Source organism: Centroberyx gerrardi, chromosome 20, assembly GCF_048128805.1.
Source record: "Centroberyx gerrardi isolate f3 chromosome 20, fCenGer3.hap1.cur.20231027, whole genome shotgun sequence".
Classification (NCBI taxonomy): Eukaryota; Metazoa; Chordata; class Actinopteri; order Beryciformes; family Berycidae; genus Centroberyx; species Centroberyx gerrardi.
Window position 1 is genome coordinate 6,180,651 of NC_136016.1, and position 69,350 is coordinate 6,250,000.

A 69,350-nucleotide genomic window follows, 5' to 3' on the forward strand; every position below is an offset into this window, starting at 1 on the left:
CAAGTCGGGCCGTAATCTTCACTAACCTTCTCCAGATGTCGCAGCCTCACGCTCAAAGTCTATTGGAGCAAAATGTTCTGCTGGCAGTAGCCTCCGTTTCTCCATGTCTGCAATAAATCCACATCCTCTCCTTTGTGTCTGACACTGGTAAATTATATTGCGGTACTACAAAAGCTGATATATATGTTTTCTTTGTTTATTTGGGTTTATCAGGCGGTGTAAAAACAGCCCTCGCTTTTTCCTTCAGAGGGACACGGTCACATTCCCAGGCCCTTGAGTTCAGAGTGCAGACGCACCAAATACAAGAAACAGGCAAAATGAAGAGAATCTGTATTCAGCAGTGGCTGTAGCTCAACATATACACCAAATCCCTATCCATGAATGAATAAATGACTGAATATTATAAAACTATATCCTTTGGAATACTCTGACCTGAGCAAAGCCATCGCCTGTGAGTGCAGCTCTACAGTTGAACCATACAAGTCTGTTTTAAATATTCATATACACTCTTTAGATTCATATGCTCTTTAGATATAAAGAACATAAGTTTGAGTGCTATTTGCGTTCATAGTAAAAATCCATTCACACCACAAAATGATGCGACCTGACTGTGCAACTGCAAGTGTTTGGGTTGCTCCAATTCAAAAATGGGATTAAATGCTTTTCTTTTGCTTGTTTTTTTTTCATTTGAAGGATCCAATTAATCATGATGGCACGCAGATGTCCTTCTAGAGCTCGGCGGAGGCCAGACTCTCCCCTGGCTCCCCCCCTGCTGTGACGGATGGAGGAATCCTCCAGGACATGTGAATAGTTCCAGAAACACCGCTGTAAGTGAATGCGTTCCTCACCTGCGTCTGCCAGACGCTCACAGATGCGGACTTGTGCGCGCGTCTGCATGTGTTCGACTCGAGGCAGACAGCCTGAAGTCTGTCAGTCACCTCATTCGTTTACTTGTGGTCACTCCTGTCAGCCTAAATCACTCCTTGAAACGTGCTCTGCCTTGGGACAGCACGGCTTGTAAATGGGAACATTCGCGACCGTCTCCCGTTGCTGGAAATGAGACAGAATATGTCAGAGTGAAATGCAGCTCCATAGGGAATACATTGGAAAAGATGATAAAAGTGACTGTGAATGCGTCCCAAGTGATTTTTCTGAAGATAAGTACATTTTCTACTTCAGAGATGATAGCACTACTGTATTATGACGCTCTTTGGATGTAAAAATTCAGTCACATGTCCCTCAGTGGGTGAACAGAGGAACTAACGCTGCTAGAGTTAGGGAGTTTGATTCTCTTTGGGGAAGCCAATACTCAAAGTCTTTGTACTCAGGTGCTTTGGAGGTAAGAATCTACCAAATGGAATGAATCACTAAGTTTTAGTGTATTTTGTATGAGACCATAAACTCCCATTCATTGCTTATAGAGCGGGTTGTATCACATTATGATTCTGGTTTGTTCTAGGCCATAAGAAAAAGCATATGAATTGTTAAATTGAGTGGAATCTCCCTTTAAGGGCTGCTGGTGGCTCATTTGACATTCCATTCACCCCGTGCCTGATGACTCATACAGACACAGGAGGATCAGCAACTGCTTTCAAAACTTGACTTCCCTGGTAATATTGTTCAGCTGGTGTCATACGTATTCTATTTACATGCTACTTCAAAATCAATCTGTAAATGTAACAAGGAATAACACTTTTAATACATTTGAAGCATTTAGCTGATGCTCGGATCCAAGACAGCTCACAATAAGTAAGCTGGGGTTCAGTGTTTTGCTCAAGGACACTTTGACAGGATTCATAGCTGTTGATGACACACATGGGCTGTTGCAGGGACCAAACCTGTGACCACGCAGTCACAGGATGCTCTCTTTTAAATGATTTCCCTGGCTTATACAGTGTCCTCTCTTCATCCCATAACCAAGTCTCAGCCATACGGCCCTAAGCCAGATGCTGTTTTCTGAAAAACATGTGGTGACGCTGGCTGGAGAAGCCCATTAAGATAATTAGTGCTGGAACAGATACAGGATTACAGACACAGTGACACGCTTCGCAAGGACATTAATTAAATAATGACACTTCTACTGAAGTGGTGGGAAGAGAAAACAGTAAAATATAGACAGAAGGTAATGTAAGATAAATTCAGGAATAAGTGGAAAGATAAACTTTAATTGCAAGTTGTTGTGAATAATGAGTGTCATTAAAGGTCAAGTGTATTGTGTCTACCTAGTAGTTTTCAATATCTGCGCTAACACCTCCTGACACTCAGTACACTACAAATGATGGGTCAAGTATTGTTTGAGGGTAAAATGGTGGAGCCACCACTTTTTTGGAGAACCACTTGAACTCCTAAATGGTCGTTGCTATTTGAAGAGACATTAGTCAGAGGTTAGGAGGGACCTTGTGGTTCGACAGACTTGGTTCTTTGTGGTGCAGTAATGGTTTCATATTTAAGTATTAATGGTTCACCTTGGCCCTGTAATGATTCCATTTAGCGTCACGGCTGCTTTGGTTCTCCAGTAGTTCTTGAATTGAGCTTTACTCCAACGGACCTTTAGAAGTTATACTGTATAGCCTTTGGATCCTAAGCCTAAGAGGAACTAAGCTACGTTAGCTATGTCTACTTTAGCCACTGTATCGGTGTTAACTTGGCAAGTTAACATGAAATAAAGCAGACATAGCTAGCGTAGCTAATTTCCTCTTTCCAATAATGGCTTAGCTAGCTATGTCTGCTTTATTTCATGTTAACTTGCCAAGTTAACACCGATACAGTGGCTAAAGTAGACATAGCTAGTGTAGCTAATTTCCTCTTAACTACAATCTGTGAGAAAAAATAGTAAATTGTCTACTCACTTGTGACAAAATGTCTTCCGCAAACACAGTGATGATTTGATAGCTGCCAGTCATTTCGAATTCCAACATGAACCGGCCTCTTCTGCAACATATCAGGCCAGCAGCAGTACTTGCTCTGGGTCCTCTTCTCACTTTAAACTTTTCAATTCAGTCCTCCCTTTTTTTGTGGCTGCTCCGACTTTCCTAATATGAAGTGAAAGAATTCCCCTTGAAAACCTATCTTTGCAACCCCAAACACAACATTTTTTAGTAATTTTGCTGCAGTGTAGACTTGCGCCGGTTTCACGTTAGCGGTCAAAAAGAATCCGCAATGCATAGTTGTTTATATGATGTGAATATCATGTATAGTTCAATGTTTTTCAAATAACTGGAAGAATAAACCACTTAGTTCCAAGAGTGCTCTGTAAAACATGAAGGTGGTTTTATAACACCTTGAAATTAGGTTCTATATAGGCCTAATAGTGGTCCCCCTGTGGTTTAAAGCCAACAGTTGGTAGAATAGTGTATACAAAATGAACCAATTATCACTCATTGGTCAATTGGGCATGTTGGCCCCAGACAATGGCAGTCTTCCACTAAAAGGAACAAAGTGACCATGTGTGGGGGTCAAGGGTAGGCAGTTGAGGTGTTTCTCCAACCATAATCATGGTCATTAGTTTAACCATAATTAATGTCACTGAGTCATTCCTCCAAATGGGAACCTTTTGGACAAAGTGTTCCAAGTATCCATTTTCCATCAGTTTAACGTTCTATCAGAAAAATAATACATTTGACTTGCAGGAATGTCATCTTTTTTTATAATTAAAAATGCATTAATTATGATAAATTATATTATGAGAGAAAGGAGACAACTAAGGCAATACAATATTTATTCAAGTGTTATATTATTTGTAGATTTTACCCGTTTCATTTCTATTAGAAGTTGAAGGAACATACTTGGGGATATTGCGAAATGGCTTAGTTTCAATCAAAAAAGTGGTTATAATAAACAAAATACACTCTCAGGTAATACATATAGTTCTTTATTAAAGGAAACATGTACTAATTTAGAACAAGCATTTTGAATGTAGTGTTGGTAAACATTTTACACAGAATATATTGAAATATGTCAGAGGGACTTAAAAAGCACCGATTTGGAGGAATGACTCCACTATGGACATGGAAACTTTAATGCAGGGGGCGTCGCAGCACCCGTCAATCTGAGACTGTTAATCCTGATGAATCATAAAAGAAACACTTCTATGGATGGAAAGTTTTACTGCCATGGGACTTTTAACAGGCATTAGCACAATAGAACCCAGACAGAACATACACAATAAAGGCCAATACATCACTAAAAGTTAATGGAGTGAAAGCTAGCAGAATTAAACAATAGTGTATTTTAACACTTCCACACCATTGTTCATTTACTACTCAGCAAATAGGCGAGAAATTCAGTATTAAGTCATTTCTCAGAAATGTGCTGCCCTCATTTATCAAAATGAACACTCTACATAAAGTTTCACCAAACAATACAGTTATTATTCTGAGGAATAATAATGAAGTGACAACCAAGGTTCTCCCTTGAGTGATCCATATGGTAGAAACAGAGTTAAAGATGAGAAAATGTGTACTGCAAAAAATACCACATTAGCTATAACAATTCGTTTGAAATGTCAAGTTAGTTATTTGAAAATACCAAGTGGGAAGGGTGGAACCATACATTAGGGAGATGAATCATTCACTGATAGCTGACAGGTGAAGTGGGGGGTTGTCGTGAAAAGGGCAGAGAGCAATATCGCTGTTTGGGCAGTGTTTCAGCAAACTGACTTTCAATCAGTAATTACAGCTATGCTTCCACACCTGCAGCCTGCAAGAGAGAGAGAAAATGACAAATAGACCAGAGAGGCAGAGGGTTCCCATACTATGCATCACTAAAGATTTGCATTTTCAAAAAACAAAAAAACAAAAAATCCATTCCCTTCAAAATGAAATTTGTGATGAAAAGTCAGAGAAAATCAGAGAAATGCGACAAAATCTTTCCAGTGTTCAAGAAATCTTCAAGGGTCAAAGGGTCTAATGCTCAAAGAGAGCATTAGCTCAGTTGAGTCCAAGATAAACCAAGTCTGGGACTAGTCAGGTTCAAGTCAAGGCCAAGACCAACACCAAAACTGACCCAATTGCAATTGCAGCATGTTGCCTCCTATTCAAACACTGCCATTCCAATTCTGCCTTTGTAATTGATTGAAGCTAAGCGTGCGTGCTATAAAAAGTGTATTTACGTTTGTGTTATTTGAAATAAAGCCAATAATTGAGGTAAAACAGACTTTTGAGTTACTAGGAATTATTAAAGTTGCCAACAGCTTATTTTCCATCTACAATTCAAACTCTTAAAGAATTAATGTGAGTATAGCTCATGTGTAAACAGCCCAAGTACTTTTGAGAGCAACACCAAGGACAGATAAATCTTTCAACATTGTTATAAATTCAAATTCTAAACTACTATTTTGGTTTTGCAGATTATAGTATTCTTTTGTCAAGTTTGATTCTATTTTTTTTTCATAAATAACTGGAGGCAGTCTCTGTCACATGCATTTTGGCTCTGACAAAGTACATACAGTATGCTCCTACAGACATGTCTGTACATCTATATGCAACAGCTCCTAATGAGGAAGCAGAGGAGTTTAGCATACCACTTACTGCCTACATAATGAGTTTATGTAGATGGAGATCAAATAGTAAAAGTCTGCACCAGCTAGATGGTATAAACATTTTTCTTCATCTACACTCTTGCTATGGGCTTTCTTCCTCTCTTGCTGGGTGGATTTGGTTCACTGGGGAAATGTTGAAAGAAAATCTAAACACATTGTAGCTGAAGTAAAACACAACTCTCCTCCCCATCCTGCAGAGGCTTTTCATTTCACATTTACATTTTAGGCGTTCAGTTGACACTCCTATTCAGAGTGATTTATAATGAGGGCAACAGTAGAATCAGCCTAAATCCCTAGATCACCAGCATTATAAGCAACTGATATTAAGGAGTGTCAGAACCATTTGCCTTACAACAAATTAAGCCAAATATTCCTTTGACCCTGCAATGATCATGTAGAAAAAAGAAGCCCAGAGGTTAAGAAAGCAGGCTTGAAGCTTGAAGGTAAGGTTCCTGGTTCAAATCACAGGACCGGCTGGGAAAATGTGGAAAGTGAATGAGTGACACTCTCTCCTCCTTCAACATCGTCTGTCATGGTGCTCCTGAGCAAGAGTCCTAAAACCCATCTGCTCCAGTGAAGCTGTTCAATGGCGAGCATTAGAAGACTGTGGTTGTACTGTGCAGTTCCCAGGTGTGAATGTGTGCAACTGGCATGAGTCACACTAGTTCTGACCAGAACTCCAGTTACTCTGTATTAGAGTTCGGGACCGCTACTGTAGCCAGCGTGGCTTTTAGTTATAAAACGATTCAGCAGTGGTTTTGGTTGCAGCCGTACACACTGCTGCCAAAAGGTCGACGCCCAGAAACATCCCGAACAGTCAGAAATAAGAACAGGAAGAAGGCAGGCTCTCTGCAGACACACACACACTGTCACAGACTGCAATGGTAATGATTTAGTCGGATCATTTTTGGATGAGTTTATGCTATTTCAACGGGGAAAATTCTGCTCAGTATGCCTTTTAATGTATGTCAGGACAAGAGCATATTGGAGCAAGTGGTAGAGGAAGATATGGGAGATTGGGATGTGTTTCAGAGGTTGAGGGGGATGTATTTGTTGAACATATAAGTTTTCAGGTTACAAGAGTAAATAGGGAGTGAATGTGGTGTCCTGACTAGAATGGTAAAGTCACTTCAGCTCTGGAGGGCCAGCAGGAACAGTCAAGGCCAGGAAGAGCAAAACCCGGCAGCTCCATTTGCAGCATTGCACACCAGCAGCAGAGATTGGGGTGTTTTTGCATATTGATTTCTAGATAAACCACACTAGCTTGCACATCTGATTGACAATTATGTGGAAAGTGATGTATGCATAATTAATAATAAACATACTTCTGGCCATGAGTCTTTCAAAATTCAAGCCCGGGGGGATGAGTGATTGAAGTGCGTTGGTAATTTTGTTTCGACCAGAATTTATTCGAGGAAATGTTATGGAAAAATTACCGGCGGGTCGTCTCTCATTAACGGTGATTGGTGCTGCAATCTGCTGCTCTAATGGTGGTCTGTCTGTGGAACCAAGATAGCAAAAACCTTAATTAAAGGTGGTTCTCTCCTTCAGCAGCAGGGGACATCACATTAAATATAGCCTAGCTTCAACATAAAAAAGAAACCCTGCATCTGGACTAAAAACTTCTCAGAGTTTGTCCCTCTTTGATGACATGTGGGGAGTGTTCATAGGCTGTAATGATAGATGAAAAAGTTGTATAGTTTCAAAAAAGTATATTTCCCCTTTTAGAATGAAAACTGCAATGAAAGGTTTGACTTTGAATCAAACATCTGAGAAATACAATAAAACAGAAAGAAGGTTCAAGGCGAGAAAGCTTCTGAAGAGTTCAGGAAAGCCAGGATTTCAAAACGTGTGAATAAAACGGCTATTATTACAAAATGCACCAACTCTTCTAGTCATCTCAGGGTTTATACTAAGCCGAGAAAGAGTGTATTTGCCTGTGTGAGTGAATGTATGTGCATTCGGAGACCAGATTTATGGGTATTTGCGAGTATAATGTTTAAGGTAGATGTAGTGAATGTGCGACACTTTCTGATACCCCACTTTGGTTTTGGTTTTGGTTAGGACTGTTTTATCTTAGAGTCTAGAAGACAGGCAATGACATACAGTGTGTAGTTGACACTGGGCTGCTTACTAAGCTCCCATGCTGGCTTTCTCTCGTCAATATAATAGATTGGGTTGATTCATTTAGAGGAATAAAAGCTGCTGGTGGGAAGAACAGAGCGATCAGAGGAATACGATTCTTTTCCTTCTGTTCTCTCAAGGGAGCTGAAGTAAGACAAAATACAAAATGACTGAGAGGCAGTGGCATATGGTACAAAATTGACAATATTGCACCATAAGCCATTGCCTTAAAGTCATTATTGGCTTTATAAAACAGTTACCAACACCTATTCCCTTATGAAAAAGTAGCATACTTTTAAGTTTACTTTTTAAAGTATACTTAAGTAGAAAAAGTATTCTAACTTGTGGGGAACACAAAGTTAGTATACTTATATAGTTACTTTACTTTAAGTATACTTATAGTATCTGCAGTATTTGCAAGTTTTTTGCAGTCTAAAAAGTACAAGTATAAGTTTAAGTATACTATTCTCAAGTGTACCTTTTCCATGTACAACAAAAGTAAAATAAAAGTATACAGTACTTTATTTTTTTTTTTTTTTAATAAGTAAACTACTTTTTTCTAAGGTTTGTTTTGATTTTAAAGGTTTACCTAAATACAGACTCCCCAAATTAACTAGCTAATGGTTACCTAGCGCCTTTATTACACTGGTATTCAGGATAACATGCAGTTGCTACTCATAGGACATTGTATCACACAACACTATGATACATTTTAAGAGCAAGTATGCATTACACACAGTCTGGCAGCCTACATATATTAGGCTATATTTCTTGAAACGTTGGTAGTACAAAGTATCTAGTATTCATGCTGCCTGAGGTGTTTTTATAGTAATGTAACTGGGCATATTGATATGAGGACGTGCAAACATTTCATGACAGATGTGGTAATACCTGCATAATTGCTTCTTGGTCTATCAGAAGCCTTGTTTAGAGACACCTGTTTCATACTGTATGCCTTTAAAAGCGATGCTCATTGAACCATTACTAAACCATGTCTCTCAACATGACAGGTTTAAAGCGAGACGAGAGCACATGTGAGACTAAATGTGGAAAATCAAACTGAGTGCCACCCAAACAGCACATTTATTACTCAAGGGCAAAAGCTGCGGCGATTTGCTCTTAATTAGAAACTGTTAGGTTTTAAGGAGCGACGGAGCGATAAGAATGAGGTCTGTGAAAGGTCTACTATGAGGAGGTGAAACAGAGAATAGATGAAAGGAGAGGAGAAGGTGGAGGCTAGGCAATGACTTTGAGGGATTAAGTCTAAAAATGTGTCAGAAGGACGTATTGACAGGAAGCCGAGAGACAAAAGAGAGATAAAGCAGAAAAGGAGAGAGGGGTGGGAGGATTAGAAGAGGCTCACAATTCAATGTAGACCAACAGGGTTAAGCAGCAAGAACCACAGCTTCAGTCTCTATATTCCAACACAGCTGACTTCACTGCGTGCCAGATTTACTCCGCAGTGTATTGGTCTATGATTATGCTTCTATACAGGACATTCACACAGAATGCTCATATTTTAAAAAAAAAATGAAGGAAAAGAAAATAATTACCTTGGTAGATTGTCAATGAAAATATTTTTGAGTCCTCCTTAGGTTATACAAACAGTACTCTTTTGTGCATGAAGTTTCCACAAGTTGTCATCATGAAATATGAGAAGGGATGAATACTGTTTGGCTTGTGCAGCATTTGCTGCGCAACTCGGTACAACAATCTTTTCAAATCAACCTGAGCAAACTGATGGTCCTGCACACAAAATCATTGTATTAGACAGTTTGGTGCTGAGACACCTGCCGCCAGAGCCAATTTGCTCTTAAATGCAGGGTGGAAAACTGGCATGACCTTACTGCTTGTTTCTCCCTTTCACTATTTCCCCGCAACTCTCTAAATTTAAAGAAAAAAAAAAAAACTTGGACCGCCTGCTCGCCTCTGAAATACAACTCCCCGACTTCGCAGGCCTGCACTAATGACCTTGCAAAGACATGGATCCACGCTCTGTGGGTGAGCTGGGTTGCTGGGGCCGTTGCCAGCTCTCAACGATTTTCTGTTGTTTTTTTATTTATAAGCCTCTAGTTTTGTTTTGTTTTTATCTCACCTGCTCAAACTTAGCGTTCTTCTTTTTGGGTCTCTTTGGATTTTATCACCTATGTTTTATCACTGTGCAACTAACCTTCAACTAAACTATATACCAAACTTTGTGACCTTCTACTGAGTTAGAGCCAATGGATTAAGATCACAGATAACTCTATTATTATGACTTATCTTATTACTATTGATTAGGACATCGGGAAGTGTTTAGAAAATGATAATGCCAATAATGAATTGAGGAGTGGTGACGAGGAGAGAGAAAGGAGAGATGAAAGATGGAAATAGATTCAGGGTGTCGCAAGTATGAGGGAAGTTCAGGAAGGAAAAGAAGATATAAACTCCCCCCTGACACACAAACACACACACACACACACACACACACACTCATCACAACTTAACGGGGGTATTTTTAGCAGACAGTGTTATGTCTATGTCCAGCTGTGAGGGTCGGGAATGGGTCATGTAGCCGTCACACAACTATGATGACCTTTAAGACAACTCTAGATACCTTGTTTGATGATTCAGAGGGAGAGAGAGGGAGAGAGAGAGAAAGAGAGAGAGAGCGCAAGGAGAAATTCAAGGGGAAGGCTGAGCCAGGCACCATAACTTCACAGATAATTGGATGTTCCAAGGAGTACAGTTACAAGCCTATGACTGAGGCATATGAAGGATCAACACTACACACACGAACATGTGCAGAATTTGGGTATGTTGAGACAGAGAGAGATGGATGGTACTGGCAGCTAAGGAATGTATAAGCATGGAGGGAGCACAGCAGGTCAGTGTGGCCAGACATTTTACTCTGGGCAACAAATCCCATCCCTGAAGCCACCTGCTGAGTGGAAAGATGATGAATAATAAGTTGCTCTTAGCTGGATAAATGCCAGAGGAAGTAAGAGGTTTTCAGCAATGTCGACAACCTAATTAGGCTCCCCTGTTGAATTATTACATTTACACTTTAGGCATTAAGCTGACACTGTTTTCCTCTTATCTCCCTACAACAAGGGAGCAGTGTCTTGCTCAAGGACATTTTGACACAATGTGATCTCATAAAAGTTTGTGAAATGAGCACGAAGTCTGAAACACAGATTACATGGCACAAATTATGTGAAGATTGGTTAAGGTTAGGTTAAGGTTATGGTTAAGTCTAGGCAACTAAAACAACTTGGTTAAGGTTATGGTTAAGTTTAGGCACCTAAAACAACTTTGGTTAAGGTTAAGTCTAGGCAACTAAAACAACTTTGGTTAAGATTATGGTTAAGTCTAGGCAACTAAAACAACTTTGGTTAAGATTATGGTTAAGTCTAGGCAACTAAAACAACTTGGTTAAGGTTATGGTTAAGTCTAGGCAACTAAAACAACTTGGTTAAGGTTATGGTTAAGTCTAGGCAACTAAAACAACTTTGGTTAAGGTTAAGTCTAGGCAACTAAAACAACTTGGTTAAGGTTGGGTTAAGGTTATGGTTAAGTTTAGGCAACTAAAACAACTTGGTTAAGGTTATGGTTAAGGTTATGGTTAAGTTTAGGCAACTAAAACAACTTGGTTAAGGTTAGGTTAAGGTTATGGTTAAGTTTAGGCAACTAAAACAACTTGGTTAAGGTTGTGGTTAAATAAGAAATAAGAAATAAGAAAAACTTTAGCAATGTCTAATTTACATGATAGAACAATGTCAGACTGTGACTCATTCTGATCCAATTCCTGCTATCAAGTATTAGCCTTCTGACAATGAGAACAACTTCACGTCCTTTTGAATAGAAGTTGAGCTGATTGCGTTTCTCGGCTTTCCTTCCCTCCATATCTCCTTATCGCAACCATTTTGTTTCCCCCCCTACCCCTCCACCCAAGAGTGTCATTAGTGTTTCAGTTTGACAGCTGAGTCACTGGTGGAGTGGGCCAGGTTGCCAAGGTTGTCACGCACCCACGTCACCTGCTCAGCAGGAAAGCCGCCCCATGGTTAGACCTCCTACAATTAGTGCCAAAAAAAAATGTAAAACTAAAGAACCATGGGAACAAAACTACAGAGAGAAAGAGGAGGGTGGATGTGGGGAGGGAGAGGGAGATTTTGTTGTTGAAAGAAATCATATCGCTTGGTCCAAAGCCTCCAAACACTGTCCAGAGAGACGGGGAACAAACGCCAGGCTTTGGCTGTCCCCATCTGTCACTTGGTTTCTCTTTTCAAGTCCTATTTGTCTGTCTGCCTGAGAGCCTTCAAGATCTTGGTCTGAGATCAGTAGATGCGAGGTATAGGGGCTCAGAGGAGCCAAGGGAGTGAGCGGGGCCACATTTAGCACAGACTGCACCCTCATTGGTTCTCTTGGGGATGCATGCATGTGAAAGAGCTTGCCAGAAAAATCTTAGGTCACGTCAGATTAGTCCGATAGGGGCAATCACTCAGCTGTCTCTCCCCCACTCTGTGCTACCCATGTCACTTGCCTTTCTTTTATCAGATTCCCAGGATACCCCAGGGGCATCACCGTAGCAACCAGAATGCAATGGATTAAATCAACTAAATTTGGCTCTTTGAGTTGTTCAAAAGTGCGATGCTTTTCTCCAGCTCACTCCATCAATACAACAATATCAATCATAAGGAAAATCACTCTGAAAGATTTCATGAGGGAAAAGAATACACCACTCTGGATGTACATTAAATGGTTCCATAAGATCACTCAGTTTGTCTGGGACTGCCACTTTTGATTTTTACTCAATTTCTCTCAGTCTATTCGCAGAGTATGTCAGCTTTTTCAATTTGCTCAGTGATTGTCTCTTTCAGACGTGTACGTTTTTCCAATTATTGGGGTTTTGGGATTCTTTTGGGATTCTTCAATGAGCCTTCCCCGCTGTTTGTCTGTTCATCTTTAAGTCCTTAGACAGAGGGAATGTGAAATAGTGTCTTGACTCAAAGAAGTGCACATGAAAAGAGCAGACAATGCGTTCGATAGCTTTCAATTTTTAGAGTGTGATTGCTCGGCGATCTCAGCTCAGCTTGGTGTCTGTGTGGAGGCTTAGTGAGAAGCACTTGGTGAAATGAAGACAAGTTTTTTTGGCTTCCATCTTCACATGAGATTGGAGTTCACACCAAGGCCATTGTCATGTTCAGTTGAAGATGGACAGTGATTTAAGCTTCCAGGCTGAATGAGGCCTCTTTAAAGTAATAATCCATTACATTTTCATAGAAATAAATGTCCGATTTAGTAGTCTATCGCCACTTGACCATTGACATGACACAGTAGTGATTCAACCTGTATTCCGTTCATCATAGCTTTTACAGTTGCTACATTTGTTGTTTGAAACACCCAGAGATCAGTAGGTTTTTTCCTCTGGCGCTCAGGGAGACATATTTTACGTTTCCAGCAGCAGCAACAGCAGTTTGTTTGGAATAAATAGAAGAAGAACCGGGTAGTTGGCATGAGCAGCGATAAAGAAAAGAGCGCCATCTACAGAAACTCAAACTTCAAGGAAAAAGAAACCGATAAATCGCTGGAAGGCAAGCATGCTAAAAAGGAAAATGGCCGTCTGAGCCAAAACTACAATGAACATCGGCATTGTCTTTCCAAGATGAGAGGGATGAATATGAGCAATGCAGATGTGGCTCTTTTTCTTTTGGACAGGTAGGTTTCACTATAATTTATTAGCTGCAATCTATATTGAGTAACTTTGTCATTATGGTGAGCCAGTGCCTACATTGAGTTGCAGCTTGTTAGATCGGTTGCTAAGTGCTAACGTAGGTCTAGTGCTAACGTTACTGTAAGCAGTTGCTGTCCTTTGGTGTATGTAACGTTATCAGTTGAGTATTTGCCTGCTATCAGCTGTAATAGCTATGCAATAATAATATAACTAAACAGTTATCATATTGTTTAAATCTGTTAAATCTTACGGATTACCAGTTTAACTTTTCAGATGAGTGATGTTTTCAAATCTTCATATCTAAAGACTTGTATCTAAAGAGTGTGTGCATAGCTAAACGTAGTAGAGGTGTAATTTCAGGTGATATTCGACATAAAGTTAAAAAAAAAAACCTTCGCACATTGATAGTTTCCCTTCAGTACTTCTTTAAAGCACCAACGATTAAAAAATGACATTTCGAGCTGATTAGACCTCTTAGCTTGAAACGTCACTTGTTTTTTTTATCGTTGGAGTAAATAAGTTTGAAGGGAGCCTATCAGTGTGCAGACTTTGTTTTTACTTTTCATGCTTTTAGCTGTTTGCTACTCAGTCTAGCACCTGCCTAAGAATAAGACAATGGATGTGTGTGCCACCGCAACAGATGTTTGAAATTGAAAAAAATTGAAATGTTTTGGTCTGACTGAACCTCTGTAATATGCTGGCTGTTTAAAAAACAAAAACAAACAAAAAAACAATTCCAATAAAGTGTATTTGTCTGAAGGAAGTGGTTAACTAGAGGATGTTTCATTCACGCTTTGTTTCATTCATAACAGAAAAATTGGCGCTGGTGAAAACCTCATATCTCCAATTGTCCAATATCTGTTATGGCTTATGAAACCCTTTCAAACCTCTAAAAAAAAAAGCGTATTTTCATTAATCTAAAAACAAAAGCTGTTTTTCTTAGTTTCTGAAAAGTTACAAGATTTTCACCTGACAGCTTTAGATCATTTGCATTATCATGTTAGGTTTTAAACATGCTACATTTAAGTATACTGTTTGTCTATGTATTTGCTGGTAGGACATATGTATTTGCAACTTACGGATTTTAAGTATGTTAGATATAACATTTTTCATATTTTTGGAAAAACAACAAAACAACAGAAGTAATGGCAACCAGCTATCAACTTGGGATCCAGTTAATTACTGTAGGCTCGCATTGTAGCAGACATGAACTATACTAATGTTAAAATCCTCTTAAAAGACAAATAACACTCCTGAACACTATATTATTATTGGTAGCTTATTATTCGCAGCCCTGATATGTGAGGTCTTGGTGGTGTTTAATATTGTTTTTCATTATAAGTCATAAAAAACATGGATGGCTTTTCTATATGGGGTATGAGTGAGCAAGAATTACACATTTTAAACCGTTAAGTGTTGCTGGAACAGAGTTCTGTGTTGAGTTTATGAGGAGTGATGAAAACGCATATGTTTTGCTCCATAAAATTGCCCCTGTCAGTTCCACTTAAGACAGAACAAAAGCTTCTCGTAACAAACACAAGGTTGCTCTTTTAAGGGAATGTACTATAAAACTAAGAGTATTTTTTTAAAAAGCACGCATTCTGAGCCAAATATAATAACATCAGGCTCGAGCCTTGATGGCCAATAAGCGAAATGTCAGTTTGGGTTAGATCAAAAGGAAGCAGCTTGGCGTTGCTTATGGGTGACTGTATGAGAAGGGATTGTCAACGATGTAATGGCCTCAGTAACCTAGTGCCTTGTGTTATTCGGTTACAATTTTTGGGGTTACAATTGAATATGTCTCTCCAGTCAAAGCAGCAATGATAAACTGAACTATTCAAACACGAGTACAGACCATGGAAAGGTTTCAAAGCCAGCCTGCCTTTCCTTACCAACTGCCATTTACATAGCTGTGCTCTCATGCCCATGCCATCCTCAATAAGAATCTGCCAATGACGGGAGATCCAAAGAATGTATTCCCCTACCAAGCCAAGTTTTTTTTCCCTTTTACCTCTGACCAGTTGTAATGCGTGTTATGCTAATTTCAGACGGCGAGCAAAAAGGAAAGAGAGGAGTCTCGGTGTGTTCTTAATGAGACGTTATACCCCATTGCATAGCGCCTGCTGCTTGCAATTCAAAGGACGGCAGCTGATAAGACAAACATGAAACAGCAAAATCTACCCATGTCCTTCCTGTGAGTTTAGGCTCGACAACTGCTCGCCTTTTAGCTCCAAGGACGGGACGTAAGGGATCGAGGGGCGGCCGAGGCAAGGCCAGCACACACAGGAGCTTTGGAGTTGGATTTATACTCGTTTGAATGTGTGAGGTGAATTTTTTCGAAAGGTGAAACCTCCCGGAGAACAGGTCCAGAGTGCATTCCTCCTCACCTCGGTAGGCCTTATTAAAATATGGGAGTGACATCAGAGGGAATCGGACAGAAATGAAATGCGAAGAGGAAAAACTTTTTGCAGATGTAAATCAGAGATGACAGACGGTGTAGCTACAAGTTTCCTGTCCTCCCTCTCCCTACACACACACACACACACACCTGCACACACTCTTCACCCTCCTCATTCCCTCTTTCTCCTTTCATTCTTACTCATCTTCTAAGTGTCCGTGTCCCTCGGAGCTTAGATTCGGATGTGTCACTTCCCCCCATTTAGATGATCAATTCTTCCTCTATTGCTCCTTATCCTTTTTCATCATCCCTTTCTCAGTCCAGGGAGAGGGGGAATGATGTGGCCCTATGCAGTTGCTTACTGATTGTGTCTGCGCTTCTGTCATTTTGATAGCAGTTTGATCTGTGACAATGACTCTGCCAGCAGGGACTGATTGCTGACAGCTCTCTGAATCTGATACTTAGTGAGAAGGAGAGTGCATCTAAAATCTCTCATCTGATACACAAGCCAACCACACTAAATATCGCATCAGGAATTAAACAATTTACTGGACTCCCACTTTGTACACGCTGGGTATTTCACACATAGACAGGAGAGAGTGCCTAAAGTAGACTTTTGGTGAAATATGTGCCTTTGCTTGGTATTTCAGCAGCAGATATATAACACCTACGTATGGATTTATGAGTTTGGGGTGTAGCTCTTAGATCTAATATATGATCTTGTATCAATTTTCCCCTTCACCAGCTTTTTGAGAGAGAAAAACTCTTACTTATGTCAAAATAAAATGAGAATGCAGGCCAAACTTGTGAGGCGTGTGGAAAAATGCATGTACCAGTAGATTACTACATTATAAACCATTCAGCCTTCTTTTGGCTTCATGACGTTGTCGCATATCGAGATAGAAAAGCACCTAACTTCAAAATAGAACCCTTTATTAAAGGGCAATAATAACAAAACATATTGTCGAGCTGTATACCCTGGAATCGCAAATACCCTTACGTGAATAAGTGCCTCATCTGTTTGCACCATCTGTTATTGATGATACCGATGAAAGCGCTATTTCTCAACTCAACAGGAGGCTCAGGATATTGTATTCTCATAAACACTGCGGTAATGGAGATGGGTCTGAGAGAAGAGATGACGCATTGCATTATTCCTGACTCCCGTTTTTCGGAGCCTGATTTTATTTAACCTCCCGGACGGAACAAAACACCTTATACATTTTTGATGCAGTGCTTTCTGTTTTCCACAGATGCTGAGCACGGGGACATAATATATTCCTACTTTTTTCCACCGCAACCTCCCTTCCAAATTGATTTATCGCTGTCTGTCCGACTGTTGCTTTGTTCTCTGTACCTTCCACTTGCTGGTAAAGTGCATGTCCTTCAAAGTATCGATCATTACAGTGCCGGCTCACATGTTTGTCTTGTTTGTCATGTTTGCAGAATTTGTTTCTCGGTGCAACACGGCTACACTTTTGATTGGCCAGAACCTGAGAGAACTTACCTCTTGCTCATGCATAATGCAGATCGAGTTCTATATGGAGTTTATTGTCCTCATTGCCCCACCGAAAGCTGTTTAATAGTTAATTATGTTTTGGCTTACCGTAGTCAGGATTCGCGCTAATCAAACTTGACGTGGCTCATCACCTGAAAACACCTGAGTCCAAACCCGCCCTCTGTGGAGTAGCATCCATGTAATCACCTGCACCTTCTGTAGTGACGAGAACAATGCCAGACATGCAGTAATGACCTGTCTAATAGCTACCTGTGGGTCAGCAGGCTGGCCCTCATGCGGATGCGGTGCTAGTTAAGGCGGTGGTTGAGAGGCAGGGAGGCCCTCATTAGGAATCCAGCCTTAGGATCCCACCGCGTCTGTCACCGGCAACCAACCATTAAAATCCCATCAGTCAAATATTGGAGGATCACAAGGGAGAATTAAAGCTGTAAGAGTCTTTGGAACTTGGGACAAAGACATACATATGTCCACAGTAAAATTGTCAGTGTTAACTACTCTTGACAGTCTCCCCTGTCTGTGCTGTAACAGTGCTCCAGCCTGTCTGAAACCACTGACTAAACTGCTATAGGAAGTTGCCACCCAGAAAAAAAAATCAACCAATCACATTAAAGGGGAGTGGCCAGGAAGTAGCGATTGAGCTGGGTGTTGGGGGAATGGTTGTCTATGTTTCTCTGGCAAAATAGTAACGTAGGGAAACTGTATCAAAATAAATGCACTGCAGTTCTTTAAAGAAAGGGACTGAATGTGCAATACATGTCCCGGATATTTCTAAGTCCAAATCCTCTTGGAATTTATACATTTTTGTGATTGATTTTTGTGATGAAGGGGGGAACGGACAACTTGATAGACAAATCAAATCAGACGAGTATTACTATTACTACTATATTACTACTATAAACTCTGAAAGCGTTAAAATCAAACAGCCAGTGTTTATAGGAGTCCAATTAACACTTATTAGCACTGGAAAATTTGCTGTACATGCCTGAATGCATGCACTAATACAGATGGACACACAGATGCATACACACACACACACACACATACACACACATTTTTTGCACCTGTGGGAAAAAGTTTGTAAAGTTCGCACCAAACGATGTAGGTGTGAAAGCCACCTTCAGCACTTTAAAAAACTTCATTAAGTGATGTGGCCTCTCTGGAAAGCAGGTCCCCCCTGTGTGATGAGACCCCCGCAGAAACGCCCAGCGGGTGAAAGAGTGGATATTTCATGAAGCTCGGCCGCCGCAATTTCATAACTTTGCTCAAATTCCCAGGTGCCATTTAGCTCTGGGCTTGCCTGAGGAAATGTCTTGCTGCTGTGGTCTGCTGCGCACTGCTGGCTAATACATCAGACCCGCAGGACTGTCCGGATGTGAGGTGATGCCAGGTGTGAAGCCTGAAAGTATGCTCTGAAAGTACGTCTTTGTGTGTGTGTGTGTGTGTGTGTGTGTGTGTGTGTGTTTGCGTGTGTATGTGTGTGACCATTCAACCTTTCACTTCTAATTGTATTGCTGGCAGAACAGGGAGCGATTAGGGGTTCTGTTGTTGAAGCAAGTCATTCAAATTCTAAGCTCCTCAGGGAACAGTACACACACAGACACACACACACACACGTACACACACACAGTTGCTCATTGCAGACTAATTTCTAATGACCTGCAGGTCTAGTACCCATTAACTTCAAACTCCGGCTTTACTCCGGCTTTTTTTCTTGACTCTTCTAGCCAACCACAACAGCTTCTAACTTTTTTTCTTTTTCTATCCATGTTTAATTGTATGACCTCATTATAAAATTTTCCTGGTTTTGGTCATTAAAGTTCATCTGAAGAGTTGAAACTTCCCTGGGAAAAGGGTCTGCGGGGTTCCTTATCGGACAATTACAGCGGAAAGTGGTAATATCTGATTTAATTCTGATGGCTAATGACTAATGGGAGGCTGAAGTCCCTGCAGCCGGCTGTCATGGCAGTATGACTCCCGATGAGTCAGAACGGAGCCTTCCGATTGGTTGAAGTGTGCGGAAAGGGGAATGGGAAATCGGCGAAGTGGGAGAAACGATCCTTGAAGTTGTAATGGAGAGAAAGAGTCATCGCAGTCACATAAAGTTCAGGATGCAGAAGAGAGTGGCAGCAGAAGGCATGAGGCTTTTATTTTGTTTCTTGGTTATCTCCTGAATTTGAAGTTTTTTTCTCATTAAGTTTTCTGCCTGAAAAAATGACAAGGAACTTTCCCAGAGGAGGTTATATATTTTATTTCACATTAAATCAAATGTGACATTGATGAAATAATCGGTTCATTCAGACACGGACGTAATTCCCTGAACAGAGATCAGTAAATCACTGTGTGCTGTGGCGCGGTCAGGTGATAAATACAACAGAAGATGACAGGAGCAACAGAGAATCAACCTTGACTGCTTCTCCTCCCATAAATCTCACCGGCCGGCGCTGTGCTTTTTTAAAACCCCGCTGACCTGCCATGACAGCTTTGTAGACTGGCATGGGAGTCACGTTTCACTGCCGCTGTTTTGTAGCAACAAATTACCCAGCAGCCCTGTTGTGCGGGACTGAGAATGCAGGTCATGCCTATATGGAAAGGTAAGGAAAGTGAAGAAGAAGCCGTCACGGTCCCTGTCTGATGAGGTCACGATTATGGGACAGAAACACCCTTGGTACGCCACAATGAATCATCATTATTGAGGAACTTTGGAGCATGCATTTAAGTGTGTGTGTGTGTGTGTGTGTGTGTGTGTGAATATGTGCATACAAATGAGTGTGTTTGTGTGAGTGTGTGTGAAAGAAAGAAAAGACAAGATGAGTGATGAGTCTTGTCAATCTGAATATGTGTACACTGAGCTTGTGTTTATGAATATGTGTGCAGGTCTGTGTGTGTATGTGTGTGTGTGTGTGTGTGTGTGCACTTGGTCTGAACCATTAGGACAGGGACCGGCTCTGGTAAGTCGTTCAGTCTGCGTCAGCGTCAGCGACTCTCAGCCAGGAACACTGCAGAGAAATAAACGCTCTGCCAATCTGCCATGCCTTCAGTTCTTTATTACACCTCCACCATGTCCAATTTATGAACCCGGCATATCTAAAACAGATCCAGGGATAGAAAGAATCATCATAAATTCTCACTGTGCTTAGTGACGCATTTTCATTTTTGCCAGGCCACCTAAGGCCCTAAAGTATAACCTGTTTTCACTTTTCTTTATGCTGTTAGACACACAGAGAGTCTTGGTTACCACATCTATAGTGCATTATATGGGCATTCATAAGGAATTATTATGCGCTCACAATCCCTTAAAACCATGCTGTCTGCTAAGGGTTATAATGTATTATAATAACTTGCATTTCAATATGAGTCACAGCATGCTACAAACTCACATCAAAGTATGATAAGAGCTCATAGTACTAAAATGATCCATGCAGCATCGTAAGTTATTATTGAAGCGCATAATAATGCATCTAAAATAAACCATGAAGAATCATGTTTTCATCGTCTTCAGGTAAAGTGATGATTTTGAGTGATGGGTCCTAAAACATTGCAACATTAAAAGCAATATAAATACAACATTCATAACATGCTTCTACTTATGCTCAATACGAGGCATTATGTGTTCTTATAAGCATGGTCATAAGGCATTTTCAGTGCAATATAATCCTAAAGAATGCCCTTATAACTCACTATTTACATGGATGTCAAAGTGGAACCAAATTCTCTTTACTTCATCACAATCCCTTCGAAAGCCCTTCGCCGTGATGATGATGACTCCTCATCAGCTATTGGCTTTTGAGTCCTCTCTAGAATAGAAGTGCCTGTTAACCTATGGAATCCTCTAAGAGTGAAAAAACACATCCAATCTGGGTCTGACTCAGGCTTTAACATAAGTACTCTCTCTTATTTATTGATGCTGGAAAGCCTATTTCAACTCACCAAATAATCAATATACATCATGAAGTGTGCACATCTAATCATGCACAATCATCCAGCTGTCCATGCTATGTATAGACAAATCACTGGCTGTAGCGGAACTGACGCAGGACAATCTGCACTTAGGTTGCTGTTTGATGTGATAAAGTCTACTGGAAGCTTATCTGTAGCTCATAAAATAACCAAAAGTCCTTTTTTTTTTTTTAGCGCTAAATGGCTTGGCAAATGTTTCCGCCATGACTCCAGATGTCCTAAAACTTGTTGCCAAGTTGAATAAATGTCCCTCTTCATTTTCCATGGCCAATTGGAAACCATTTGAGCACAGATGAGTAAATTTAAGCCCAGTAGACTAATATTTGTTGTTACACCTCAGTGAAAATTTATTCTGATAGACTTCTCATCCCTCCTTTTGGGTCTGATGGCTGTTTTTTATTATATGTTGAGTTTGGAGTACCTGCATTTAACAGGCCATGATGGAGAGGCTTCCCCCTGTTTCCATTAGTGTGCATTTGTTGCCAAGGCAACCGTATCCATGCAGGGGCCCCAGCAGCAGGGAGAACTTCAATCATAGACTCTGCCAGAATGGTGTCATGCGTCTCATTCACTGCCAGAGGAATTTCAGACGTTATTGATGGGATTTTCTTCTTTTACTTTTATTTATAAAGAAGTCGACTGAGCTCGACGCTTTTGTCCAGCAACATCCTGCTTCGCATTCATACAGGTACAGGAAAACAAATGCTGAAGTTTTGTCTGATGAATGTAAATTGCACAGGGATTCATCAGAAGTTCCCGATTTTTGTAGCATCTCGCTTCTGAAGTGGCCTGGAGAGTCATGCATGGTCCTGAAATGCTGATCAGCAGCGGCTCCCCTGGGACACCAATTAAGACGGTGCTTTTGAGCACTCAGCACTTTGTCCCATAAAGTTGAGTACACTCTGCATGACGTGACTATAGCTATTAGGCCTGTGTTACTAATGCTTTCATAACAAGGAGGAAGAAGCTGGAGTTGTGCAGCATATGGCTTTCCATATTCATGGTGTAAATTTCTCTGCTCTCTTACTGTCTACCGTATATAGCAGAGCTCTCAGTTTCCCACTTCATCATACTCTACATCCAGAATAAATTCATACTAATTCCGTATAGCTAATGCCTTTCAATAGTCTGTGAGTTCAGACATACAGTGAATTAGGACTGAGGGTTTTGTACTTATAAGGCATTTTAAATCATAAATTGCGAACTGTAAAAAAATAGCTGCCCCCTTATTCTTTTTGTTTTACCTCAACCGCCTCTCTCCATCTTGGCTGCACTTGGTTTTTCTTATCTCTCATTTAAGGGACTGGATTTAATTTAAAGGACAATACAGGTGTCATTTTGAGTTATAGCCCATTTACCACTGTCCACTTCTAATTTACATTTCATTAAATGATTTTGCAATACATGCCATATGTAATTAGATTTTTTCCACATATATGACCTTTTTGTATTTTTGCTGTTTTCAAAATACAAACTTTACAGTGTTAAACCCAGCTTGAAATGAACTGCTGTCCCGGCTAACAAAGACGCCCTAAATAAAAAGACATGGATGTGACAGTAAAGTGTGTAAGGCGACATGCTTTTGAGGGATTCTTTCCTGGAGGAGACTTTCATTTCTTCCTGTGGGTGTCAGGTGATTGACAGGAAACAGAGCGTAACATACCGTAAATCCTCTAATAGTGGCCTGTAGTCAATTAAAAGCCGGGTCTCCGATAATGGCCGGGGGCGTGGTCGACATGAACAAATAAAGGCCGGCCTCAAATACAGGCCGGGGGAAAAACCAAAGGAAACAAGACTAGGTCAAAACCTAGTATATGGCTGGACCGTGTCCGTCTCCTCTCTCCGCCGCTGTCTCTCCACCGCGACCACGGCCCGCATTGATCCTCCCGATCCAAGCCCTGGACGCCCGGTGACGCGTCGGCTTTGGGACCCCCACCGAAATCTCGGCCGGATCACCGGGAACACATCAGCGCCCAGGTTCAGTTAGCTTCAGTTAGCTTCAGCTTATATGCAAACAACGGTGGATACCGGTAAACTCCTGGTGCCTGTTTGCAACTGTAGTTTGTAGTAACGTACAAGTGCCACAAGATGGCTTGGCCAACGGAAGTCTCTGGAGCATTGCAGTAACAAAAAAACGTCTACCTAACGTACCCCAACAGAAGCAGATCAGAAAACAAGGAGGCTTCGTACTAAAATATGAGCAAATATACTTATCAAACAGAGGGAATTAGAAATAAAGGCCTGGTACCCTCTGCAGTTGAGGTAAATAAAGGCCCGGGCCAATATTAGAGGATTTACGGTAATACACTCACTGATATGAAAACACAACGAAATAAGGATAAAACCGAAACTTTGAGAAAAACAAATTGGCAAATGGCTTCTTCTGAAGGGAGGAAAACAAGCTCTAATATTTCCAACTGTGCTGACTGTGTGCAGAAACCAGCAGGATGAATGGAAAGGAGAGGGGAAACTAGACCATTGGCGCAAACAACACCAGTATTATCCGTTAAAGGTTTTTCTTAGGTTTCAAATATGTAGGAAACGGATTGATCTATCTCTCTCTCTCTCTCTCGCTCTCTCTCTCTTTCCCGGGGGGTCAGGGGGAAGAGTGATTTTCTGTTTTTCTCTCTGCTGATCTGTGATTTCCTTCCATCCCTCCACTCAGAGCTCGACGCATCTCGGCAGGATACGTGATAATGAAGGATGCATCAGAGGAACGCTTCTGTCGCATCATTAGGGACGTTGGGAAGTTTTCCTCCCTGGCGCATCATTAAATAGGAATTACGGTTAACTACTGTGATTAATTACCGAGATTAACACCTACACTGATCTGCGCAAGCAAGGACACAGACGGCAACTCAGAGAGGTCAAACAGATTTTTTTTTAATAGGAGTGCATGTAATTTACACTACTCATCGTCTTAATGGAATAACAGAATCAGTTTTGCACTGTACCCTCAGGTGTTTTCCCACACCGCAGGGAGAAAGCAATTAGAGATATATAACATCAGCCAAGGGCAGACGAACCCCTTGTGTTTGGACTGTATGTGTGTGTGTGTGTGTGTATGTGTGTGTGTGTGTGTGTACCCTCATTTTATCCTAACACGTCTTAATTAGGCAGGTTAAGGTTGAAGCAGTGCACCACAGAATGGTCTGCTGTTGTCATCACCACTTCCAATACGGCTGGCCTGAGTGGCTTCATTAACATGCATGGAGAAGTTAGTTCTTAACCCAAGTAACCTCGTTAACTCCCATATTAAACAGGTTACTGTGGCATGGAAACATCTTACTGCTTTCACTTTTGGTTTTCACTGTCTGCGCAAACTCAGATGCACGCAGCATTATGGAGTCATCAAAAAAATGGCGGAGAGCAGTACTTAGTATTACTAGGGATGGGACAATGAAATTCAATATATCGCGATACAATACAATACAATACAATACAATGCAATACAACACGTATCGTGGGACAGAGAAATGAATTGTGATATTAGCTCCATTTTATTCTGCTGTAGTAATCACAAATGAGACGGCTTGACCATCACAATTTCACAATCTCTCCATCCAAATTATATTATTTGCACTTTGTAGTGACATTTTAAAATTGTTGTTTACATTCTAGCAAGCCAATGCCAATGCTAGAAACATTTGTGGCTCAGGTATAAACATAATTCTGCACAGTCAGACTTTGTTGTCATTGAACTTTTATTTATTACATCGTATCATGGTTGTATTGAATCGTGAACCCCATATTGTGTATCATATTGTGAGATAAGTATTGTCCCATCCCTGACTAATACTATTACTATAGACCTCGTAAGTCAGCATGCCCAAATATGGACTTGTAGGTAGCAAAATTACTGCTTTCACTTGAAAACAGAACAATCAACAGACCCAGTGCTATCAGAGAGATAAATATTTGTAGGTAAAAACATCCAAATTTGAAAAGCCTGCATTAAGCGCAGACTGTGACAGGGACAATTATGTGAAAACCCCATTCATTTTCCCCATAGAGAAATTGCTTTAGAACTGTAACGCCACTTTTGGGCAAGGCTGACATCATGCTGATTCAACTTACGAGGTCTACTTGGATCATTGTTTCTTTTACAAGTATCCTTCTACTCAGTCAAATAGGAAAGCTGTTGGCTGCAGCTTTTCATACTTTTCTGCTGGCAGACCGTTCTGTCTGTGGATATGAATATTCTGGTTTATTCACGGCAACAGGGAGAGTCAATTGCAAAGGTATCAAAGGTTCATGTGCACAGCTTAACCTGAATAATTACCTCAACCGGAGAATGGCAAATAGCTGGGTTACTCTGTGCATGTAAACGTAGCCAGTGTCGATTCTGCTCGTTTCTGTATATGTCTATAAAGCTAGCAGGTTGCATTTACAGCAGGAGAATGAATATTTTAGGATCCCAGATGAGGACTGCACGGTGTGAAGATCTTAAAGCCTCTTCTCTGTGTAACGCAGAAGCACAGCAGGGCGCGCGCTGATCCTCAAACATCCAGGGAGAGAGTCAAGACTTCAAGGGAAAAATTAGCTAAATATGCATCAGCCGAGCAGTGTTCTCGGCTTGTCTCCTTCTGCTCCGGGAACCAAATCAATAGAGATGTAACAGCTTGGCTCCTATCTGCAGTTCTCCTTGGACTCTTTGTATCCTTTCTTGTGTCAGAACTGAGGCCTATTTGTCCTTGTGGAGATAAAATGTGCGATCCAACCGGCCTAGGATGACAATAGAGGCCACCGAGGAGCCTCAGGGATCAGAGTGTGAATAGAGGAAGAGAAAGCACATAGCGCCGCTCTGTCCCTTTCTTTGTGTCTTTTGGCTGGTTAGCTGAGATACTGTAGAAATCGGTAGCATTACACAGTAGCATTCAATAGCAGTATTGACATGCAAAGGAATTTAAGTACTTGTAAACAATGGTAAGTGTGCAGCAGAGACAACAATGAAATACAACAGCATCAATACCTGGGATGGAGAAATATAGCAAGATGATTTTTAGACTTTTAAATTTTGATTCCTCTCATTGCAGTTTTGTTCAGGTACTTTAAAAGCATGATGTCACCTCGCTGTGAATTTGCCATTTGCACTGCAGTTGCAGTTGACATATCTCGCTATGTTCTCCAAAAGCAATGATTGGCCACAGCTGAAGAAATGTGAGATTTAAGTGATGTATTTGAAATGTCACATGCCAGTCACTTTCCTATTCATCACAGCCTGATGAGATTACAGTCTGATAAAAGGACATCTTCTTTGTGATGTTTCCCTTATCCCAGTTGTGCGTCAACAGCATTACTCTCCCATTGTCATTGTGTAGATAACTGCCCATAATCACAACTGAATGACCACTTTCACATGCACACACACACGCACACACACACGCACAAAATGCACTGTGAGAAAGAGAAAAGGGGAGAGTAAACATAAGAGAAAGCATAAAGAATGAAAAATATCTGTTGTATTGTGTTAGAGTCCGATCTTTCCCTCATACAACAGCAAGTTCTGGGAGTGACAAACAGTCTGAACTGGATGTGTGTGTTTATACATGATGTCACACAGCAGCAGTCAACCCCTTATTTAGTTCCTGCTGGTGCTCATTCAAGGCTTCAGACAGTTATTCCGTGAAGTCCCCACCCACTGTGGTTGGTATATTGAACTCCTGCAACTCCTTCCTCGTCCCCGGTATTGGCGATGAAGAGTTCAGGGGTCTGCGACGTGTCATCTCCATCAGTTTCGTCCTTTCCATTCATCCTCTTTCCCCTCTTCCTGCACCGCTCCTTCATATCTATCAATGAGACACAGGAGAGAGCACGGCTATTATTACTCTGGTTGTAAATCCTGTAAACACACACACACACACACACACACACACACACTGAGTTTTCCATGCATGTTCTCTTTGGAAATAGCTTGCAGATAAAAATAGAAAGACAGCAGTTATCAGGGACTGTGTGTGTTTGGGGTGGTGGACACAGTCTGTTCTTGTCGGCTTGCCCAGACACACACACACACACACACACATAGAGGCACACACACGTAGAGTTAAATTTCAAAGTATTCATTATAGCATGAGTGAAAGAGTGTAGTTAACAGGATCGCCTGGTGGTATCAGATTAGCTGTGAACAATGTCCACATGTCGGTAAATCACTGAATAGTAAAGGCCAGAGGTACAAGAAGCAAAGCTTTCTTGCATAATTTTCATCACTCTTATCCCTCAGGTGACATTTTTATACCAAACACAGTTTATGCTCATACATTATGCATAATTGCTTTAGAGGAATCAAGCCTGTCCAAGATGGAGCTTTTACTGAGTTGTACAAAATTATTTGGAAATAAGAAAAATTCATTCTCACCCCGATCTTAGCATCTTTACATTGGTTACCTGTTAATTTCAGAATTGATTTTAAGAAATTACAGATCACTTTTAAGGCAGCAAGCTTAACCACAGACCTTTTAACCCCATATGATCTGGATCACAGCCTGAGGTCATTGGGTAGGTTCCAAAGACTATAAACAAGGGATTCCTATTGGCTGTTATTGGCTGTTAACAGCCAATAGGGACTTCAAAGTCTAGATTAAAAACAAGAGGTTCCTATTGAGGCAATTGGTTGTATTTCACACAGGCTTCACCCTCTAACAGGGCTCTATTGACTCTATTGGCTCTATTGACTGAACATCTGGTTGCCTCACTGATAAAATGAATGCACATGCTCAGACAATTAGGATTAGCCTATACCACCCTTTGGCGCTCCGCCCTATATAAAGCAAGTGCACCTGCGCTCTGCATTCACTTTTTTTTCAGTGCCATAATACAACTACTACACTGCCGAGGATGGCTTCGTGTGATGCTCCACTAGGGAAGTATTGCCTCACGTGCCCCAGACTGGTTGCCGCCATCGATCCCCACCAGCAATGCTTGGAGCATGTGTCTCCAGGGATGGCGCAACCACTGGAACACATCGTCTACTGGGCCCTTTGATCTACGAGACACTTAGACCACTCTTCACCAGGGGAAGACTGGCTCTCCTCAGCCTGCCTGCTCTGCTGATGTCAGTTCCTCGCTCAAGCGACATGCGTACGTTGTTGAGAGCAGGCTGCATAGAGCGGAGGCCAGACCGCCAGTTCCCACACAGCAATTGCCAATTGGTCTGTTACTGTCCCTTTTGAATTCGGCCCCCCATGGGCAGACCTACCCTCGAAGTCATGCATGAAGTTTGGACACACCTGATTGAATGTACTGTTTCTCATTCTCTTAAAGCCATTTAGATCTAAAGGCTTAAATGCTTAAAATTTGTTTCTTAGTGAAGTTGATGCCTATGTATGAATTCATTTCCAAAGCCTTTGCCTTTCCATCAAGGCAAAGGGCGGCTACTTTAAAGAATCTAAAAAATAAGATAGTTTTGATTTAACACTTTTTTGGTCACTGCATAACTCCATTTGTGTTATTTCACAGTTTTGATGTCTTTACTATTATTCTAAAATGTGGAAAATGGTAAAAAATAAAGAAAAATGTGGTGTGTCCAAACTTTTGACTGGTAGTGTAAGTGCCTGCCCTCTGACAGATTATATCTTATATCAGGAGTGGCGGAGCCTTTGTGTTTTAACAGATGGATGGACAGCACGCTTCGACTGGGTTATACACTCCAGTTTCATGGTGTTCCACCTCCATTCAACGGAGTGACAGAGTTGTTCATGACACAAGAGAGCATAACAGAGAATTCAGGAACTTTAACAGAAAGAGGCAGTGACAGAGGTCTTTATTTCAGATATTTCATTCTGCCCAAGAAAACTGGAGATATGACACTGGATCTCTCAGCCCTCTCAGTTCCATTCATTCCACATGCTTACACTAAAGAAGCAATTGGAATTGGTTCAGCCGGACACTGGTGGGGAATCTGAGTCAGACAGAGCGGAGTATGGCCCGCACATCTGTTGAAGGCAGCAGAGAACCTGTGGCTCTGGGCCACGGTGAAACTTAACTCTCTCAAGGCTCTACAGATTTCAGGCCTGGAGAACATGGGAGCCAACCTCATGTCAAGGGGCGGGCCCCTGTTAGACAAGTGGAGATTGCATCCTGACATAGTGAGTCAGATCTGGACTCTGTTCAGCAGAGCGGAGGTGGATGTTTTCGCCACAAGACAAAACACACACTGTCTGCTATGGTTCTCACTGATGCCCTAGGACCGTCCTCGCTTAGGGGTGGATGTGCTCGGTCATGTGCCTTGGCCAAGAAAGCTGCCCCCCTCCCGTCGCATCCCTCCCTTTCTGATGAGAGAGAGACAGGAGAGGCAGACGGTCATTCTGGCAGCCCCGGACCATGCGATCGCCCCGTGGTACGCGAAGATGATTCAGATGTTGGCAGCACTGCTGTGGACAGTTCCTCAGTAGGAGCATTAGGGGTGATGCCAACTTCTCAAGGTTTGGCTCCTGAAAAGGACAGACTGATGCACGCAGGGTTGTCTGCAGACATTGTGCAGACTAGGGTTCTCTAAACCGTAATGGATGGAGACATCCATTATCGCTGAAGACATAGTGGATCCAGAGTGTAGGTGGGCTTGTGTTATATAGGGCGGAGCGCCATAAGGTGGTATAGGCTCATCCTGATTGGCTAAGCATGTGCATTCAACTTTTCAGTGTGCTGAAGCAACTAGTTGAGCCCCGTTAGAGGGCTGGCTCTGCCTGTGGTCATAGAGCTAGAGGTACCATGTGTAACTATTGTTATTTATCATCAGGGCTCATAAACGTTGGAGTGACCTGTCTGAGGGACTTAGTTTGTTTAAATCTGTATAATTTTTTGAATCACTTATTGAAACTCTTCCATTAATTTTTTGTGACCTTGCTTTCATTGGTTTTGTTGTCAATTGTATGTTTTTTTTATTTACTCCTTTATAAATTGATTTGCATCTGTGTTTTCAAAATTGCTGTATTGCTCAAATTCTCATGCTTTTTTCAAAACTAAAGTGTTCATAGAGTGCAGAATAAAACAAAACATTTCCAGATAGCCCATTTAGCTTTAGGCATCAGCATACAGGTAGACCACCATTCTTCCAGACAGTCATAAACAAAGAGATTTGCAGTGAAGTGTATATGTGTTTGTGTGTGTGTGCGTGTGTGTGTGTGTGTGTGAGCACGTGCAGATGCTGTTTGACAAGAATGTTCACGTCATTCTTTCCACATGCAGTTTACAGGACTCCTTCACTGGAACATCTAGCATCATCCTAGTCAGTGAATCTGAGGCCTCTACCATTAAAAGATACAGAATACACACACACACACACACACACACACACACACCTACACACAAACTTGGCACATAATAGGAAGACTTTTAAAGACTTTTTCCACCCTATTTGTGCTGTCACTGTTGGCATGAGAAATGCTGAAAGGGAGGATCTACATAAATCTCTCTCTCTCTCTCTCTCTCTCTCTCTCTCTCTCTCTCTCTCTCTCTCTCTCTCTCCTCTCTCTTCCTTTCTAATCCAATCTCTTACCCCATGTTTATCTATTACAGACTGGGGCCATCAGAACAGAAGTGCATGTATTTGGACTCCCTGATTACTTCATCGATTAAACCTAATATCCATTTAATTTATACTCAACCTGAGGACCTCAGGAATAAAGCTGCCAGCTGAACTGATGAAGGTGTTTGAATGCTTGTGTGATATTACTATTCCCCTCACTGAAATTACCTCTGGCTGGTTGAGACATAGATGCAATGCTGAAGGACTCTTAGAGGAATACACCAGTGTTTTCAGTTCATCAGTTCAGTTGCTTGTTGCTTAGTAGTTCAGCTGCTGTGTCGGACTGAATGGATCATTCATAAGTTTGTGTATAAGGTTGTGTTCTTTTAAATTGCCTTGTCTTTTTTTGAGATGGTATTGCTTGCATGTGTGCTAGTGCCTGCTAGGTGTGTGGGTGGAGGTGTGGGGTTGGGGGTGCATGACTGGAGTGAGTGAAGCTATACTGACTTTAAAAACTCCACCGGCCTCCTAAACAGTACATACCATAATTCATAAATATAAAATAACATTCTGTTTTAAACTACCAGGTATACTTTCCTAGTTTCCATAGGAAGCGAACGTGGTGGGTGATGGGAGACTGTGTACAGCTAAAAATCACCTGAAATAGTTCCATAAATAAACCGTAGCTACATCGGCTAAACTGAGTTAATGATATTCCACTTTTAAAATGTATGAATAAATACATTTTAAAAGTGAAGACTGCACTTTAAATTTGCCATTCAGCAGAATGGCAAATGTATCACATTTCTTCCAGATCAACATATTTTATGATCAGTCTGGTGCTTTTTCTACCATGATATAATTTGGGAGAATAGCATTAGGGTAGTGACAGTCAGAATGCAACCTATCTCTTAAAGTCTATTATTTTTCCATTTCCTCAAACAGACCATTTCTGGGACAATAAATAATACTGCAACATTTTGATTCAGACGGAAGAATGGAATTATTATTTGGCCCAAACCCTGTAAACAGAGAGAAATTGAATTGGCACTGTACTCAATACTGCCGAGGATCGGATGACATCTTTCTGTCTGCCATGAGAAAAAGAGAGAAATGGGGGTGAGAGAATATCTGTCAAGGAATGTGTCAAATTGTGTGTGTGTGTGTGTGTGTGTGTGTGTGTGTGTGTCTCAGACTTAATCTCTCAGGTTAAGAAGGAGCAGGTAGGAAATGTCACCCAAAGGTGTCATTTTAGCCAAGTATATCCAGCAGAATAAATAAGCCTTGTGAAATTCACAAAGTTTTCTGTATGTAGCTCAGAGGTAATTTGGAAATGTATTATTCGGCGGATGTCCCCTTTATCACTGTCTGAACTTTTGCAAGAGCTGTTCAGTTAATCAACATGGATCACTTTGTTACGCAAGTGGAAGATTTAGATGACAAAACCAACTTTTTGAACCCATTTTGTGCGGCTGAAACAAAATACTCTGAATACATATTAGTATGCAAAGTGCGGATCAGTCTTAGACTCATTCTCTGGATAGCTCATGGACAATCCCATTATCTATTATAGTGCATACATGTGTGAGTGTGTATGTGTGCGTGTGTGTGTGTGACTTGTCAGAGTGCTAGAGAGAAGACAAATGGATTGAAAATGCAAGAAAGCCTTAAGTACTTCTTTGAGAATATGCTGTGTGAGGTGAATTGTGCTTTATAAGTTTTTCATTTAACTTTCTTCTTTTTTCTTTTCATTTTTAGATCATGGCCTTGGCGAATACTATTATGTTATTATAACTGGACACCTCCAGTCATGGTGTCAGCCTTCCTCTTAAATTTCTTCTCTCTCTCTCTCTCTCTCTCTCTCTCTCTCTCTCTCTCTCTCTCTCTCTCTCTCTCTCTCTCTCTCAGGGGATTGTGATGTCTGTACTTCTTTCTGCTGATCATTGCTCAGGGTTAAGCTCGGTTTTTGGCTGTCTGACTGTCTCTGCTTGGATGGATGGATGGATGCTTTGATTGGCTGAGGTTGACCTGATGTCAAATCTTAATTGCTGACTGGTTGACTAGTCAGCTGGCTGTAAAGCAGGCTGATTACCTGGTTGGATGGCTTGGCTGATGGCTTGACTACCTTACCAGAGCAGAGCCTTGGCTAGGAACCCAAACCATTAAACCATCTTTATTCCCCTTTTCTCTGCAGGATACACTGTGATATCTCTGTCAATTCATAACTCAAAAATGAATCCTCACTTCCTTTATCAACAGCAATCGTGGCATAAATGAGAGTGGGGGCTATTTGATGATGGTATGTGCGTGTGTATATGTGTGTATGCATGCTCACACAGGAGTGAATCTGCGATGCGTGCCTATTCTCCGACGAAAAGCTGTGTTATTAAAGGGATTGGAAGTTAGAGGCTTAGACTACAGAGTGTGTAAAGAAGTCGCTGGCTGCCTTCCCTAGTCCCTAATGCTCAAAGCAATACAGCCATGTTGTTTTGGCTTTTGATAGCAGTGGGCAGAAAATAGAAACCTGAATTCCCCCCCCCCCTCCCCAGCACTCATCCCAGCTGCTCAGTTGTATACGGCACCTGTTGACTGGAGATTGCTATGGGGAAAGTGCAGCCTCGTGTTTGGCTGTGTGCCCTGCTGCTCATGTCCCTCCTTCAACGCTCTCTCTCACTCTTTCTCTCCCTCCTGCCCCTCTCATTTCTTGCCACTGTCCCGTTCCACTGGACCTCCCCTCTCTCCATCAGTCCCAGCCAAACCACCTTATGCCCTGCTTGGCAGCAGCAGCAGTCAGGCAGCACCGTGCGCACGCGCCCCCCCCCCCCGCCAAGGTCTTCTCATCAAACGCTCATCAGAGACCGTGAACGGATCTCAATATGCTGGGGAAGTGAAGGTTCATTGACTGGGACTGAGGTTTCCGCTCCCACTTCCTGCACCTCCACAGATGTAAAAATATTCAGAAAAGTCAAAGTCAAAAGAAGAAGAAAAAAAAAAAAAATCAGCGTGCATGCAGCATCTGCAACAAGCTGCAATTTGACACAAAGGATAATATTTTCATCAAAGTGTCAACACATTTTGAAGAAAAGTGTTGGAGCAAGTGTTTAGTTACACAATAATCTCGGCTGCAAAGTACATTAGTAGCAGAGCGGTATAAATCTGCTGGACGACAGAGTTGGGAGAAAGATTTACGGGGTAATTATTGTGCTTATCAGAGCTGTTATTGTTATGTATTTCACACACCGTGGACCGCATTCAACCTGGACGGCAGCCAATTTAAATTTGGAATAGATTGGTCCGCATTTGGATGAGGAATGCCTCGAGAGGTCCAGAGGTTTAGACTGTGTGTGTGTTGGTGCCTGTGTGCGATACTGGCTGACCGTCTGAGTAAGAGAAGGGGTAAAAGGAGAGTTTGCGTTCCAGTTTTTGCTCCATGTGGGCTTGTGAGACAGCGCTGCCGACTCTCCCGCTGTTCCAGCTTCTGCCCCCTGTCTCTCTCTCTCTCTCTCTCCCTCTCTGTATCTCTCTCTCTCTCTCTCTCTCTCTCTCTCTCTCTCTCTCTCCCTCTCTGTCTGGCAGGACATGCAGACCTGGCTTATCCTGCCTGGCTTAACACACTGGCTCGCTCTTATCTTGGGCCTGCAGCACCCCAGGCCTCATCCACACATACAGCTACATACAGATACCCAAAATGAGAGTATGCGGATATATATATGTGCGTGTGTGTGTGTGTGCCATGTGTGCGGGTGTGCATATATGTGCCTGTGTTTACACGTGTGTGTGTGTGAGGAATGAAAGACAAATAGAGTTCAAGAAAAGCCTAAGTACTCCATTGAGAATCTGCTGTGTGAATCGCATTGTTCCTAATCACAGTATGTAATTTAATCTTTTCATTTAACTTCATTAATTCATATTTATATTATCACCTGGATGAATACTTTGTTCTGAATAGCTGGGGAGTGACTGTTACAGTATCTTAGTACAAACAGATACTCCCAGCAAAACTGTGTAATTGCAGTTTAATTGAATAACCATGAGGGTCCCACTCCTGGCATACGCTGGCATGTTGTTATTTTGATGAAAGGGTTTTTCAAATTAATTTCAACATGCCAGAGCGAGCAAGCAAACCTGATAAAGCAGTAGTTATCCTGGAAAATAACACTGCTCAGTTATGGTGCTGCAGTATAACTATGAGACCTTAATGTTCTCATGGCAGAAAGAGCTTCGGAAATCCATATAAATTTTGCAGCTGCAGTAGCTGAACTAATGGTTATAACAACACTTTCACCAACTGGTTACATTTTAGGTGGATTCCCAAGCACTGTAGTGGAAAAGTGACTAACTTGCTGAATTGCTTGCTGAGGTTTAGCAATAAACAAGCAAATAGCATTTTAGTCCATTATGAATTGAAAGTCCTGATTTTAAGATTTGAGGTGGCTATTTATAGCTTGGATAATAACAACTCTGAAGTCTTATCTGCTTTGTGTTGGATGGCGTATCTTTGCGACCCTATCTGTCACTCCATCTGTCTCTGACTAATAATTTCCGTCGATCACAAATGCAAAGCTCCATTCGCCCCGTTCGGAAATTGTTTGCATTTTGCATCCCTCCACAGCTGCTAGAACGTGATTTTATGAAGGCAAGTGGGGGGATTACACTCGTAATTATAACGTGTTCACAAGTACACTTCTGTCAAGCCTCGCTGTCCTTTGAACAAAGCCAGATAATAGCATTGGATTATGGGAACAAATAACCCCGCCATTAGATGCAGGAAAGGCACCCTACCAGGGGGAAAGTGCCAGTGGATCATGAAAGTAACAGACAGCAAGAGAGAGAGAGAGATGTTACTGTATGTATGTATTACTGAGATATTGTATGTGCATGTGCATGTACATGTGTTGGGGGGGGGGCTTCACATGGCACTCCAAGCCACTAGAGGGGCGTGATAATGCACTCATCTCTGTAAAAGCAGCGAAGATCAGAGGAACCTTTCCACATGAACTATGTTTCCCTTATACGCCGCCACAGTGCGAGTGAGTTTTTGTTCTGGAGAGAGAAAAAAAGAGAGGTAAAAAAGGCATGAAAGGCTTTCTTTAAAAGTCGGGTAGAGAGAGCGTGTGATGTTCGTCGATGTCAGAGGGAGATGGGACAGAGGAGAGAGGTGTCGCACCCCGGGGAGACGTCAGAGAGAAGCCAACCCTTTAATCCCCTGTTTAAATATCCTTTGTCAAACTCTGTTACATCTACAGGACACTTCAACACACACACACACACACACACACACTTCAACTTGACATCAAAGCTTTGTTCGGGCGCTTTAAATGCACCGGTGTCCCGGGGCAAAGCTAGTTTGAGCCATGCTTAACTAACTGTTGATGAGGCTCACGCTTCCCCACAGATTTCAACAGAGCCACTGCTGAGCTTTATCATTCTCACAGAGGCGTATCTGGGCTCACAGCTGAGCATTATTTTCTTTATCAAAGCCTTAGTTTTCAACCAAAGTTGAGTTTCCCACAGATTAAAACAGGCCTGGAGATATTCTAGTGTGTGTTTATATTTCACACTGTTGTGCTCTTTTGGGAGCTGTTGAGCTGTTTAAGAGCTGAGTCAGCGTTGTGGTTGGTGAATGGGATGAGGTGAGTACTGTTGTTGAAATGCTGAAGGTGTAGGATGCTCATTCTGATGTGCTGCAGTACATTGTCCTTGTTCTATGTAGAAGGCTACATAAAATACTTTTATTTTCTTAGCCCATAAAATCAGCTTGGCATAGGAGACACATTTTTGAAACTACTGCTACTACTACTACTACTAATAATCTTTATTTATGGAGCACTTAAAACTGAGTAACAAAGTGCTTTATAGGATAAGAAATATGATGAATAAATAATGTGAGCAATAAATACATACGAAATAGAATAACATACTAGCAAATGCAGATGCACTAAATAATTAAAACATTACATACAAAAATGCAGATCATTGCAGTAAAGACAAGCCTAAAAATGTAGGTCTGCAGGGAAACCTTCACCCCCCCATCCCTCCACATACTCATGCACACACACCACAGGGACTCTGTTAACAGGACTGTGTTTATGTGCACTCCAGGTAGCAGTCTATGGTCTGTGGAGGTCAGTGCTGACTATTTGAGCAAATATAAATCTGTGAGTGTGTTTGTAAGCGTACTTCTATGTGTGTGTGTTTGAGTGTATGTGCAAGTGTACAAGTGTGTGTGTGTGGATGTACGTATGTGTTCAGGCACCTCAGCAGGAACTTAGACTTTTGAGCTAATTGAGTTTATTAAGTATAGCTAATAGTGAGAGAACACACAGCCTGTTAATTCTGCTCCGTGTAGCTTTTTGACCTCATTAGTACAATTACCATAAACCAATGATAAACCACCACTGAGAAGACTGGCAGCCTCCACACTGCATTTTACATTGTGTGCCAATGGGTTGGATTTGGTGGGAAATCTGTTGTATTGCTTTACGGCATGGTGAAATTGCTTTATGGAACGCAACACCAACTGTTTTTACTTTTCAAGTAATACTCAACTTGATTCCAGTTTCACTATTCTAACTGCACAGTCTCAACTTCACATTAGAATATCAGCTCTTATCCTTCTTCTGGTCTTCAAAACATACTTGAGCGATGTTAGGGAGGGGGACAAATAGTGATATCCTCTTTGTGGAAGGAAGCAATCGGGTTTATGGGAAATGTGGTCTCAATTTTGGATGCAACATGTAGCGCCTTTAAAGGGATAGGACACCCTAAACTCACTTTTTTCAGCTGTTAATCAATGTTCACGGCAATCTTAAAATGAAACACATACATCATGGTCATAATCGTCTTACATCATGGCCATAATTGCACTTCATAATGTGTGTTTTCTAGATTTTGTGTGCAAATCACGGCTTTGTACCGCCACTAATCAAAGCTCCAATGGCGACATGGTTTGGAAAACAGAGAGCTGTTTCTCCTCTGTTTTCGCCAGCCCATAAAACTCACATTTTACCTCTCTCTCGTCTCCTCTATTAACCACTCTTTCTCTTTCTTTTTCCTCACACCTGTTTAACAACTGTTCTTCCCCTTTCTGATTCCACTCCGGTTAGATCAGGGGTCTGTTTTATTAGTCCTCTTTTGTTCTCTTGCTCACTCTCTCTCTCTCCTCTGTATGTGTGTGTTTTAGTGTGTGTGTGTGTTTCATGGCTTTCTCCTTGGCTATCCTTGTCAAGGTGGAAGAATATAGCATGGATATCTTTATATCCGCGTTTCAAATTTCACTTGAAGTGAACGAGGCCAGACGAGACTTGCAAGCGCAGCACGACAACTTCAGACACCCTGGTTTTATCTCAGGACAACAGTGGCCTAATTTCTCCAATACAGCACACTGACTGAATTACAACTTTTCCATTCCGTGGCAATGCCGGTTGCAGTGTGTTCTCAGGCTGTTTGTATTGTCACGATCCCTTTGGAACGATTTCCTCTGGGTTCGCAGGTTAATGGATGCTGATTGAGCAGAGATTTCTCCATCTCAGTTCTCAGCACCGGTGACAAAAGCAGACGCAGCAGCAACAATAGCGGCGGAAAGCACAAGTGCTGGATACAGGAGATAAACACAAAACGATAGGCTATCTGTGTTTGTTTGCTCCCTCGCTGGTGAATGATGAGATTACCGCTAAATTGTCTATTGAGTGTGGAGCAAGTCCTGTGCATGACCACTTTCACTTTTTAGTCCTTATTGAGCAACAAGAAAAGAATACAGACAGTTATATTCTTTTTTTCCCCAACTTAATTGCTTTCATTTGACTCTAATTGCTTATTTCTGTTTGATGAAAGTACCAGCTATTCATTTTGATTGGCTTTGTACTGTAATGCATTTTGAGATATGGTCAATTAGAGAAGCAACCATGTATGAAATGCTGTGGCGGATGTTGTCTACTCAGATATGACAGTCTGTTTGAGTGAAGTGCTTCTATCATGATCTCTAGAGTCGTGTGTTGCTCTCATCTCTCCAGCATACATGTGTCTCTTGTTCTTTTTCCGCTGCTATATCAGTTCAGCGGCACATCAAAAACATGGCTTTGAACGGCAAAGGGCAATTCTGCTTCATGGCCGCTGGTCAGGAGACGTCATTCACCGCCTTTCAGGCTTTCATGATGCTGAGGAAAAACTGATTTTCTTGAAACTACCATAACTCCTTAATGCTTTAAGATGCGGAGTTCATACTAATACCATCCATGTGTTATGCAAAGACAAGCATGTTGAAATATTTGCTAATTAATCCATTAATTATCTTAATTAAGTACCTCATTAGCATAACCAGTTATGTTTAATATATCAAGGTGATTATAGAGGGACATTAGGCAGCTCAAATTCCTCTTATTTTTCAGTTTGCAACTGTAGGAAAAACAAAGTCACTGTTAGAGAAGAAATAGGTCAAGTGTGAAGTTCAGACATTGCTTCTTATTCCATTTTGTCACTTTACAGGAAAGCCGACTGGGATCACTTCTTAGCCAAGGAAACGAATCCTAGTTGACTGACAAACAGCCTCAGTGCAAAGGATTTGGCTCTGACTCGCCACAGGCTTCATGGGGGAGGGAACATGACTTTTTTGACACAGTTCATGTTTGCGGTATAATTATGTACGCAAGACATTCCTCAGAGTCCACCTTCACCATCAACCCAAACCCATTCTCCCAGTAATCACAAGGCCGGTCCCGCACATCCCGCTGCTGTAATTCAACAGCAAAGCCTGTGATCAATTACATGTACATCTGTAGCTGTAAAGCCTCACAACTAATTGCCTCCACTTGTGCCACATCTTTTTATCAGTCTTGGACAGACTGTAATTATTATCTAATGATATGACCAAGGCTCTTCTCACTGCAGCCCCCAGGCTATATTTACCATGGTCACCCCTCTGTTGGTGTCCCATCTTAATATTGACTCCTCTCATTATTGCTTTCTGACTCTTGATGTTGTTTTTGGCTGCACACAGTTAATGTTACTGTTGCTGTGTTTTGGTACAGGTAGACGAATGGATGGATGATTATATATATATATATATTATATATATTTTACCTTATTTAACCATTTAATTGGCACTGCAAATGTATCTGGTAGATATTATGAAGCAGAATCCATGTCAATGCTGCAGCGAACCTGCATATGAATTAGTGAAATTTTTCCACATGAATGATGTGATGGCATTTCCAATTAATTATGTGTCTGTGTATGTGTGGTGCGCACATGAGCTAGTGTGTCTGTGGAGGTGTATTCCCAATTAAGGTCCTTCTTGTGATGACCTTGCTCCGGTCTGAAATGGCATTCTGTAATGAGCAGCTCACCGATCTGATAACATTCCTGTAGTTTTATGACGCTTTTTAACGCTCCCGGCCAAAAACTTTCCAGCTAATCAAGGAAGGTAGTCGTTACGCAGAGGAAGCTTCTCAGCAATGGAGGAAACACACACACACACAAAGAATCTCTGCAGTGAATCAGACTAATGGGAAAGTTGTTAAGAAAGCTTGTGCTGCTCTTCCACATAGCAGAATCCTTCCTTCCTTCCTTGCTTCCTTCCTTCCTTCCTTCCTTCCTTCCTTCACTCATTTGCTTTTCCAGAGATCGAAGGATCAAAGTGGATGATTTTGGAAGCTTGTGCTGCTCTTACACATACAGCAGATTCCTTCCTTCCTTCCTTCCTTTCTTCCTTCCTTCACTCATTCGCTTTTCCAGAGATCGAAGGATCAAAGTGGATGATTTAGCTTCAGCTCTTGACTGCACTTACAGTGTCACAGTAAAATCCATCTACATCATATTCACCTGGCATGAGAGGGTATTCATCTATCATTATCAATCCTCGCTAATAAAATGCAATTGTCACCGAAGCCCGCGTCTTTGAAGTGGTTGAATTTGCAGATGAATTGCCACATGCCTGAGAGAAAACCCTCGGCTGTCTGATGCGGTGTTACAACAAGCGAAAACAAAGAGAAAAGCAGCCACCTTGACAGCTCGCAGCTTCAGTCTGCGAGGTGGATCAGTTCAAAGCTACTACAGATGAACTTATGAATAACAGGGGGAACAGCTTGCCTCTGAAACTTCCTGTAGCATAGCACACAGTGTACAATCGACTTCCGCTATTCATTTAGCAAACACATTTATATGGAGAAAGCTGACTGTTGGCACAATGGCACCGGCTTCAGAGGAGAAATGGACCATAACAGTGTAATGTTCCCAAATAATTGCCTCGAGCTGCTGGCAGTTAGAACCATTTGGGAATTCCTGCAACTTGTTGAATCTGTCTTCCTCATCAGGTTGTTGCAAACAGAACTTTATGTCATCTTTAAAACAGTAATTTGACTTAATTTGTGCTTTTATACTTCATTTGTCCATTCTCACTAAGGCTACATCAGATAAGAGAAGAATTAAGTTCAGCACAATGTTGCACAGGTCAGACAACACCTTATCATATATCAATATATCAGTTCAACTAATGGCTCAGTCTGAGTATGGATCGCCATAGATATGGAGGTGTGTTGGAACAAACACACACTCAAATATGGATATGTATCTTTAGCTTATGCACTGCAAAAAATGTCGATCTGCCACTCCTCCTATTTAGTCCTACAATCGTATTTTTGTTAAAACATAAGAAAAAAAAAGTAAATTCCACTTGTTTTTAATGCAGTTTGGCTGTTTCAAGCAAGTGTTCATATCTTGAAACCAGGCAGAATGAGGCAGATCATTCCACTAATATCAAGAAAATTACATTTCAAGTTTCAAGAAAAAAGTTGATTTGTATTGGAAACATGTGAAATGATCTCACCTCATTGGCAGATCTTTTAAGAGAAAAAGAAAAGACTTTCAGACTCAATTTTAGCTGAAGCAACTTGAAGAGAAACTGATATTTGCAGTGCGCACTCCTCTCACTCGCATATGCACACTGCTTTTATTAGGAGCATGAAGGGTCGGAACTTCTCACACAAAGGTATAAAATGGAATCCCGTTCAATATTACACATCGCCGCGGGATTTCCTTCACCTTCGAGGCTTAGGTATTTTATTGCGACACACCCCGCGCTGAGCCGTGGATGTGCGAGTTCCCATGCTGCGGCGACCTCAAGCAAAACTATTTCAGGAGCATCATGGGTAGAGCTGCTGCTGTTCAGTTTCAAGTTTCTGGGCAAAATGCTGATAAATTCAAAACTCTGTGTGCATGCGTGCATGCGAGCATCTGCGGTATGCAATCGACTCTTGAGTTTTGGCTCGGCGTTGAAGGTGTCTCCGCAGGGAGTCGGGGGGGGAAAGATGCTATTAAGCAAATTCTGATGTCGGCCCCGCCTTCGCCACGGGAGATCTGATGCTAATAAACGCTGCATCTGCCTACCATCTTCCTCCTCTCTCTCTCTCTCTCTCTCTCTCTCTCCCTCTCATGCTCGTCTTCCACTCGGCTCACACTGCCTCTCACATATGGGCCCGTCATGTCTAACTGCTTTTATTCACCGCTGAATTCCAAGACTGGGTTGATGACAAGAATGTTTAGGTGTAATGTGGCATCTGTACACTCATAATCGAGATGCTACATGCTGTGTGTCACCAGGATTTATGAGTATGCAGATGTAAAGTTTCTGCCGTGTGCTTATGTGTGTGTGTTTGAGGTTCAGTGATCGACAGTGTCAGTGCAACTACCGTAATCAGGTTTCATAAGGACTTTTAATCTCAGCACTTGAACTTTGAAGGATTCTGCTGGCTCAGCAGGCTCAGGCGTGCAGCTTGTACTTGAAGTGTCCTTTCAGATCTGGCTCAGGCTCTGTGCTGAATGTCAGCCTCTCTCATCCTCATCCCATAAGTCCTGTCACTTTCTGCTGTATGCTATCTAATGACGCAGAAATCCCTGAAAATAAATAATATATGTTTGTAAAAAAGGACTTTTCAATCTCAGTTGTGATCAGTTTAAATCTTCCACTGCAGAGCTATTAACTACAAAGTGCATGTTCATAGCCAAGAATCTCTAGGATGTTGGCTCCCTTATGCACATTTCTGAATTTCACGTTGTTTTTTATGTCTCCGTTTTTTTGAAGTCAGCACTGTAAATTTTACTCTTGGCTGCGGCTCGCTTGAAAAAGAGATGTTAATCTCAGTGCGGCGACCCCAGATGAATAAACGTTACAAGAGGAGAAATAAGCGGCCGCTGAAAGATGAATGGCAGGGTCGCTGAAACACAAGACTGGGGCAGACACATCATCTGGGTTTGAAGTGCCTTTTACACCAAGAGTTCCAAGAGTGAACGCTTCTCCTTTGTTCGGACCCGACGGCACACTCTTAAGGGTTCAAGCCAAAATTAGGAGTGGAGTCACTGAATTCACCAATATCCTGTAGCTTAACCCCTAATAAACCCTCTAATCCTCACTAAATGGAAAACCCCAGTAGTGCAGCAGAAGAAGAGTACACAGGTCTGAGATACACAGAGTCACAGAGTAACTCTCATAGCTCCAAGCAAGAAAACAATGTGAACATTTCTGAATAAAATGTAGACTTAAAGGTTAAAACTAATTGCTATTTCTGACTTGGTAAGTCACTGCTTTGTATCCATGAATGCGTACTTTCTTCTGGAAGGACACAGGTTGATTGTGCTTTAAATCAAAATAGACAAAACTCCACATGCACCTTCTCACCCATCATAATTTTCTTGGGAAAACATGCAAATTTCACTTCTGGGGACTGCTGGGAATGGCACTGTGTGGTTTCTAACTGCTCCCTGTGTGAGTTATTTGTTTGCAAATTGAGGTCACATTCTCAGGAATTGGGATTTTTTTTTTATTCCCATCAGGGAGATGCACCATGATTGAAACTTCCGTAGAATGACGAATACTAGGAGAGGACACGCTGCAAAAAATGTTCTTTTAAGGCTCGTTTTCAGTTTTAAAATGTTCTCTTGTTGCAACAGGTGAAACATTCTGGATGAGATACTTCCACTTGTTCCCATTGCAGTTTCACCTGTTTCAGGAGTTTTCTAGAGACAAGTGTCAGTATCTTGAAGGTTGACTAGGCAGATACTCTGCTAGTATCAAGAAAATTGATACTTGATTAAAAAAGAATATGGAAAATTGATTTGCATTGGAAACAAGTGAAATAATCTCACCCCATTGGACTTTTTTTCCCCACTCGTTTTAGGAAAAATAACATTTTAAGACTACTAAAACATTAAAGACCATTTTCTAATAAGTCTGAATGAATATGCCTTATTTTCATATTCTTGGTTTTCACTTGGGAACTTCACTGGACAGTGGACGGACATAAATGCATGCATGGTGAGTCATCACATGCACACACACAGATACACGTGCGCCCATGTACACACACACACACACACACACACACACACACACGCATACACACAAAAACAGACAAAGACAGGCACACTCAATCTCTGAATCATTCTGCTGAATCACAGCTGACAGTGGATGAGCAGCATCCATAATTTGCACTTTCTGTCCTATGAGAAAATGGACTAATGATAGTGTGTCTTCAGAACAGCCTGAGCACATTTGGGATTTCGAGAGAGAGAGAGAGAGAGAGAGAGAGAGAGAGAGAGAGAGACAGTCACCACACTAACTATTTACTCTTGTCTCCCGAAAGCCTCTTATTTGTATTTGCAGGCATGACATATTAATTGCAGCAGTGGCCTTCCCACACCAAATGAGTCTCTCAGGACAATTAGTCTGTGAGAACGATCAGTAAGAGACATTTAATCTCAGACTCTGATGAATTCTAAACCTCAAGCTAGTCAACAACACAAATCGCCCGGATCAAACCCTGTGGGCGTTCTTTGTCGTCTTTCATTATATGTTTTAGACATTTATTCCTCTAACTCCTATTCCTATTCCTCACCACTCCAAACTTGTATCACTCTTTCTCTCCTCCCATCTCTCTCCTTTGCTCCCTCTATCTGTCTTTCACTCCTCACTCTGTGTCCACTCTGGCAGTGTGTGTGTGAGCGTGTGTGTGTGCGTGTTTTATGGGGTTAGAGGTCCATGCGAGGGCGAAAGGTCTGCCCAGACATCATTTGTCTTCTTCCCAATCAGCTCAAACTCCATCTATCATTGCTGCCTTCCTGGAGCCCCTAATGTCTAAAGCACCTAAATGTGTGTAAAAGAGAGTGAGAGAGAGAGACTGTGTGTGAATGAGAGAGAGAGGGAGAGGGAGAGAAATAATCAGTGTGTTTGGTCACACGCAGCCTCCCACATCCCCATTTATTGCAAAAAAATAACCCCTGTGCTCAGCATTGGTTCGGCTGCCACAGGAGGAAAGCACAAGGGCAGACTCGGAGCTTTCCTGCCCCATCTGGAGCTCACCGCCCTGGGCTCAGAACCTGCTGAGTTCACCATAATCCTGTTTTCCCTACATACCCACCATAGGGTCTACATTATCATCGCCTCCCACTGTTCCGGGGCCCACAGTATGGCGCGCTCACCTCTACCAGGATAAACATCTTTAGCTGTAACTTCTTCTCAGCTTCTCAGCGAAGTAGGGCAAACCTCTAGTTTTGGTTGTTTCATTGTTTGAAATGCAGATATACCCGTCACCATTGTTTTGAATGCATTTTCATCCTTCAATGCCACTGAGATTGATGATGCTGCACTGAACCAAACAGCAAAGATAATTCACTGTACAGTACACTTAGTATCCACTTAATTAGGTACATCTGCCCATTTATGCAAACAGCTCAAACTCCCAGACAGTGACTCGTGTATAAATAAAGCATGAGAATTAAAAAATGCAGACTGGGTCAAGAGGTTGCTGTTCAATTAAATACGGGCAAGAAGTTTGAAGGACAATTTTAATGATTTATTTTGGAGAGGAAAATGTGGAAATAGGACACGTAGTGACCCTATAGTATCTTCTTGCAGAAACTGAATTCCTGAATGTGTATACTAATATAAAACGGAACTTCTTTCAAAATGTAAAAGTTGATAGCCTGATATTACTGTTTTGATGCAACTTTGCAAAACGCAATTGGCAGCCTCTCATTCACCGTGATGGATTACTTTTACCAACCAAATTAGACGTCTCATGAATTGTTTTTGGTTGGAATTGAATGGGAGTGAATGTAAAAACAGTTAGAATTAACATTGAAAGCAATGGAAAACATAAAAATGGGCAAAAAACTCAAATCACGCTGGTACTGTTATTTAAACAACTTTGAACGGTGGTTGGTGCTGCACTACAGTGTCTGGAGTTTATGGAGAATTGTGCAATAAACAAAAAACAGCAGTCGGAGGAGATTGGCAAGACTCGTGTAAGCCAACAGGCGGCCCTCAAGTATGTAAACAACATCTCAGTACAACAGTGATGTGCAGAAGAGCAGAACTCATTTAACCTTGAAGTGGATGGGCTACAGCAGCAGAACGCCATGCTAGGCTCCACTCCTGTCAGCTAAGAACAAGAAGATTCATCTAAAGTAGGCATGCGATCACCAAAACCGGATGACTGAAGAGTTGTTAAATGTCGACAGGGTCAGAATTTGGTGTAAACAGCATGAATCCATGGATCCATTGTGCCTGGTGTCAACAGTAGAGGCAGGTGGTGGTGTGATGGTGTTGGGAATGTTGTTTTGGGACACATTAAGCCCCTTTGTACTAATTAATCATTGTTTGAACGTCACAGCATACCTAAGCATTGCTGCTGACCGGGTGCATGTCTTCATAATGAGCTCCTGAGCCTCAAAATGGTTCAGGAACATGACAGTGACTTTAGCTCAGTCTCCGGATTTCAACCCAATATAAACCTTTGGGTCGAGGCAGAACAGGATGTTCTCAGCAGGAATGTGCCACCGAGAAATGCTACTGAGTCAACATGGACCAAGACATTTCCAGCACCTTTTTGAATCCAGGTCACAAAGAATTCATGATGATCTGGAGACAAAAGTAGGTCCTGCACAGCACTAACTAAAATGGATGCTGAGTGGATTTCTGGAGTATCCCGCGATGCTTTTGCTCAATAGTACTGCCAAGGTTAGGGGTTCCCATTGGGAATCGAAAGCTGCAACTGTATACACTCATGATACTGCAAGGAGCTTTTGATAAAAGCATCATGTAACAGATACAGACACACTTAAACTCAATGGCATCTAATTAAGGACGTTGCTAAAAGCCTGATAAAACACTGCTAAGAGTTAAAGTTCCCACGTTAAGCCGAGTACCGACATATTGGATGTTTTCCTCTGATTGATTATTTGATCCCTTTATTTGTGGACTTGAGGTGACAAAGAAAGGGTGCTGCTATATTTGTGTTCCCTCTCTATAAACACGTCACTAAACCAATGGCTCACAAAAATAGCCGGCTCTTTTGGATGAAGCTCCTTGACCTCGGGGAGATGGACAAGAAAGGACAGGAAGAGGGGAGAGATAGGAGACCATGGAAGATGGAAAAAAAGTAGAACAAAAGTAGAGAGGGAGAGGACACAGGCTGGAGAAAAGGAGAAAAGAAAAATGAAGTTTGCTGCTATGGAAAATCCACGTAACTGGTCATTTTTCTTTGAATGTGTCTTTGAATGTTCACATGGATATTCATGACCCTTGACCCTTGAAATCTGTCAAAACTGTTCTATAATTTTAAAAAATACATTCATTAATGAGAAACTAAAAAAAGATTTTCCTAATTTCTGGAAAAACAAAAACAAAGAACATCTCACAGATAGGCTGCATGGCTTTTTGTTCAGCACTGATAAGAAAAATGACTTGGCTTCGTCTTGGGAATATTCTTGAGACATAAAGAGCTTGGAGACGTTACAATACTCTTGTCAGCAGCAGGCTCCACAGTACTCAACCATCTCTGGGTCACATACTGAAGAAGCAGGTTGCATGGATAACGATGTAATCATGTTGAACATTGCTGAACAATGCTGAACATTGTTTTACTGTATCAGTCAAAGTGAAACCGGCTGCCTTGGCCAGTTTTTTAATGACGAATGCATTTTGTAGGCCGGTCATGCCGAGCTGCTGTGCTTTACTTTACACCAGACATTTATACCCACCAACCTTGTTTGTGATGATTTAACCATGTCCATAGTTTGTGCTACACTGCTTTCATTCCCAACCATACAGCCCTATTGCTTTGAATCTGCGTTTTTCATTCAGCGGTGGTTTCCTATTCGTCTGAAGTGCGATTAATCCTTGAAAATATGCAATCACACTGCATGTAACTCCAAGGCCACGTGGCATTTGCTTTCACAAATGCATCAGCGAGAACACTTGGAAGCAGAAATCAAACGTACCTCAAACCCCTCATTAACCTGAAGGAAACCTTTCATCGACTCAAGTGTCCCCCGTATTGTACTTTACAACCAGTAGAGCCGGAGAGTTCCATTACGCCTACAGGCTGTTCTGTGAGCCCACATCCAGACATCCTACTGATCAGAACAGCTTCTTATGACTGGTAGATGACTGATGTATTACCCCAGACTAGCCCAGCATAACCCACCCACACACACACAAATACACACACACACATATACATTTTGATTTAGAATATCTCGTTGTACCCTGGCATGGATACCGGTTTAGCCCCCAGGTAATGATTAAGGACTCACATGTCAATCAAGCTAGATTAACTCGTCCTTCAATACCCCCGATTGATTTCCCGTATTTGCCCAACGTGTGTTTGTGTGTGTGTGTGTGTGTGTGTGTCAGCGAGCGAGCGAGACACAAGACGGGCGGCCGGACCAACAGCGAGACAAGACGGCGCGATCGAAAACAGACAGCGATGCAAAGTAATGCCAAACAGATGAAAGCGGCGAGCGGAAAAAAGAACGGCGCGCGATGTGCAAGAGGGAGACGAGGAGCTCTTCGTTTCCAGGACCCGTCTAAATAATGCAGCTTCCTCATTTACGAGTCTTCCCGGATAGCTGGGATACATGATCAAACTTCCCTCCCGCAGCCAAGCAATGTCTGCTGAGGGATGAAAGTGTCAGGTCTTAGTCCCCCGGCCTTGGGGAGGCCATTACAGTGGAATGCGCCCGTTCCAGAGGAATCCTTTGCCATTATGAATAATACATCCGCTTTTTGACACGATCTGACTTGAACTTAGAAGTCTCGCTCCTGCGCCGATCGCGAGACGGTCTCACAGAACCTGAGACTATTCAAGGACGGGAGAGGATGCTGTGAATGCAGTCTACGATCAGGAGTAGCCCAATCAATTCGACTCAGTTGTTTTATAAGGTGTATCACTCATTGCACAAGGTCAGCATCCATCCCATGCTCAGCGGAGTTGAAATGGAATGTAGGGATGGGTCCGCAGCTCCGGTTGCAGTTATAAGGTGCAATAATGATTCATGTTGACTGACACTACTGCAGGGAAAACGGTCACAGTCCAATTCACAAATTCTATTTACAGGTGATAGATAGCGCAAGGAGAGCAAAGAGCTGACACAGTCTCATTTCTGCAGAACATAATATCTCTTGTGCTATACTCGTAAAATGTCACACTTTTCTGAGTTGTGGGATTCTCTGGAAAAGGTAAATCTTCCTTGACTTCAGCGCCAACAAGGAGCACAACACAAACATTTCCATCATTAATGCAGGAATGGAAACAGCAAGAGCAAAAAAAAAAAAAGCCGACAGCGGAAAGCCAGCTGCAGCATTTAGGCGGTGGAGGCGGTAAATGTGAAGCGACACAAATGTGCACACGGCTGATTTTTTTTGGAAAGTCTTGAGTGCATGTTGGTGTCGGTGTTGCTGCCCAACGCCGGGATGCCAAAGTGTCTGCAGATGCCAGACACTTTTGTCCCGGGTCAGAGGATAAGTATTTACAAGCGTGCGGGCAACTGAGAACCTGAGGTCTATAAACGCACACAGCTGTCCTGGGCCCGTCGCATACACACACACACACATGCACACACACGTGCACACACGCATTTACCCAATTACACTCCTTACTCTACCCTCATCGCTCAAAAGTCTCTCCTTCCTTTCACCTATGTATAGCCAACAGGCATTTTATTCTCCACCAGCACCAAAATTCCATCTATTTTCTCCTTCTTCCCACTGGATCTATTTTCGCCTCCTCCATTCATTTTATATCATTCATTTTCACCACACATGAAAGCACCGGAGGAAAAAAAAAAGAACTCACCTCTCCTAGTCTTCCTGTTAAAATTTCCGCCTTATCTTTCCCCCCTCTCTATCTTCCTCTCCTGCCCCCTCATCCTTATCTCCGTTTTCTTTCATATCGCCCCGGTCCAAACCCAGGGGCTCATGTGCATCTGGCAGCGCCCACTAACACCCTCTGAAGTGCTGGATGGCATGCAGCCACTTTGTACACAATGAGAGAGACCTTGGCCTAAAAAATGCCAGGTCTTGTGTCCACTAGCCTTCTTTTATTTCCCCCGTCAGCGGAGGACTGGGAAGCGTAGCGATGAGCCGCTTCATTTGGCGAGGGGGAAAAAAATGCTGCGGGTGAGTTTTGTATCTATGACAACATCTCACCTGGCATTTGAATGAAGTGAAAAGTGCAGTGCTTTTCAAAAAATATTGAATATTGAAAAGCTGAAACACACGGAGCACAAAAGGTAGCTGGCACTTGCAGCACATGCCCTCTCCCTATTGAAAGCCACTGATAAGGTGCCAGCACTAAGAAAAAGACACCTAATAAAGGAAAAAAACACACACAGAGGCATGAGATACATAGAATCAACCGCTAAAAGGCCAAAGGAGTGTGACCCAGAGGAAAATTAATAAGCAAAGTGATACAGTTATGGATGTGCGGTGCATCAAATCACCGGGAAGGCCCGCGTTTCATCAACTTGAGCCCTTTCTAAATGAGGAGTGTAACATTAACGTGAAACCAGGTAAGAGGGCGCGCGATCAATCTCGGGTCTCAATGTAATCTTGCGGGACAGCAGCGGAGGGCGAGACGTACTGTAGGTGCTTATTGATCACAGCAGCGACGGGGACATTCCCAGACCATACAGGCTGCAGCCATTACAGCCTGTGATGTCTATCATCTATGAAGAGAGCAGCGTTCCCGTTTTCCATTCCCAAAATGAGCCTAGTCAATGCCATCGGCTTCCAGATATACGGCTCCGGGATCAATAGCCCTTTCACCCCTCATGAGTGAAAGAGAGAGAGTTGGTGTGTGTGTGTGTGTGTGTGTGTGTGTGTGTGTGTCCCTGTATGACCTTTACAGAGGTGCCCTCTGCTTGAGACCCTCAGCTCAACTCCTATTTCATTTGGCAGCCGTGATCTAAGCTCTATAGAGTGAAGCAGGACAATGCAATAAGACGATAACCAAGTTAATGAGCGCTCCGTCATTACTCCTCTAACATGCTCTGGCAGACCCAGTGACAGATGAGGATGGCTCCTGCTCCTGTGTGGGGCTGATGTATGCAGCACTAGGTATGGGCTCAGTGCTATTATAAGATACAGCATGGAGGAATATTTCAAGTCTGTGAGAGAGTGCCTATATGCATATACCCAACTCTAACGATAGTCAATGCATGTCTTCTTTACTTAACTTTACTTTACTTTTCTTTATCTTTATGGAATTTGTGTGGCAATATTTCTGCACCAGAAGATGCAAAGTATAGGCTATTTGTGTGATTTGATAGATGATTCATACAAGCATCCATACATGCTTTTCACTGTAAACCTGCAGGAAATCATGATATACTCAAATCTCAATGTTTAGTCAATGTCAAATGTTAAAAGGTAAACTTTCTATAGTGGCATTTGAAGTGGTAAACTTTGAGTTCTTCATGTTAACTACCCAGTTCTTCTGTTTATTCCAAACAAACCGCTGTTGCGGTTGCAGCAAATGTAAAAGCTTTCATCATGAACTGGTTATAAGTTGTTAACTATTGTATCATATCAAAAATAATAATAATAATAACCTTGATTTGTATATCACCTTTCATACAAAACATGCAGCTCAAAGTGCGAAGTAGCAAAATGGAAATGTATTCATGTGAAAATGCTACAAAATATTACTTAAAAAAACAACAATGTAGGGCATCGTTTTGGCTCAGTGGTCTAAAGCTCATACCATGCAACTGCAGCATCCTGGGTTTGAATCCGGCCTTTGTTACATGTCATCCCTCTCTTTCCCCAATCATTCTTGTCTCTCTTCACTGAAGACTAGCAAAAAAAACAAAAAAATCAATGTAATGAGTATGTAGTGTCTCTCTGACTCATGTGCCTCATGAAAAATATATAAAAAAACATGTGGTTGTGTTTTTTCTGTTTTCTTCTATGTACTATGGCTCCTGGCCCTGTTTGAAGCTAACTACCTCTTATATAACTTTTCTCAGTATTAAAATTTCCACTTCCTCTGCTGACTAATTTCCTCTCCTTATCAGGGAGGAAAAGGGCAGGTGTTTAGACAATGAAAACACAAGATTTACTGCTGTGTTGTGGCATTCTGGGAACATGCAACATCGGTGTTACGCATAATCGAAGCGTTGAGATGATTTGAATGTTGCATGCTGCCTCTGAGCCATCTGCATTGTTTCCAAAACCTAGAGACCGTTCCTTTGAGCCCTATCTGATTTTATTTTGTAGATAACTCCTGATTCATAACTGCTACAATGTGTGTACCATGTTGCCATACAAGGGAATGGATGATATGAAAGAGAACGAAAAAATGTCCTCATTCCTTCATATCCAAATAAATCCCCTGCTTTCCTTTAGCTACACATTTCAGTGCAATCTCAAACTAGACGAGGCATATTCTTCCTTTATTAAACTTGCTGAGGTGGATATTGCACATATACCCTCACCACTACAGTAAATATTAAACCACAGCCGTGTATAACAGCGTCATCCCATGCCTCAACTAGTAATTGCTTAACATGCTTGGTTCCTTCTATCTCCTACTGCAGAGTGTCCACTGTCTGCTTCCTGCTGTGGAAGCGTAGCAGCAAAACATGCGATGCTATCTGCATGCATTAAGTGTTGGAGTGCTTCCACACCGCCAGCCAGGCAGCTGATGTCAGTGAGTCCAGCCTGCGGCAAACATTTCATGCAATGTTTTAGGGAAAATTTATGGGCCTTTTTGGATTTTAGTGGAACATTATTAGCCTATGCTCATACATTGTCAAGGGGCTGTTTTACAAAATCCCACTTAAGGGAATTAAAGAATATATGTGGAAACAAATAAATGGAAATAGATTTAAGAGTCTAGTCTAAGGGAAAAATAGCTTACAAGTGTGTTCTCATGACCCAATGGGTTTTCCAACAGCTCGCTGACTACTCAATTTTTTTTTGTCAAAGGTACAGTAGTAAAATCTGTCTCTCTGGGCCAGCCTTTGTCCAATAGTCACCATCTGCTTGCTAAAAAGCAACACAGATTTAATGTTTTTCTCGTATTTGTCAGATGGCGGTGAGGCCTTATGAACAGGGTGGAGGTCCTGCCAGCTCTCATGGCTGTGGAGCTGAAATTGCATCAGTAGGACCAGAGCCAAGTATGAATATAGAGCAAGAAGGAAATGTCACTGTCAAACTAAGGAGTGAAGCAAGAGGGGGGGGGGTGGGGGGTGGGCAGAGCTGCTGCTATCCCTTGATTAAGAAACCTACAATGAATAAAATGTCATTGTGGAAATAGATTAAAGAAATGCCCGGATTTATACATATTTATGAGTCGGCTAAAAATGTCTCCATTGTATATAGTTCTCTGACAAAAGAGATATGTTCTTTTTTCTCTGTGGAGAAAAAGCGAATTATATCGAAGGTTTTCTTTCCCTGCTTTATCCCTGTTGCCATTTCCCAGGTCATTTCACCACGCTGCCTGTTCTCCCACAGGAGGAGGACACATAAAGTCAGCGCAGACTCCCAGCTTGATATTATCGCTTCCCTGTTCTCCCTCTCATATCCCGCACTATAAAAGCAAATGAGAGGATTTTCCATCTGGTGGTTTGCCAATTTTCTGATAGCTGTTAAAAAAAAACCACGCTCTGTTTCTCTAGGGCATATAAACTGTTTATATGTCATTAGAATTAAAGGCCGGTTTATTGTTGTTGATGAATGAGCATCAGCAATGCAATGTTTTCCCCTTGTCGGTTTAAATCACAGCACATCATACCAGACAGTCATTGCTCAACAGAGACAGATTGTGCTGCGCAATGTCCTTCACTGTAGATTAGGAACTGTATGTATCCAGGCTGTCAGTTATGTCTATGTGGTCATGCTGCATATTCTGTTTTATATGTGAGTGCCATAATTTTAGAAATTGGACTGTGTCATTAAACCATACACACACACAGTCTGTCTCATACACACTCACCACCAAAGGAACTGAGTCCAGAGCTCTGTGTGTGTGTGCGTGTGTGTGTGTGTGTGTAGGTGTGTGTGTGTGTGTGTGTGTGTGTGTGTGTGCGCGCACAAATATGGAGCCATATGCTCTGCCCTTGTGAATTATGGTAGGTGTCACTCAGCAAGTTGTATTCTAAGGCAGAGAGCAGGGATATATGGCTCACCACTACTCTCTCAGCAGGACACACACCGCCCGGCAATCAAGGGCAAAGCACCACTAATATTATTAGCCGAGTATAAAGTTATGACTGGGATCATAAATATTGGATTTTTCCCTTCTTCTGGGATGAATTGCAATGAGATTTGCTAGTATTACGGAGCGAAAAAAAAAAGTTTTGTTGGAGGAGTTATGCGGGGAAAAGTAAATACGAGGGATGATATCCTGCTGTCTCGGTCTGGACTTGTTTGTTATGGTTGAAACAGGCTAAAAATCTGTTTCATTACTGTTGCTGTTGAGAAATAAGTTTACTGAATGGGTTTTTGAATTACTTTTTTTGCAGATGCCATCAGCGGTGTTTGTGTTGTCTGTCCCCTGGCCTTTTCCCTGCGTGTGAGTGATACATGGCAATGGCACCAAGCTCTAAATGGGGAGCAAGTGTGTGTGTGTGTGTGTGTGTGTCCTGCCAGCCACCCCCTCCTCCTCTTGCCCTGCTCTTCACCCTTTGTTCCCCTCCGCTGCATTCAGCTCCTCACAATCCCCCCCAACTTCCTCTCCAAGGAACATTTAACACCAACATTTAAGACCCACGTAACGTATGAGACAGCCATCCAGACAGATAGACGCACGCACAAACGCATTCACACATACACCCACACACCTACACACACACACACACACACACACACACACACACACACGCCAGTTGCAGCTGCAGACTACTTAAGAAGCTCTCGTATCCCCTCAGCCACGTTTCTCTTAAGCAATGCCAACCCCAGAGAAATTAATGATCACCACACAGATTCCAACCAAGAGCCACCGCGAAACAAATAACACCACATGGAGAGGCAGAAAAACAAAATAGAAATTAATGGAAAATGAAAAGCCTTGAATATAAACAGCAACCGCATTGTACGAAAAAAGGGCGCCCAAACATCGGAAAATGCAGATTGAATCTTGACTCTAGGGCAGAAACTGACAAAGATTCATAATGTAAAAGGAATTGTAAGGGAAACCGTGAAGAGAAGAAGCCTTGAGGTTGTATAAAATACAACTGTGAACATTAAAAGTTGTGAGTTATTTTATAGATTTGTTGAGATATGGCTATAGTAATACCCCTATACTATAATACTCTAGGTATTTGAGAAGCAAAGCCCAAATGCAAAATCCAATGACTACATAAATTTGGATATATTCATGTAGATTCTTAGTGTCTTGACTTGTACAAATAAGCTTTTGGCAAATTTTATAAAACTAGCAATTTATAGCAATAGATAAGTGGAACCACCGCACACTTATGATGAATTAGAGAGGAGCTGGAGGCAAAAGATAAAATTCAAACTGTAGTTACTTTCTGTAATGAGTGTCCCTCTGTGGAGGGGTTCAGTTGATGTGGATTCATGCTCTGATGAACGTCTTTGACCAAAACCTGAGCAATTTTGTCAATAAATGTAATGGAGATACTTTCTTCCAATATGAACTAGCAACTTAAAATGAAAGACAGAAATGTTTACTTCATTTGCATTAGCAACAAAATCATTGTGAAGAAGCATTTTACGGATAAAAACATCCTTAGTCCCTGCATCAGAAGCTCAATCTGAGGGTGAACAAATGTCTTCAGTCAAAGGAATCCATTCAAAGCCATTAAAGCAGTAGTGGGGGCAAAGCTGCTTCATCATGTGGCGCCATACTGCCATTATGTATTAGAGCTTTAACAGAAAGAGCAAGGCGGAACAGATGGTTAGATATTTTGGAGCTATGCACTGGGTAACAGTTGAATGAATATTTATTGTTGTTCAAGAGCTGCTTTCAACAGCTCGTCCCAAGCTCCACACATAAACAACAAGAGGCACCAGTCGTCCCACATGGACATGTTTACACCGCGTACCAAGAAACAGGGGGATCCCATACAGACAGACATGTTTTCAGAGCCCCAGAAATCTAGCCCATCTGACAACACATCAACCCCCCGGGACCAGACGTTCCTCTGTTAGGAAACTCTTCAAGTCATCAAGTCTAAAACATCCAGTGCCACACAGACTGCTGTTGCATAAATGCTACTGGAAAGATTATTGGAAATGATCTTAACGCTAAGCTGTGTTTAGGAAATTTTGGGATGATGTTCAAAGATTGTCATGCCTTTGTTTTTCCCTTCAACTGACAAAATTACTATTAAAATTGTCGGGTGAAAACCTTATAACTCCAATTTTGGTGATGTTTTCATGTTTTAGCTTAAATTTAAGGATTACATACTCCTCTGTGGGTTGAGAAAATTCTACTTCCCTTTGGGCTGATGAAAACCTTTCAAAACCCCATTGGAGGATATGAAGTTTTCGCACGACAACAGCGAAATGTTAGTAAGAAACAGTTGGCCCTACCTCACAAACTGCTGTTGTGCGTGCGAAGGGACGCCGTGTGCGTGAGCACGAAGCTCTCGGTGCACTGCTGACTGCTGGAGGACGGCGACCTGCGCGGCGAGCGCTGGAAGCGGTTCCTCCTGTTGAAGTAGCTGCCGGCCGTCCAGGTCCGCTGGCGCTTCCTCAGGTACTCTTTATAGTTTTTGGTGAGCAGCGTGTAGAGGAACGGATTGATGCAGCTGTTGGAGTAGGTCAGACACGTGGTCAGGTAGTTGATGTTACGCTTGGCTTTGATGGAGAGGGACAGCGAGGGATGGAACTGACCCAGAAGCTGCCAGATCCAGAAGGGCAGGAAGCAGGCCCAGAAGAGCAGCACGATGGTGAAGATCAGGTACAGCACCTTGAAGGAAAGAAGACCACGCAAATGGACCATTAACGGGAATTCCCTTACTAGATGGTGCTCATGATGGACGGGGTGGTGGTGCATTAGTGTCAAACTTAAGTTCTTTAAAGCTTTAAAATTTTATGAATATTACCAAAATGAAAGCCCAAAACTTTTTGAAAGTTCACAGCTCAAGAGGGGAGTTAGTTCACTAAATGTATGGTATGAAAAGGTTCCTGCATCCAATACCTTTAGCCACCAAAACTTTAAAACCCAATTTTATCAACCAAATTTCTGGGGATAAGTGGAGCCTCTGATGGACTGATGATGTGATAAATGTGATAAATTATTAGATGTAGGTCACCCAGCTACTCAGAGACGCACACAGCTTAGAGGGAACATTGGTCCTGAATGCTTCCCTGATGTGAAGATTTCTTTTAGCTATTGCTTGAAACTAAATTTCTGGTGATTTTTGTGTGATCTTTCCTCTCTATTATAACACAAAATCAAATTTGGACTCAGGTTAAAGGATAAGTTTGGAAATTTTGGACCTATATATAATGTGTCTCTTACATACCTGTACTTGGACCTGCAGAGAATATTGGATCCAGAGTCAGCTGTTGGTTGAAACCACATGCTCCCGTTGCTAAGCCTCTTGTTACTAACAATGAGACTCAATGGGGTTTGTCAAAATACCTCCAAACCAGCCATTTGTCGGCTCCACAGAGGAGTTGAGAGCAAACATGACACAACTCCTCCATTATGCACACTTTCACTAATCAGGAAATCATTGGACTATTTTTTTCTGCCGTGAAGTGCATTACTCGTGGCGTGATCTAGTTTCGCGGACGGTCAGTTCAGACTGTAAACAATTGCACATGGAGTCGATTAGAGTTTGGGAGAAGACGATACACGGAGTGGAAATGGTGCGGTGCTGCTGCTTTCCAGGCTGTGGATAGAAATACATTGGTTGGTCGCCATTGTTTTCACAGACTGGCTGTAGCTCGCCAATTCAACCAACAGCAGACTCTGGAGTCAATATTCTCTGTGGGTCCAGCACTACAGGTATCTCAGAGACAAATTATATATAGGTCCAAAATCACCAAACTTATCCTTTAAGTTATGGCGAGTAACACACCTTACCATACCTACTTGGCGCCCATGAAGGACCAAAGATCAAAAACACATCTCGTGATGCACTGACCTTCTGATTGGGAAGCTTCTTGGTCTGTTTGAAGGTCTGCGTCTGTGAGATCCAATAAGTGCGCGCGAGCCGGATGTAGAGATAGCCAATGATCAGGCCTGGAGCTACGATGCTGGTGCAAAACAGGAAGGAGATGTAAACCTTGTAGGAGAGCGGTGACAGCGTGGGCTGACACATGGCCTTATTGCCCACCGTCATTAACTGAATGCTCACGATCATCGGGAGGGTGAGGATGAGGGAAGCGGCCCAGACCAGCAGGGCGATGGCCTTGCGGTAGCTTTTCGACCGCTTGACGGTGTCGAGCGGCTTGAGCACGGCGAAGTAGCGCTCCGTGCTCATGATGGTCAGCGTGAAGATGCTGGCGTGCATGGTCAGGAAATCCATGCTGATCAGAATCCGACATCCTACGTCCCCGAAGTACCAACCCTTCAGGAAGTGCGTGCAGACCACGAAGGGGATGGTGAGCAGATACAGCAGGTCCGCCAAAGCCAGGTTTATGATGTAGATGTACATGGAGGCCGCAGCCCGCATGGAGTGGCACATGACCACCAGGGTGTAGATGTTCCCGGACACTCCCACCAGGCACATGATGGAGAGGATGGTGCCGATGGTGAAGGTGGCGGCCGTGTTCTCGTGCGACGGCGGCAGGTCCAGAGGGGGGTCCGTGGCGTTGGGGACCCTCTCCACCAGCACCGCCATAGGCTCCATGGACACTGTGGTCATCTCTGGATGGGCGGAAGAAGAATGGAGGCATGGAATGGGGGAGGGGGGAGTAGAGAATGGGAGAATGAGAGACAGCTTTACTAAAAAGTGACACTAGATCTTTAACTCTTGTCTTCCAATGTGGACTGGTCCGTAGAGGGTTGCTGTTGGCTATTTCGTTAAAGTGGGTGTTTCAGAAATGCTAATTATCATAATCTGAGAAACTACAATGGAATGTTGTTTTGATTTTTGGTTGCAAAGTCTAAGGACTTTAGAAGGACTAAGCACTTTGCATATAATTTACTGTGAATTAGCCAGGCTTTTTTCAGTGTGAAGCTCTCTGTCTGGGTCCATCTCTATCAACCCAACATTTGCAGAATCTGCACATTTCTCCACAAAGTGCTTCTGCCTTCTGAGAGGCTGGAGGTATGAGCTGCCGACCTGCCTATCCGCTGTAGCCGACTTGATCACTCTAAGGAAGAGGAAATTCCTCATTTTGCTCCTGGCTAAGAAAACAGCTCTGGAAATCGCTTCTAGCTCAGGGTAATTGAATTTCAATTTAATTTTCAGTAAAATAGCATAAGCTGTGTTTTTAGAAGATTATGTAGTTTAGTCCAGGTTGGGCATGAAATGTGATTTAGGACATTTTCCTTGTCTCTGACCTCAGATGCCCTGATGGCATATGGCACAAATCTCTCTTTTTGAACTAGATTGGCATAGTTAAGGAATATAGTCTGATTCAAAAATAGGTTTGGAAAATATTTAACAAAGCAAACCTGAAAACAACTTATTTCTAATGATCAAAGTCAGTCATTATCAATGTAACTAAAAGGCTTGTCATTTATGATATATGACATGAAATGACAGTAAATAAAATATTCAGAAAGTAAATTCTTCTATCATCGATAAAATAAATGTAAAACCAGATCTTATACTGAATGATGAAACAAAAAGATTATTAAACAAAAGATTGCTAAGGTCATATTTAAATGAGATACTCAATGCTGTTGGTGATGACAGTGACAGGTAATAGGTGATATTCTATGAGTATTTTTTACGTCATCAGATACTCCAAGATCTCAGAGGGTCGATGACGAAATGCGTCCTCCTTCTCTGACAGCATACTGACGCAAGCCTTTACCCAAAATCTACCCCGATTACTGTAAACGCAATGTTGAATATTCATAGACGAGGGCAGTTCAGGGCATCGGGGAGAAAGAAAAGTAGATAAGTATTCCCAGAGTAACTGTTGAAGGAGAGTACTTCTACTCAGTCAAAGAGGTCTCTCTTTGTCATGACTTAATACCAGGCTGTCAAGAGTCAGACAAGAATCACTGTGAAAGTATTCCTCCCTTGGACTCTGTGGCTGAGCCTGTTCCAAAAGCACCAGGGACACAGATGAAGTCAGACGGGGTTAATATCACATTCAGAATCCTCCCCGTTCTAATGAATACACTTGTCTTATCCGCTTCGACAGAGCGCAACAGCCTTTAGCGCGTGCATGCCGGTGTATGTGCATCTTTATGGACAATCACATGCATCTGAGAATATGTAGCGTACTCCCTTACCTTTGGCTGTCTCCCTGGACAGAGGGGCTTTAACACTCAATTGCAGTTCCCTGCCTATCAGCCATGCCTTTGCTCACTCCGCTCCTCCAAACTTCGCACTTACTGCAAATATTTCACGCTCCATAAAAGTCCCAGCAGATCCCGAAGAGCATCTGAGAAGTAAAACATACAAAACAAAAAACTGTATCCAGCAGTCTTGAGGGAGAAGAATAAACCAAATGAGTCATCCACTACAAGACTCCCACCATTGCTGAGCTGTGCCTCAATAGTAAATAAACCAATCCAAGGTGCCTGGATTCAATAGAAAGGTGCTCGGCTTGCAGCTTTAAAAGTTCTCTTCCATTTCATCTCTCTGCGCTCTGAGCACCTTGATAGCATCCAAACCCTGGATGTCAGCTCTGAGTCGGAGGCGGAGAAATTCAATTTAGAGGAGAGAAGGAAAAAAAAAAAAAACCCAAGAACATCAATGAAATGATGATGAGAAGTGTGGATCACATTAAGCTACTGCTGGTTACGGAGAATCCCCCCTTCAGTGTTAGAGAGAGAGAGAGAGAGAGAGAGAGAGAGAGAGAGCGAGGGTGAGAGAGAGCGAGTGAAGGGAGAGGGAGAGAGAGAGAGGAGTGCGAGCTGTGAGTGAGGCACTCTCGCTCAGGAACATAAAGTGGGAGGGGGAAGACGGAGAGAGAGAGAGAGAGAGATAGGGAGGGAGGGGAAGGAGGGAAGGAGGGAAGGGGCATGTTATGGAGAGGTATGCAGGAAATGTGTCCTGCTCTCTCTCTCTCTCTCTCTCTCTCTCTCTCTCTCTCTCTTTCTCTAACCCCTGTGCCATCTATTTCCATGCAACAGTGGCGTGTGCCATGAACTGATACACAGCACTGTGGGACTTGATGCTGAAAGGACAACCCCCTTGACACAAACATACATATAAATCAATAACTAAAAAGACAGCCAACACTCCCTGTTTTCCTAACACTGGATATCCAATATCCATTATTTTAAATGAATAGTGCCAGGGTCAATGTCACCTCCCACTGCGGCAATTCTCCTAAGGACAGTCATCAAGCATCATTTACAGTAGGGGGTCGATCCAAGCCAAACAATGAGGCCTCTGTTGCTTCTTATAGGGTCGAGAGGGAGACTTCATTTATAAAGCTGACTGTACTGCTGACTTGGATCCGTTCATCAAAGCATGCTCGCTGACGTGATTTGAAGTGGACAATGGAAAAATAAATTGAAACGTGCGTCAATGCAAAAATAAACAAATTGCTCAACAGGAGAGTCAGAACCAACAAAGTGAAGCTGGTTTCATTTTAAAATACTGTATGTTCCCGTTTGCAGGACTGGAGCCACAGATGTAGAGCGGTCAGGCCGAGGAACTGTGTCTTTATGCCGCGTTCATGTCATGTTGCAAGAAGCGGAAGAACGGGATGACACCTGGAAGTGTCCAGATGTTTCACTCATCGGAACATCGAAGATAGTGATTGCAATGAAGATAGCCAACTGCAAGAATTTGTTAACAAGTTACTCTAAAATCAACGATAAACAAACTGCAACTTTTGCTAAGTAGAATTGATTGTATTAGTACAAATATGAATACCTTGAACTGCAAAATATCTCCATCTTAACAAGGTATTTAGTCTATTATTGAGTCCTGAAATCGTAGTTTTCTTTAAGTAAGTGAAAAAATCTGCCAGTAGGGTTATATAATTTCACTTGTTTCCAATACAAATCAACTTGTTTCAAGAATTTTGTAGAATAAAGTGTGGTTTTCTTGATAGTAGTGCAGTGATCTGCCTTATTCTGACTGGTTTCAACATACTGACACTCATTTCTAGAAAATTCTTGAAACAAGTGAAACTGCATTGGAAACAATTATCTCACCTCATTGGCAGAAGTCTTCTCTTGGTTTAAGAAAAATAAGATTTTAAGGCTGAATATGAGACTAAATGACTTGTTAAGATGGACGTTTTTTGCAGTGATAGCTAACAAAAAATTTCCACATGTCCTATTTGTAATTACCACTAGGGGGATGAACGTTTTTTCCCAGTCGGAAGCTCATAATTACAATATATCCAATATGGTGTGAATGCGGCATTGTCCCCTTATCGGCCGTTTGCCACTTATCTCAGTGCAGAGAGTCTGTACAGAAAAGGACAATTTGACAGGCCTTTTGTGTCCCTCTATTTACAGCTGTAACCTTTTAACCTCAAAGGTTAGACTTCCATTTATAAAAATTCAGAGTCAGTACATTTAGCCAGGGTGCAAACTACAGGGGAGCCAGGGGGAGCTTGGCTCCCCTTAATAAGACATGAGCTCCCCTGAAAACATGATTTGTGAAATTTTGGGGGGTCTCTAAAATATTGACAATATGCTATTTTTGCCATGCATTTCTATTTTTCTGTATCTTCATCATCATGGATCATGTGTAAAATTAGGCTATTATTGATGTATGATTAATGCATGAGGGTGATTCATCACTAATTCACTTTAATAAAGATACCGGCATGCATGCTATTCTTGCCATCACCATCGAAGCGTGGCGGCGCAATATCAAACTTCACTCACTTTAACTCAAAGATTGGTATTTACAATGCTCATGCATGTGTGTGTTGTTATAGGCTGTTTTGCTATTTGACCTATCCTTGTCTTATTTGTGCCGATAAACTATAGAATATAGTACATCATTCTGCAGAGTATACTGTGCCCTGCTTTAGTTGGCCGTATGTATCATACTGTGATGTTTGGTTTTGATACCCGTGTGGAGGTTTGATGTGGTCATTAACTGATTATTATATATCAGATGTGCTGACATAAAGCAAGTAGGCCTACATGCTTGCAGCTATGAATATTTCTTTGCAACAAGAGTCACAGTCAGTCCTCGCGCAAGCCCCCCCCCCGGTAAAAAAAAAGTGAGCTCCCCCAAAAGCCATTGTATAGTTCGCACACTGCATTTAGCCACTCAGCAAGCCGCTGAGCCACTTACCGCTCTCAGCCGTGTGCCTGGCTGTCCCCATTGAGCGCCATACAGGCATTCATGAAATCAAAGTAGCTTCGGTGAATTAAACCAATATCGGTGCGGGATTGAAATGATGAACGGTGGCTGGAGGCAACAGTCCAGACACAAGGGAGAGACGTAAATCTTTGTAAAAACACCTATCTGCTTTTATGGCTGCATTAGATATCAAAGAATTCCTATCAGAGCCCAGCAGGCGTAAGCTGATGTGAACGTGACAGCCATGAATGCTACAGGCAAGCAGGCTTTTTTGCTCTGTATTCCTGATAAATAACAGCACATAAATTATAGGCTGTTATGTAATACTCTGTCCTTGTAGGACTGGGTGTGTGTGTGTGTGTGTGTGTGTGTGTGTGTGTGTGTGTGTGTGTGTGTGTGTGTGTGTGGAATGTGGTTGCAAGTTTATTAGGGTTGTCTGTGGGTTCTTATCACAGCGGTGTCCTGATCATGTCAAGCCCCCCGTAAATTCACTACACGAGGGGGTCACATAGCTCCCAAGCTGTGTGTGTGTGTGTGTGTGTGTGTGTGTGCAAAGGTCATCTTTATAAAAGGCCACTGACTCGCTCCAGAGGCTTTCCGTAAAGGGATTAAGGGAGCATTGATGAGCACCTATTACAGCCAGGTCAGAACGGGAGTATCCGCTGCTCACACAACACATGATGCGGTGCAACTGACTGTGAGAGATTTCTCAGACCGTAAGAGGCTTTACAGGATGATGCTGGCACCTCTGCTGTCACACACCCACACACACACACACACACACACACACAAGCACAGAGAGAGAGACAGGGAAACAAAGAGAGAGCACCAGTGTGTTTTCCAGAAAGCTAAAAAATCACAAGTGCAGGTGATTATCCCTATCAGACTGGCAGCTCTGTTAAGTATATGTGTGTGTGTGTGTGTGTGTGTGTGTGTTTATTCTCTAATGGCTGGCCAATTGCTACGGGGCAACAGCTGCATCAAACAGCTTCTCAGAAAATCACACACTTTATCACATTATCCTTAAGATTATGGTAAATAGCAATTTAAATAAGTGCATAAATGCATCTTCAAAGGGCAGAATGTTCAGATATAGGCAGCAGGATGGCGTGTGGGTCAGTGTGTGTGTGGAGGGTAATATGCATGTGTTTACATTTGTTTAAGTGTGTGTGTGGTGACAGGTGAGCATGGTTGAGTGTGTCCCTTGATGAAATGAGAGTGTGCAACTTGGATAATGCATTCTTGTTCCGCCAGTGCCGCAGTGACTGCTGTCTGCATTTTATTTGTTCTGTGGATGAAAGGATAAAAGTTTGTCAGAGAGGGGGAGAGAGTATGAAATGATATAACAATATGGATACAAATAAAGCACTGTTCCAAATGAATTCATGATATACAAATCAAAGAAAATGTAAAACACAGCCAACAAGAATATCAAAAGCACCAACAACAATAATACTAATAATACAACTAGTAATGCTGTGTATTGATCCCTTACAGTGAGATTTTACAACTGTGCAAAGTTGGAACATGATGGCAAATTGCTAGGTGGAAATTTTGAACTGATAGAGCCAGATGAGGGTCTCTGCCCCCGTCTGAACAAAGCCAAACCTCTTCATTAGCCGCTCTGACCACATCAAAGCTGGTTCCCACACTCGGCTAGAAAAGAAGGGGAGACGGCAACGGTGGAGAAAAAAGTACCGGAGAGAAATGAGAGAGAAGTGGAGGGAATAGAGACAGATGAAGGCAGAGAGGGAGCGATCTGTCTGAGAGTTAGTTTGCCAGCGCCCGCGGTAGTAAGCACAGTCCTCGCAGTTCATTTATTACCCTGACACACCATCACACTCAATCCTCCTACATGGAGCAGAATCTCAATAGAGATGTATCTTGGCACTGCCTCTACACACACACACACATATAGACGCATAATACATAAAGCCAGCTAAGGCCAGCGTTGTCTTGTTCAATCAGCTCACGGTGCACGTATGAATCTTTCCCTCAGATTGAGGAGGGATTTGAGTCAAACACAACAGATTGTTTTGTTCTCTGGTGGCTTTCAATGCACATCTGGAGCCCATCACTCCGCCGCTCATTTCTTCTACATACAAAGTGGGACAATTGCAGGATCTCGGCTTGAAATCTCAAATCAGCGTCATTACATGGGTGCAGGTGGATTCATCTGCGGTTATGACATTTGAATTAAACTTTTATCACCCAATCATGCCGGGACGCATTAAGTGACGCACATAAATTGGACTTTGCTCATATTGCTACCGGATCTTCAAAAGCCAGAAGGAGGATGGAAGTGGTCAGGCTCGTTTTCAAATTGCAGCCGTATGTATTCTAGGCATAATCCAGCCACAATACAAATAGAAGCAATGTAAAGAGATGGAGAAGGAGACTCAGATGTAAATAAGTGGAGACACAGAAGCCATTTTCAGGCCAAGTGGACAGACATTTTAACAAGTCTTCTTATCAATTATTGAGTCTTAAAATCTTTCCTTACAAGGGAAAAATTTGCCAAAGGGGTGAGATAATAATGTGTTACTTTCCAATGTAAGTTAATGTATGTTAATGTAATGAATTTTCTCAAATCAAGTGCCATTTTCTTTACACTAGTGGAGCAATCTGCCTATTCTGTCTTTGTTTGTCTCTTTGTCTCTGTTTCAAGATATTGACACTAGACAATCCCTGGTACAAGTGAAACTGCATTAGAAACGAGTGGAATTTTCTCACCCCATTATAGCAGAAACATGTCATTTCTTATAAAAATAAGATTTTAAGAATGAACATTAGACTAAATGACTCATTAGGATGGACATCTTTTGCAGTGCCTGTGGAAAGAAAAGTGTAACTGCAGCCCATTTTTGGGTTGTCTGACATCTGAGTTTCTGCATGACACTGCTTTGCGCGATGAATAGATGTTTTGGAATGTACCAAAATATGGAAAAACCAAGATACAGCATCCTAATAGACAGTTATTCCACCATGGGCAGTTTTACTTTTGATTCTACATGCATCTGAAACACCACTGGAGGGAGGCGACACTGTTCTTTCACAAGAAATGTGAAACTGATGTGGTGGAAAATTAAGCGCCTCTGCAGAATCTAACATGTATTCAAGTAGGTCAGGAATCTGGTGGCTGAGGAAGGCGCGATGGTTCAGATTGTTTCTGTGCTCATTAGACCGTTCAGTGGCCATCGCTGCTTTGTGGACGATGAGCGTCATCCTGACGACTTCACCGCTTCAAAATAAACATGGTTATCATTCAAAATCGCTTATATATTGGCTTTTACCTGGCCCTGTAAGAGGCTGAGGGGACCCAAACCATGCCAAAATATACATCTTAATGAGCCATTTAGTCTTTATTTTTATGAAAACAAGTGGGGAAAAAAAATCTTCTGACAGGGTGAGATCATTTTACTTTGTTTCTAATTCAAATCAACTTGTTTCAAGATTTTTTTTAATCAAGTTTTCTTAATCCTAGTGGAGTGATCTGTCTTATTTGACCTTGTTGCAAGATATTGACACTCATTTCTCAAAAGTGCAGTCGTTTATTTTTCTTAAAACAAATGAAAAATCTTCCAGTGGGGTGAGAGAGTTTTACTTTGTTTCTAATTCAAATCAACTTGTTTCAAGAATTCAAGTCTTAAATCAAGTGTCATATTCTAGATCCTGAAGTGAAGTGAAGCCTTAATCTAACTTTATTCAAGATATTGAAATTCAGGAAACAAGTGAATTTTTCATTGAGGCATGAATTGAAGCATGAATATGAGACTATGCTTGTTAAAATGGGCATTTTTTAAGTATATACTATATTCTATCTGTTTGCTTTATTTTGGTGGTCACTTCTGCAATAGCTGAAAGCGTCGACTCCAACTTTGTCACCTCATTTCACAAGTCCATCTCCCAGCTCCTTCTCTGGGAGGAGGGAGTGAGAGCGGAGGCTGTGGAGGCAGAGGATGAAGGGATGAAGGCAGCGGGGGAGCTGGCAGGGACCCGTTGTTCCAGCCACTTCGCTCTCCACCGCTAATGGACACAACCGCAATATGGAATTCACTTTATGAGTTAAACTGGCCCACAGGGTTTCTGCATGCGTGTGTGTGTGTGTGTGTGTGTGTGTGTGTGGAAGTGTGACACTGTAGCATCGGTTTCTGTCTCAAGTCAAGTAGAGATTACATTACAGCGGGTGTGTTTCTGGCTCTGTGTGTGTGTGTGTGTGTGTGTGTGCAGACAGATGTGACCACAGACTGAGACTAAGGCATTGTGGTTAGACCCGGCCACAAGCCAGCGGCTGATGTAACGACCATGGCCTGATAGGAATACACAATATATAAACAGCGGTGTAAGACAAGCCTCTGTGTGTGAGGGGACTGTGTGTGTGTGTGTGTGTGTGTGTGTGTTAAGCTTGTACCCATGCTCTTTCATGTCTGGTCTGGTCAGGATAGTGCCAGTGTGAAATGACATGCGAATATTTTTCCTTTTTGCCTTTCTCATTCATTTCGTTTTTTTCCCCCCTCCACCTGCAACTACTCTCGCACTCACGCGCTGTGTCTCTCGCATTCACACACACACGCACACACACACACACACACACACACACACACACAGAATGACATGGACATCTGGAGGGGAAAGAAGAGAGATGGAAAAAACAGGTATTTGGTGGCGAAAGCAAACAAAACAAACGGCCGGCCAGTTCGGAAACCAAACACGCAAGTCTCTTCTTCTCGTAGACCAAACCGTCTCTGTCTTTCATCTGCAGTCAGAGAGGATCTGCCAGAATATGTCAGCACGTCGCATTTGACTGTGACTGTGTGTCTGTGTGCAGAGTGTGTGGTGCATGGACCGTATGCATAAGATAACAGAAGTAACTTGGATTGGAAATTGGGTTGTTGCAGCAGCCAATACTGTAGTAATAGGTTGCAGCACTAGAAAATAGAATGTAAATAGTATATAGGAAAATGGGGGTTGTAGAAAGACGTGCAACTAACAATTTTAACACAAGAACATGTTAGAAATATATGAATCACATGTATATAAAGAAGTATATACAGCATTATAAGAAATAGCGGCTGTAGTAGCAATCAATGTTAATGAGACAAACAAAGAGAGTGAAATATATGTAGGATGTGAAAATATACCTAATATATGAAATATGTGGAGTAAGAAATAAGTGAAAATTATTAAAGATATATATAACAAATGAGCAAATATGAAAATATGAAGGAAATCAATATGTGGAATTACAGTATATATTGCAGCATGAGCAAAGAAATACATAACACACACACACACACACACACACACACGTTTCCCATGCATTTCTATCCAATATTAAATCAACAGTAAAAGTCCCTTGAAGTGTGTTGTAGATGGGTAGAGTGGCTCTCTGTCAGTATTTAGGTTAAATGGGGTCTTCCAGTGGTTCAGTCTAACCCCACACTGCCCTCTAGCCCCGGCTACCAGCAGCTTCTCTCTCTCCCTCCACCTCTCTTCCCTCCTCTTTCTGTCTCCGCAGCTCTCTCCTCTTTCACAAAGAGGCGACAGATTTTTCTCCTTCGAGGGATGGGGGCATCATTCCAGCACCAAACAGTCAAAGCGCTTGTTTCTACCTGCTGCCGTCTCTCTCCCGACGAACCATGACAACAGTCGCCATGGGAACCGTTTCATGGGTTCAAGGGTGGATTTGACCCCTGAGTGCGTCGTTACACTGTTCTGCTTCAAACTGCCACCGCTTATTTCACTTTATTGTCAGTGTGACCAAATGCAAATAGCTTGCTAATATAACTCTACCAAAATTGCATTTCACTAGAGAATATAACACAGCCTGTGTTGTTTCTATTGATTGATTGTTTCATAAATCAGTCATGATCTTGTCTTTTTTAATGATTGAATGATAGCACACAATGCTTTGGCCGATTCCAGACACTTTATACAGTTCATGTCAGCTTCAGTTTTAACCCTTCCTGACCT

At 42.1% G+C, this 69,350-nt stretch overlaps 1 protein-coding gene across 1 annotated transcript; it reads right to left on the reverse strand.

Moving 5' to 3' along the window:
- Positions 1 to 27,015: 27,015 nt before the first annotated feature.
- On the reverse strand, positions 27,016 to 60,615 carry uts2r (urotensin 2 receptor). Its single transcript, XM_071907874.2, has 4 exons — positions 60,386 to 60,615; positions 58,116 to 58,840; positions 56,551 to 56,929; positions 27,016 to 27,039 (listed from the first exon to the last, which is right to left on the reverse strand). Exons 2-3 carry the CDS (start codon positions 58,836 to 58,838, stop codon positions 56,552 to 56,554), a joined length of 1,101 nt encoding a protein of 366 aa, XP_071763975.1. The 5' UTR covers positions 58,839 to 58,840; positions 60,386 to 60,615; the 3' UTR covers positions 27,016 to 27,039; position 56,551.
- Between the last annotated feature and the right edge of the window lie 8,735 nt (positions 60,616 to 69,350).

Coding starts and splice junctions, on each gene's coding strand:
- uts2r (XM_071907874.2), bottom strand. CDS start 58,838: ATGACCACAGTGTCCATGGAGCCTATGGCGGTGCTGGTGGAGAGGGTC. Junction 56,930..58,115: donor AGAAGCTTCCCAATCAGAAG/GTCAGTGCATCA, acceptor CTTTCCTTCAAG/GTGCTGTACCTGATCTTCAC.